General features: G+C 40.4%; 1 protein-coding gene across 5 annotated transcripts; it reads right to left on the bottom strand.

The window, feature by feature from the left end:
- Nucleotides 1–26,379: 26,379 nt before the first annotated feature.
- On the bottom strand, nucleotides 26,380–59,438 carry LOC106072083 (organic cation/carnitine transporter 2-like). Of its 5 annotated transcripts, none has more exons than XM_056042273.1 (13): nucleotides 59,292–59,438; nucleotides 56,889–56,989; nucleotides 46,654–46,875; nucleotides 41,124–41,324; nucleotides 40,472–40,702; nucleotides 39,230–39,429; nucleotides 38,650–38,799; nucleotides 37,744–37,881; nucleotides 36,748–36,882; nucleotides 30,951–31,036; nucleotides 29,126–29,243; nucleotides 27,999–28,071; nucleotides 26,380–27,203 (listed from the first exon to the last, which is right to left on the bottom strand). In XM_056042273.1, exons 2-13 carry the CDS (start codon nucleotides 56,982–56,984, stop codon nucleotides 27,033–27,035), a joined length of 1,821 nt encoding a protein of 606 aa, XP_055898248.1. In that variant the 5' UTR covers nucleotides 56,985–56,989; nucleotides 59,292–59,438; the 3' UTR covers nucleotides 26,380–27,032. The 5 variants fall into 5 exon arrangements, with proteins under 5 accessions (XP_055898248.1, XP_055898258.1, XP_055898266.1 ...); XM_056042283.1 differs by having other exon boundaries at nucleotides 59,288–59,432; XM_056042291.1 differs by lacking the exon at nucleotides 59,292–59,438 and adding an exon at nucleotides 58,966–59,160.
- Nucleotides 59,439–63,298: the final 3,860 nt, after the last annotated feature.

A 63,298-nucleotide genomic window follows, 5' to 3' on the forward strand; every position in this document is an offset into this window, starting at 1 on the left:
ATACTATAGCCTATGTGGCACTATGATAGTATTGACATTGATAGTGTGACTATCATATATATATATATATATGATAAATGCCTAGACTCTAGATCTAGATGGCCTAGATTATCATTATTATGGCATTATCTCATTATGGCCTAGATTCATTGCCTAGATCCACAGTGACAGACCTATCCCCTATCCTATACTTACTTAGAAGAGATATATATTCTAGATCTTGTAGAATCTAGATTTAGTATATAGTTATAGATCTATATATCTATATCTATTTAAAATATAAATAGTCTAGATCTAGAATCTAGATTCTAGCTGAGATATCTGAATAGAAGTGGAAAGCCTGAAACCAAATGTCAACAATATTTCGCGGCAAAAAAAAAAAAAAAAAAGATTTATATCACTTTATTAGAGTAGTCTCCCCGAAAACAATGAGATGAATGCATAGGCGACATAGCATAGATCTCCCTCTATCTCTCTATCTCTGACCATGGGTGTCCGCAGAGGAAAGGTGAACTTGTACCCCCCTGGATTCTGACTAGCCAAATTCTAGCTTTTTTTTTTTTTTTGTTTTTTGCACCATCAAATCAATTATCTTATCTTATATAATACAGACGTTACTTCAAAAATACATAATTGCTACTTTACTTCTGAGTCTTCTCTCCTGAAGGCTTTCTAAATTTAGTGATTTTACTGAAGGTGTTACTTCCAAGTAGCAATTGCAACGAACAACAAGTGCTTCTACTGAAATAAGATCTACAGTTGTAAAAATACGTTCATTTTGTAGTAGGGCCTAGACTATGGCATAGGCATTGATGTTCGACCATGTACGCGCACTCCTCTGAATTGATAGGCTTACACTAGAGTTGCCTAATCATCATCATCAAACTCCATTTGAGTGAGGGCTTGAGAGGCTCAAATCCTCTCTTGCAAAAGCCCTGGACAGAAACCCTGCTGTCTTGCGTAGTGCATAAATGTCATGGGCGTAGCAGGGGGGGCACCCCCCCCCCCCGAAATGAGATTCCCCCCCCCGCAGGGGGAGGGGGGAACGGATTTTAGTGACTGATTTTTTGCTTTGATTTCGTTTATTTTAGGTGAGATTTTAGTACTAAACTATCACTTGCCCCAGCACAGCAAATGAGGTTTTGAGTTTAAAACCCCCTACCAGGGGAGTTTTGAGTTTAATACCCCCTACCAGGGGGGTTCGAGTTTAAAACCCCTACCAGGGGCGTTTGAGTTTAACCCCCCCCCCCCCCACCATGGGTTTTCGCAGTTAATTTAAATTCCCCTCTTCTATAAAACAAAACAAAAAAAAAAATGCAAACGACAATCCCACAATTTTCAAGAGCACAGTTACGGAAGATTTTTATTTTTAAACCCCCCTCCAAAATTTACGATAAACCCCTTCTTCAATATGAAAAAAGAAAATTACTCACTCAAAATTCTATGAGCGTACCCAAAGGGTTTTGAGTTAACCCCCACCCCCTCTTCAGTAGGGTTTGACGCTAAAAAATACATCTTCAATATAAAAAAAAGCAAATTATGCACTCAAAATGGTATGAGCGTAGCTTAATGGGTTTTGACTCAGTTTTGAATTTTAAACCCCCTTCAGCGGGGTTTGAAGGTACAAAATACCTCTTAATATTAAAAAAAGCAAATTATACACTCAACATGTTATGAGTGTATTCAAAGGGGTTTTGAGTTTAAACTCCCCTCCAGTGGAGTTTGAAGCTAAAAAATACATCAATATAAAAAAGAAAATTACACACTCAGAAATCTATGAGCGCAGCCAAAGGGATTTTGAGTTTAAACCCCCCGCAAGCGGCCCCTTAGTAAGATTGTGACAGAGCGTCGCATGAGGTTTGCGGGACATGTTCTCCGACAAAATGAATTACGCATAAGAAGAGTTGCGATGACATCCTAGTACAACTTGGCGCCACACATTGATGGAGGGCCTCAGAGCAGGTGGGAAGAGGCTTCAGACGTTACCAGTGACAGATTTTTGTGAAAACAGCTTGACGGCAAATGCGCCGAACGGCGCGGGAGGGTCTAAGTTAGTAAGAATAGCACATTAGGTTTTTGAAATAAAACTTTTTAATAGCAGAAAATGCACTGTAGATGCCTCAGAATATGCATTTTGTTGGCTTTCAATATCAGAAATAGTGCTTGGCGTCGGGGCTCCCCCCCCCGCGCTGGGGGAGCTCCTAGCGCTCCCCCAGACCCCCTTGCTGACTATGGCGGGGAGTCTATAATTTTCATACTAACTCCAGGAAGAACCTATTCTAGGGAACAATAAGCGTCTTCCGAGAGAATGATGGGTCAGAATGTAATAAAGATTACGACTACTAAGAAAACTGTCCTCGTTTAATGTTAGCGAAAAGGCCTTGGCTATGTTTTATCACGCTCACATCTGCAATGTTTTCAGTTTCAATATCACTGCCTGGTATGGCAATCTGAGCATTAAAAATAGGAATAAACTTAATAGAATCCTCAATGCTGCTGGCAAAATCATTGGCAAAAAACAAACCCCATTTGGGCAGTTGTTTGAGACAAACATCTATAAAAAAGCTAACAAGATCCTTGAAATAAAGAATCACCCTTTGTGTCAGGATTTTGTGATTTTACCATCACAAAAGAGATACAAGACACCGATAGCAAAGACAAACAGACACAAACACTCTTTTGTTCCCCTGGCAATCAAATCATTAAATAAGAACAATCTGGTACAAACTTTGTCACATGTAAATTATGAGTGAGTCTGGTGTGAATGTACACTTTGGTTTCTTATAGTTATAATGTTTTTTGTTTGGTAATGCACAAATTGTAAGACAAATTTCCTTACGGATAATAAAGATTATTATTATTATTATTTTTACACAAACACATATACATACATATAAATATATTTTTTTTGCGGGGGGGGGGGGGGGGCGAGGGGAGTTGGGAAGAAAAAAATTCCCCCCGAAAAAAAATCCTGGCTACGCCCATGATAAATGGCGCCATACAGGTCGAGAATTCTTGGTTTCCCAGACCTGTCGAGACGGAGATCAGCAAGTCTGGGGCAGTCAAACAGAAATAGTTGCCTAATAGAGGGTGTGATCAGTGGCGTACCGAGGGTGCCAGACGCCCGGGGCGGCATAGTCTGTTGGCGCCCCCCCCCCCATTAGTATGCGTAATCTATATTTGCATTAAAACAATCACCAATCAATAAATTAAATGTTTTTATTGTAAACAAAGTTAATGAACAATCTGAAGCAACATTAGCCATTTCTTATAGAACTACTTTTCGTGATCTTGCACTAGCAAAGTTGTCAATGACATCATCAAAATTAATTGTTTCGACCAGCTCCTTTTCTATGCTTAGCAATGCCAAGTCTGACAGACGCTCCTGACCCATTGAAGCTCTCAAATAAGTTAAAATGATTTTTAGTTTACTAAAAGAACGCTCACAGCTAGCAACTGACACAGAGATTGTCAGCATAATTTGCAAAGCAATTCGCAAGTTTGGAAATATGTCATTGCCATATGAAATAATAAATGAAAGTAATTCTAATGGGCTGCTTGGGGTAGCATCTGGCCGGGTTTTCAGCAACATACTGCAGTCACTGATTTCTACGAACAGTTCAGTTCCATCGATATCAGTTTTATAAAAGTCAGCCAGCGTAGCACAGTGCTGTTGAATATCTGTAGTGGGGAGGACCTGGTATACGGGTCGGCTGAACTTGACCAATTACCGGTCAGCAAAGGGTCAAGTTGACCTCTGCCCCGGTAGCTGAGATTTGAATTCCTTTTCCTGCTGGCATCCTCCATTAAAACTTGCTGCTACACACCTACTCCAATACCACCTTGTCTGATCCTGCTGTGTTTGTCCTAAGTTCATTGTTTTGACCAAGGCTGCAGGTAAACACATTTTTACTGTTTCTTGTATATCTTATGTTCTTGTTTATTTTTTATATAGCATATTTTGTCCTCATTGTCGGACTACCTTTGTTTTGTAGTTTTGAGTAATTTGAGATGCCTTTGGAAGGAAGGCCCACTCTGTATATAATGATAATGTGGGGACCTCAGTTCCTATTTTGTTTTTTCTTGTCAGTTGAGCTCATATCTTATGAGCCAAGCCCATTGTATTTTTGTTTGTGAGTCAAGCTCACCATATTAATTGTCCCTCTTGTAAATATATTCCTATAACCAGTTGTAGATACTGGCTGTTAAGAAACCGTGCATAGATTTGTTCTATTTAATTGTCATAGTTTTTGTAAGAAAAGGTAAGAGCGAAGCTCTTCAATGTATGTTAGTTTTCTATAGAACTAGTTGATTTATTTTTTGAAAATTACTTTTTCATTTATTTTATTAATGTTTGGTGGTGTTCCATATCTCTCTTATGTTTATAAAAGAGATGATTGGTTCACACTATAAGATTTTCTTTTTTGTTTTTGCTTGATCTAGTATTTATACCTGATGTTGTGTTTACATTTTTTTACAAATTGGTCTGTTCATTTAGACCATATAATTATGTTTATTTTATGCTCATTAGTAATCATGTTGTATGTTTGCCTTTGGCAGGTTTTTTGTGTACATTAAACTTGAAATAAGCCTCCTGACTTGCTTCATCATTTTGGTTGTCATATTCTGTGCTGAACCCACCACATATCATTAGAGGTATCATTAGCAAACAATTTGCTGATGTTGAATAGAAATCCAAACTTTTCATCTAACGTCTTCAGACGACCAAATCGTGTTGTCATCTCCTGGATTAGTCTATCAATAACTGATTTCATAATGCGAGTTATTTCTTCAACCGCAGCGAGTCCTGCATCACCAGCATTTTCATCTGTTTTCGACGTTTAATTCTTCCTTCTATCCTAATTCCCAATTTTTCACACAGAACTTTAGCTGCATTGACTGCAGTGATGCAAACATCTTTTCGAATGCTACTTAGCCGTTGCTGCAGTCCTTCTAAATCCAGTGCTGCGTCATGGAAATTCATTGATGGATCTTGCAGTCGTTTTTGAATCCGGTCAATTTTTGACAAAACTGCATGCCAGAAATCAAGTAGAGTAATGAAATTTGAAATTCATCACATTTTGAAGCAAACTGTATGCATCATTCCGAGTCTCACTAGTTTGAGTACCATCTTCATACAGGTTTTCTAACAGCTGTAAAAATCCATCAAACTGTTCGTGGATTGCATTCACCGCATCTTGTCTTGCACTCCAGCGTGTTGGACATTCTCTCTTCAATGTAATTCCAAGCAATTCTTTCATTTTCTCCCATCGAACAGTTGAAGCACTGGAAAAAACGTAAATTACAAAATCCAGAAGATAACTCAAATGACAATCTAGAGTTATTGCTTGTTGAAGTGAATAATACACAACAGAAACAGTACACTGACTTTTTAGAAGGGGAATAAAGCAACCAAGATCTGTTGACTTCCTCTCCATTGGGAAGACTACGTTTAAACCATGTTAAAGTCATTGAACGGCCTGCACTTACTGCAAAATTAGCATCCTTGTTCTGAAATACTTCTGGCCCACGAGAAATCCACTCCATACGAAGATTGTCTGCTACGTTTGATAAGCCCGTAATGGAATCAAAATCAATGTAACCAAAATCACGTGAATCAAGGAGCATACGCTGTTTACTATCACTAGTGGCTTCAGCAGTTTGAGTAGATGAATTTGACGGCTGCAATTGTATCGCAGAGGTCATCAGAGAGTCATCCAGTTGATAGCAACTTGGTGGATCATTTACTGCCTCTTGTCCAACATTATCAATATCAGATTCTTCTTTGTCGTCAACTTCTGTTTGTCCCAGTTTCAAAAAACGCTGCATGAATAAGCCAGATATTTTAGCATCCGCTTCTTGTTCTCGTTTTCTTTTGCGTTGTTGAGCTCCGCTTAATTTCTTGCTTGACATGGTTAAATTTGTCAAATATTTATGAATAATGGCCTGAATGATATAAACAAATCATTGTCATTAAGAGTTCACCTTTAAACAATATTAAATTAAATAAATGTGAAATTTTCTAATTAGTTACACTTCCAAAAACGCGTCTGCTTTAATCTGCAGCGTAATCGCTGCCTATTATCGCTTACTTTAAAATGCATTGGGAATTTGACATATTTTACCGTACAAATCTAGCAAAACATTTACGAGACTGATAGCCTATTCATGGGTGCTCTCCCCTATATAGAGCGTGTAATACCCAGATCTAAATCTGTATTTACTAGTTAATTTAAAGTGTTTTAAAATGACAATTTCAATGTACATTGTAATGTGATAACTCTTATTTGATATTTGTTATCATAATCCTCGAATATACTTTCTTTCTTTAGCTGCTCAATACATATTTACAAATATTCTACATTACAATGATTGAAGTTGCAAACGTTAAATACATTCTAATTGATAATTAATTTTATCTGCATGCTTAAAACTTAGTATTTATAGTTCTACATTATCCAAAATAAACAACAAAAAAACTTACTTTTCCTTTAATTAATACAAAAATTTACCCGGATTTATCTGTAAATAATTTGTTATTGGCAACTGTGCCATGTGAGTTCATTTTTATATATTATTTCAAGAGTATCCAATTGTCACCCCTTATTTTACTCTACAACACATCAATGTTTTATTAACCTACCGCACTTGTCCCTCTTTCTCGTTAACACGATAGGCGGATTTTTTTTTTAATACAGGGGGAATAAAAAAATGACAGTAAACTTCTACACCATCGCACAATGCGACAAGAGCTTGCAACAATCACAATAGCCTCGATGACACAGTTCCATACATCAAAGAAGTTTTCCGATCCATGCCGCTGAAAGTATGGTGTAATGTTTTGCTAGTAAAATTAGTAAGGTGTAACGTTTTGGTTCATTTGATGGAACCAAAATTATTTATAGAAACATATTGAGAGAGAGAATCAGAGAACAGAAAAAAGAGAGAGGAGATTCTACTTGCGTAAATAAGTTCGCAATATGTGCCAGATTTAAAGTTGTTGTCTGCTTTTGAAAAGTTGTTTTTTTTTCATTTGGGTGTCACCCCCTTATGGGTGTCACCCGGTGCGGACCACACCCCCCGCACCTGCCGTGACGCCACTGGTAATACCCATTTTGACGCCCCCTACTCTCCGGCGCTCGGGGCGGATGCCCTCCCCGCCCCCCCCCCCCTCGGTACACCACTGGGTTTGATTTAGATCAACGGAGCACTGGCAGCAGCAAAATTAAAAAATACGGCAGCAACATGATTCAACTGCATTTGCTGAGTATTTTGGTGATGAAACTGCAGATATTTCAAGCACTGAGCAGTCTTTGGGCATTCGGTTTGTAGATGGCGATTGTAGCCTATTCGAGAATATTTCATTAGTTTTTTTTTCCCTGTTGTTCAGAGAGACGCACCATGGGCGTAGCCAGGGGGGTTTGGGGTTCAACCATCCCCCCCCCCCGAAATGAAATCCTCCTCTCGCAAAAGGGGGGGGGGTCGAAATTAAGTGACTGATTTTTTGCTTTGATTTTGTTTATTTTAGGAGAGATTTTAATACTAAACCACCACTTGCCCCAGCGCAGCCAATGGGGTTTTGAGTATGGGGTTTTGAGTTTAAAACCCCTCTCCATCGGGGTTTGCAACTAAAAACCATTTTTTCAGTATAAAAAAAAGGTAATTACACACTCTAAATTCTATGAGCGTAGCCATAGGAGTTTCGAGTTTAAACCCCCTACAGTGGGGTTTGAAGCTAAAAAATACATCTTTAATATAAAAAAAATGCAAATTACGTACTCAAAATGCTATGAGTGTAGCCAAATGAGGTTACCCCCCCCCCTCCTACAGTGGGCTTTTTTAAAACCCCTCTAGATGGTTTTGAGGTGGAAAGCATCTATCTTCAATATTATTCTAAATCACAATAAATTCACCAAATTCTATGAGCGTAGCTAAGGGGGTTTTGAATTTGTTAAAAAAAAACTCCAGAGATTTTTTAGTTTAACACCTCCCATGCCCCCCCCCCCCCCCAATAAGATGATTTTTGACGATAAAACTTCCCTTTTCGACATAAAATCTAAAGCAAACTACAGTCACAGTCATTCCAGTAGTGTAGCCAAGAGAGGTTCTAAAATTCTACCTGTGGCTTGGCTCCATCAATAAAGTGCAGTGAAAAGTCATCTGCCGAAATTGAAAAATACTAAATGTGGCTCAACAAAGATGGCTAAGACGGATTTTAGGAGTCAGTTATAGAGATCGGATCTTAATCAAGGAAATGCTATGCCGAACTTGGAGTCGACCCCTTAGTAGGGTTGTGACAGAGCGTCGCATGAGGTTTGCGGGACATGTTCTCCGACAAAATGTATTACCCATGCGATGACATAGAGGTCATTACGAGGTGAAAGATTTTTGTGGAAACAGCTTGCCGCCCTATGCGCCGTACAGCGCCTGTGGATCTAAAAAATTCTAAATAAGTAAGAATAGCACATTAGGTTTTTGAGATAAAACTTTTTCATAGCAGGATAATGCACTGTAGATACCTCAGAATATGCATTTTGTTAGCTTTCAATACCGAAAATAGTTCCGCCCCAGACCCCTTTTCTGGCAATTTTTCCACCAACTCCAGGAAGAAACTATTCTAGGGTTCTTTAAACGTCTTCCGAAAGCATGATAGGTCAGAATGTAATAAAGATTAACTATGTACACACACGCACACACATTTACATTTATATATATATATATATATATATATATATATATATATATATATATATATATATATATATATATATAATATATATATATATATATATATATATATATATATATATATATATATATATAGACTCTAGAGTCTAGACAAAGACAAACTTCTCGGTAAAAGCTAGATGGCTAACATTCAGAATAGTGTGTCAGGCAAGCATTTGGGGAAACTATTCAAAAGCAGCCTTTGTACGACTTAACCTTGTTATCAATGACCTGAACGACGTCTCACAGACTTAACCTTGTTATCAACGACCTGAACGACGTCTCACAGACTTAACCTTGTTATCAATGACCTGAACGACGTCTCACAGACTTAACCTTGTTATCAATGACCTGAACGACGTCTCACAGACTTAACCTTGTTATCAATGACCTGAACGACGTCTCACAGACTTAACCTTGTTATCAACGACCTGAACGACGTCTCACAGACTTAACCTTGTTATCAATGACCTGAACGACGTCTCACAGACTTAACCTTGTTATCAATGACCTGAACGACGTCTCACAGACTTAACCTTGTTATCAATGACCTGAACGACGTCTCACAGACTTAACCTTGTTATCAACGACCTGAACGACGTCTCACAGACTTAACCTTGTTATCAATGACCTGAACGACGTCTCACAGACTTAACCTTGTTATCAACGACCTGAACGACGTCTCACAGACTTAACCTTGTTATCAATGACCTGAACGACGTCTCACAGACTTAACCTTGTTATCAATGACCTGAACGACGTCTCACAGACTTAACCTTGTTATCAATGACCTGAACGACGTCTCACAGACTTAACCTTGTTATCAACGACCTGAACGACGTCTCACAGACTTAACCTTGTTATCAACGACCTGAACGACGTCTCACAGACTTAACCTTGTTATCAACGTCCTGAACGACGTCTCACAGACTTAACCTTGTTATCAATGACCTGAACGACGTCTCACAGACTTAACCTTGTTATCAACGACCTGAACGACGTCTCACAGACTTAACCTTGTTACCAACGACCTGAACGACGTCTCACAGACTTAACCTTGTTATCAACGTCCTGAACGACGTCTCACAGACTTAACCTTGTTATCAATGACCTGAACGACGTCTCACAGACTTAACCTTGTTATCAACGACCTGAACGACGTCTCACAGACTTAACCTTGTTATCAATGACCTGAACGACGTCTCACAGACTTAACCTTGTTATCAACGACCTGAACGACGTCTCACAGACTTAACCTTGTTACCAACGACCTGAACGACGTCTCACAGACTTAACCTTGTTACCAACGACCTGAACGACGTCTCACAGACTTAACCTTGTTATCAACGACCTGAACGACGTCTCACAGACTTAACCTTGTTATCAACGACCTGAACGACGTCTCACAGACTTAACCTTGTTATCAACGACCTGAACGACGTCTCACAGACTTAACCTTGTTATCAATGACCTGAACGACGTCTCACAGACTTAACCTTGTTATCAACGACCTGAACGACGTCTCACAGACTTAACCTTGTTATCAACGACCTGAACGACGTCTCACAGACTTAACCTTGTTATCAATGACCTGAACGACGTCTCACAGACTTAACCTTGTTACCAACGACCTGAACGACGTCTCACAGACTTAACCTTGTTATCAACGACCTGAACGACGTCTCACAGACTTAACCTTGTTATCAACGACCTGAACGACATCTCACAGACTTAACCTTGTTATCAACGACCTGAACGACGTCTCACAGACTTAACCTTGTTATCAACGACCTGAACGACGTCTCACAGACTTAACCTTGTTATCAATGACCTTAACGACGTCTCACAGACTTAACCTTGTTATCAATGACCTGAACGACGTCTCACAGACTTAACCTTGTTATCAATGACCTGAACGACGTCTCACAGACTTAACCTTGTTATCAATGACCTGAACGACGTCTCACAGACTTAACCTTGTTATCAATGACCTGAACGACGTCTCACAGACTTAACCTTGTTATCAACGACCTAAACGACGTCTCACAGACTTAACCTTGTTATCAATGACCTGAACGACGTCTCACAGACTTAACCTTGTTATCAATGACCTGAACGACGTCTCACAGACTTAACCTTGTTACCAACGACCTGAACGACGTCTCACAGACTTAACCTTGTTATCAATGACCTGAACGACGTCTCACAGACTTAACCTTGTTATCAATGACCTGAACGACGTCTCACAGACTTAACCTTGTTATCAATGACCTGAACGACGTCTCACAGACTTAACCTTGTTATCAATGACCTGAACGACGTCTCACAGACTTAACCTTGTTATCAATGACCTGAACGACGTCTCACAGACTTAACCTTGTTATCAATGACCTGAACGACATCTCACAGACTTAACCTTGTTACCAACGACCTGAACGACGTCTCACAGACTTAACCTTGTTATCAATGACCTGAACGACGTCTCACAGACTTAACCTTGTTATCAACGTCCTAAACGACGTCTCACAGACTTAACCTTGTTATCAATGACCTGAACGACGTCTCACAGACTTAACCTTGTTATCAATGACCTGAACGACATCTCACAGACTTAACCTTGTTATCAATGACCTGAACGACGTCTCACAGACTTAACCTTGTTATCAATGACCTGAACGACGTCTCACAGACTTAACCTTGTTATCAATGACCTGAACGACGTCTCACAGACTTAACCTTGTTATCAACGACCTGAACGACGTCTCACAGACTTAACCTTGTTATCAATGACCTGAACGACGTCTCACAGACTTAACCTTGTTATCAATGACCTGAACGACGTCTCACAGACTTAACCTTGTTATCAATGACCTGAACGACGTCTCACAGACTTAACCTTGTTATCAATGACCTGAACGACGTCTCACAGACTTAACCTTGTTATCAATGACCTGAACGACGTCTCACAGACTTAACCTTGTTATCAACGACCTGAACGACGTCTCACAGACTTAACCTTGTTATCAACGACCTGAACGACGTCTCACAGACTTAACCTTGTTACCAACGACCTGAACGACGTCTCACAGACTTAACCTTGTTATCAATGACCTAAACGACATCTCACAGACTTAACCTTGTTATCAACGACCTGAACGACGTCTCACAGACTTAACCTTGTTATCAATGACCTGAACGACGTCTCACAGACTTAACCTTGTTATCAACGACCTGAACGACGTCTCACAGACTTAACCTTGTTATCAACGTCCTGAACGACGTCTCACAGACTTAACCTTGTTATCAATGACCTAAACGACATCTCACAGACTTAACCTTGTTATCAATGACCTGAACGACGTCTCACAGACTTAACCTTGTTATCAATGACCTGAACGACGTCTCACAGACTTAACCTTGTTATCAACGACCTGAACGACGTCTCACAGACTTAACCTTGTTATCAACGTCCTGAACGACGTCTCACAGACTTAACCTTGTTATCAATGACCTGAACGACGTCTCACAGACTTAACCTTGTTAACAATGAGCTGAACGACGTCTCACAGACTTAACCTTGTTACCAACGACCTGAACGACGTCTCACAGACTTAACCTTGTTACCAACGACCTGAACGACGTCTCACAGACTTAACCTTGTTATCAACGACCTGAACGACGTCTCACAGACTTAACCTTGTTACCAACGACCTGAACGACGTCTCACAGACTTAACCTTGTTATCAACGACCTGAACGACGTCTCACAGACTTAACCTTGTTTTCAACGACCTGAACGACGTCTCACAGACTTAACCTTGTTATCAACGACCTGAACGACGTCTCACAGACTTAACCTTGTTACCAACGACCTGAACGACGTCTCACAGACTTAACCTTGTTACCAACGACCTGAACGACGTCTCACAGACTTAACCTTGTTATCAATGACCTGAACGACGTCTCACAGACTTAACCTTGTTATCAATGACCTGAACGACGTCTCACAGACTTAACCTTTTTATCAATGACCTGAACGACGTCTCACAGACTTAACCTTGTTATCAATGACCTGAACGACGTCTCACAGACTTAACCTTGTTATCAATGACCTGAACGACGTCTCACAGACTTAACCTTGTTACCAACGACCTGAACGACGTCTCACAGACTTAACCTTGTTATCAATGACCTGAACGACGTCTCACAGACTTAACCTTGTTATCAATGACCTGAACGACGTCTCACAGACTTAACCTTGTTATCAATGACCTGAACGACGTCTCACAGACTTAACCTTGTTATCAATGACCTGAACGACGTCTCACAGACTTAACCTTGTTATCAATGACCTGAACGACGTCTCACAGACTTAACCTTGTTATCAATGACCTGAACGACGTCTCACAGACTTAACCTTGTTATCAACGACCTGAACGACGTCTCACAGACTTAACCTTGTTATCAATGACCTGAACGACGTCTCACAGACTTAACCTTGTTATCAATGACCTGAACGACGTCTCACAGACTTAACCTTGTTATCAACGACCTGAACGACGTCTCACAGACTTAACCTTGTTATCAACGACCTGAACGACGTCTCACAGACTTAACCTTGTTATCAACGTCCTGAACGACGTCTCACAGACTTAACCTTGTTATCAATGACCTGAACGACGTCTCACAGACTTAACCTTGTTATCAACGACCTGAACGACGTCTCACAGACTTAACCTTGTTATCAACGACCTGAACGACGTCTCACAGACTTAACCTTGTTATCAACGTCCTGAACGACGTCTCACAGACTTAACCTTGTTATCAATGACCTGAACGACGTCTCACAGACTTAACCTTGTTATCAACGACCTGAACGACGTCTCACAGACTTAACCTTGTTATCAATGACCTGAACGACGTCTCACAGACTTAACCTTGTTATCAACGACCTGAACGACGTCTCACAGACTTAACCTTGTTACCAACGACCTGAACGACGTCTCACAGACTTAACCTTGTTATCAATGACCTGAACGACGTCTCACAGACTTAACCTTGTTATCAATGACCTGAACGACGTCTCACAGACTTAACCTTGTTATCAATGACCTGAACGACGTCTCACAGACTTAACCTTGTTATCAATGACCTGAACGACGTCTCACAGACTTAACCTTGTTATCAATGACCTGAACGACGTCTCACAGACTTAACCTTGTTATCAATGACCTGAACGACGTCTCACAGACTTAACCTTGTTACCAACGACCTGAACGACGTCTCACAGACTTAACCTTGTTATCAATGACCTGAACGACGTCTCACAGACTTAACCTTGTTATCAACGACCTGAACGACGCCTCACAGACTTAACCTTGTTATCAACGTCCTGAACGACGTCTCACAGACTTAACCTTGTTATCAATGACCTGAACGACGTCTCACAGACTTAACCTTGTTATCAACGACCTGAACGACGTCTCACAGACTTAACCTTGTTATCAACGACCTGAACGACGTCTCACAGACTTAACCTTGTTATCAACGTCCTGAACGACGTCTCACAGACTTAACCTTGTTATCAATGACCTGAACGACGTCTCACAGACTTAACCTTGTTATCAATGACCTGAACGACGTCTCACAGACTTAACCTTGTTATCAACGACCTGAACGACGTCTCACAGACTTAACCTTGTTATCAATGACCTGAACGACGTCTCACAGACTTAACCTTGTTATCAACGACCTGAACGACATCTCACAGACTTAACCTTGTTACCAACGACCTGAACGACGTCTCACAGACTTAACCTTGTTATCAATGACCTGAACGACGTCTCACAGACTTAACCTTGTTATCAATGACCTGAACGACGTCTCACAGACTTAACCTTGTTATCAACGACCTGAACGACGTCTCACAGACTTAACCTTGTTATCAATGACCTGAACGACGTCTCACAGACTTAACCTTGTTATCAATGACCTGAACGACGTCTCACAGACTTAACCTTGTTATCAATGACCTGAACGACGTCTCACAGACTTAACCTTGTTATCAATGACCTGAACGACGTCTCACAGACTTAACCTTGTTATCAACGACCTGAACGACGTCTCACAGACTTAACCTTGTTATCAACGACCTGAACGACGTCTCACAGACTTAACCTTGTTATCAATGACCTTAACGACGTCTCACAGACTTAACCTTGTTATCAATGACCTGAACGACGTCTCACAGACTTAACCTTGTTAACAATGACCTGAACGACGTCTCACAGACGTAACCTTGTTATCAATGACCTGAACGACGTCTCACAGACTTAACCTTGTTATCAATGACCTGAACGACGTCTCACAGACTTAACCTTGTTATCAATGACCTGAACGACGTCTCACAGACTTAACCTTGTTATCAATGACCTGAACGACGTCTCACAGACTTAACCTTGTTACCAACGACCTGAACGACGTCTCACAGACTTAACCTTGTTATCAACGACCTGAACGACGTCTCACAGACTTAACCTTGTTATCAACGACCTGAACGACGTCTCACAGACTTAACCTTGTTATCAACGACCTGAACGACGTCTCACAGACTTAACCTTGTTATCAATGACCTGAACGACGTCTCACAGACTTAACCTTGTTATCAACGACCTGAACGACGTCTCACAGACTTAACCTTGTTATCAACGACCTGAACGACGTCTCACAGACTTAACCTTGTTATCAATGACCTGAACGACGTCTCACAGACTTAACCTTGTTATCAATGACCTGAACGACATCTCACAGACTTAACCTTGTTATCAACGACCTGAACGACGTCTCACAGACTTAACCTTGTTATCAACGACCTGAACGACATCTCACAGACTTAACCTTGTTATCAACGACCTGAACGACGTCTCACAGACTTAACCTTGTTATCAACGACCTGAACGACGTCTCACAGACTTAACCTTGTTATCAATGACCTTAACGACGTCTCACAGACTTAACCTTGTTATCAATGACCTGAACGACGTCTCACAGACTTAACCTTGTTATCAATGACCTGAACGACGTCTCACAGACTTAACCTTGTTATCAATGACCTGAACGACGTCTCACAGACTTAACCTTGTTATCAATGACCTGAACGACGTCTCACAGACTTAACCTTGTTATCAACGACCTAAACGACGTCTCACAGACTTAACCTTGTTATCAATGACCTGAACGACGTCTCACAGACTTAACCTTGTTATCAATGACCTGAACGACGTCTCACAGATTTAACCTTGTTACCAACGACCTGAACGACGTCTCACAGACTTAACCTTGTTATCAATGACCTGAACGACGTCTCACAGACTTAACCTTGTTATCAATGACCTGAACGACGTCTCACAGACTTAACCTTGTTATCAATGACCTGAACGACGTCTCACAGACTTAACCTTGTTATCAATGACCTGAACGACGTCTCACAGACTTAACCTTGTTATCAATGACCTGAACGACGTCTCACAGACTTAACCTTGTTATCAATGACCTGAACGACATCTCACAGACTTAACCTTGTTACCAACGACCTGAACGACGTCTCACAGACTTAACCTTGTTATCAATGACCTGAACGACGTCTCACAGACTTAACCTTGTTATCAACGTCCTGAACGACGTCTTACAGACTTAACCTTGTTATCAATGACCTGAACGACGTCTCACAGACTTAACCTTGTTATCAATGACCTGAACGACGTCTCACAGACTTAACCTTGTTATCAACGTCCTGAACGACGTCTCACAGACTTAACCTTGTTATCAATGACCTGAACGACGTCTCACAGACTTAACCTTGTTATCAATGACCTGAACGACGTCTCACAGACTTAACCTTGTTATCAATGACCTGAACGACGTCTCACAGACTTAACCTTGTTATCAATGACCTGAACGACGTCTCACAGACTTAACCTTGTTATCAATGACCTGAACGACGTCTCACAGACTTAACCTTGTTATCAACGACCTGAACGACGTCTCACAGACTTAACCTTGTTATCAACGACCTGAACGACGTCTCACAGACTTAACCTTGTTACCAACGACCTGAACGACGTCTCACAGACTTAACCTTGTTATCAATGACCTGAACGACATCTCACAGACTTAACCTTGTTATCAACGACCTGAACGACGTCTCACAGACTTAACCTTGTTATCAATGACCTGAACGACGTCTCACAGACTTAACCTTGTTATCAATGACCTGAACGACGTCTCACAGACTTAACCTTGTTATCAACGACCTGAACGACGTCTCACAGACTTAACCTTGTTATCAACGTCCTGAACGACGTCTCACAGACTTAACCTTGTTATCAATGACCTGAACGACGTCTCACAGACTTAACCTTGTTAACAATGAGCTGAACGACGTCTCACAGACTTAACCTTGTTACCAACGACCTGAACGACGTCTCACAGACTTAACCTTGTTACCAACGACCTGAACGACGTCTCACAGACTTAACCTTGTTATCAACGACCTGAACGACGTCTCACAGACTTAACCTTGTTACCAACGACCTGAACGACGTCTCACAGACTTAACCTTGTTATCAACGACCTGAACGACGTCTCACAGACTTAACCTTGTTTTCAACGACCTGAACGACGTCTCACAGACTTAACCTTGTTATCAACGACCTGAACGACGTCTCACAGACTTAACCTTGTTACCAACGACCTGAACGACGTCTCACAGACTTAACCTTGTTACCAACGACCTGAACGACGTCTCACAGACTTAACCTTGTTATCAATGACCTGAACGACGTCTCACAGACTTAACCTTGTTATCAATGACCTGAACGACGTCTCACAGACTTAACCTTTTTATCAATGACCTGAACGACGTCTCACAGACTTAACCTTGTTATCAATGACCTGAACGACGTCTCACAGACTTAACCTTGTTATCAATGACCTGAACGACGTCTCACAGACTTAACCTTGTTACCAACGACCTGAACGACGTCTCACAGACTTAACCTTGTTATCAATGACCTGAACGACGTCTCACAGACTTAACCTTGTTATCAATGACCTGAACGACGTCTCACAGACTTAACCTTGTTATCAATGACCTGAACGACGTCTCACAGACTTAACCTTGTTATCAATGACCTGAACGACGTCTCACAGACTTAACCTTGTTATCAATGACCTGAACGACGTCTCACAGACTTAACCTTGTTATCAATGACCTGAACGACGTCTCACAGACTTAACCTTGTTATCAACGACCTGAACGACGTCTCACAGACTTAACCTTGTTATCAATGACCTGAACGACGTCTCACAGACTTAACCTTGTTACCAACGACCTGAACGACGTCTCACAGACTTAACCTTGTTATCAATGACCTGAACGACGTCTCACAGACTTAACCTTGTTATCAATGACCTGAACGACGTCTCACAGACTTAACCTTGTTACCAACGACCTGAACGACGTCTCACAGACTTAACCTTGTTATCAACGACCTGAACGACGTCTCACAGACTTAACCTTGTTATCAATGACCTGAACGACGTCTCACAGACTTAACCTTGTTATCAACGACCTGAACGACGTCTCACAGACTTAACCTTGTTATCAATGACCTGAACGACGTCTCACAGACTTAACCTTGTTACCAACGACCTGAACGACGTCTCACAGACTTAACCTTGTTATCAATGACCTGAACGACGTCTCACAGACTTAACCTTGTTACCAACGACCTGAACGACGTCTCACAGACTTAACCTTGTTATCAATGACCTGAACGACGTCTCACAGACTTAACCTTGTTACCAACGACCTGAACGACGTCTCACAGACTTAACCTTGTTATCAACGACCTGAACGACGTCTCACAGACTTAACCTTGTTATCAACGTCCTGAACGACGTCTCACAGACTTAACCTTGTTATCAACGACCTGAACGACGTCTCACAGACTTAACCTTTTTATCAATGACCTGAACGACGTCTCACAGACTTAACCTTGTTATCAATGACCTGAACGACGTCTCACAGACTTAACCTTGTTATCAACGACCTGAACGACGTCTCACAGACTTAACCTTGTTATCAATGACCTGAACGACGTCTCACAGACTTAACCTTGTTATCAATGACCTGAACGACGTCTCACAGACTTAACCTTGTTATCAACGACCTGAACGACGTCTCACAGACTTAACCTTGTTATCAATGACCTGAACGACGTCTCACAGACTTAACCTTGTTATCAATGACCTGAACGACGTCTCACAGACTTAACCTTGTTATCAATGACCTGAACGACGTCTCACAGACTTAACCTTGTTATCAACGACCTGAACGACGTCTCACAGACTTAACCTTGTTATCAATGACCTGAACGACGTCTCACAGACTTAACCTTGTTATCAACGACCTGAACGACGTCTCACAGACTTAACCTTGTTATCAATGAGCTGAACGACATCTCACAGACTTAACCTTGTTATCAACGACCTGAACGACGTCTCACAGACTTAACCTTGTTATCAATGACCTGAACGACGTCTCACAGACTTAACCTTGTTATCAATGACCTGAACGACGTCTCACAGACTTAACCTTTTTATCAATGACCTGAACGACGTCTCACAGACTTAACCTTGTTATCAATGACCTGAACGACGTCTCACAGACTTAACCTTGTTATCAATGACCTGAACGACGTCTCACAGACTTAACCTTGTTACCAACGACCTGAACGACGTCTCACAGACTTAACCTTGTTATCAATGACCTGAACGACGTCTCACAGACTTAACCTTGTTATCAATGACCTGAACGACGTCTCACAGACTTAACCTTGTTATCAATGACCTGAACGACGTCTCACAGACTTAACCTTGTTATCAACGACCTGAACGACGTCTCACAGACTTAACCTTGTTATCAATGAGCTGAACGACATCTCACAGACTTAACCTTGTTATCAATGACCTGAACGACGTCTCACAGACTTAACCTTGTTATCAATGACTTGAACGACATCTCACAGACTTAACCTTGTTATCAACGACCTGAACGACGTCTCACAGACTTAACCTTGTTACCAACGACCTGAACGACGTCTCACAGACTTAACCTTGTTATCAACGACCTGAACGACGTCTCACAGACTTAACCTTGTTATCAATGACCTGAACGACGTCTCACAGACTTAACCTTGTTATCAATGACCTGAACGACGTCTCAGACTTTACCTTGTTATCAATGACCTGAACGACGTCTCACAGACTTAACCTTGTTATCAATGACCTGAACGACGTCTCACAGACTTAACCTTGTTATCAATGACCTGAACGACGTCTCACAGACTTAACCTTGTTATCAATGACCTGAACGACGTCTCACAGACTTAACCTTGTTATCAATGACCTGAACGACGTCTCACAGACTTAACCTTGTTATCAACGACCTGAACGACGTCTCACAGACTTAACCTTGTTATCAATGACCTGAACGACGTCTCACAGACTTAACCTTGTTATCAACGACCTGAACGACGTCTCACAGACTTAACCTTGTTATCAATGAGCTGAACGACATCTCACAGACTTAACCTTGTTATCAACGACCTGAACGACGTCTCACAGACTTAACCTTGTTATCAACGACCTGAACGACGTCTCACAGACTTAACCTTGTTATCAATGACCTGAACGACGTCTCACAGACTTAACCTTGTTATCAATGACCTGAACGACGTCTCACAGACTTAACCTTGTTATCAACGACCTGAACGACGTCTCACAGACTTAACCTTGTTATCAACGACCTGAACGACGTCTCACAGACTTAACCTTGTTATCAACGACCTGAACGACATCTCACAGACTTAACCTTGTTATCAATGACCTGAACGACGTCTCACAGACTTAACCTTGTTATCAACGACCTGAACGACGTCTCACAGACTTAACCTTGTTATCAACGACCTGAACGACGTCTCACAGACTTAACCTTGTTATCAACGACCTGAACGACGTCTCACAGACTTAACCTTGTTATCAATGACCTGAACGACATCTCACAGACTTAACCTTGTTATCAATGACCTGAACGACGTCTCACAGACTTAACCTTGTTATCAATGACCTGAACGACGTCTCACAGACTTAACCTTGTTATCAATGACCTGAACGACGTCTCACAGACTTAACCTTGTTATCAACGACCTGAACGACGTCTCACAGACTTAACCTTGTTATCAATGACCTTAACGACGTCTCACAGACTTAACCTTGTTATCAATGACCTGAACGACGTCTCACAGACTTAACCTTGTTATCAACGACCTGAACAACATCTCACAGACTTAACCTTGTTATCAACGACCTGAACGACGTCTCACAGACTTAACCTTGTTATCAATGACCTGAACGACATCTCACAGACTTAACGTTGTTATCAACGACCTGAACGACGTCTCACAGACTTAACCTTGTTATCAATGACCTGAACGACGTCTCACAGACTTAACCTTGTTATCAATGACCTGAACGACGTCTCACAGACTTAACCTTGTTATCAATGACCTGAACGACGTCTCACAGACTTAACCTTGTTATCAATGACCTGAACGACGTCTCACAGACTTAACCTTGTTACCAACGACCTGAACGATGTCTCACAGACTTAACCTTGTTATCAACGACCTGAACGACATCTCACAGACTTAACCTTGTTATCAACGACCTGAACGACGTCTCACAGACTTAACCTTGTTACCAACGACCTGAACGACGTCTCACAGACTTAACCTTGTTATCAATGACCTGAACGACGTCTCACAGACTTAACCTTGTTATCAATGACCTGAACGACGTCTCACAGACTTAACCTTGTTATCAATGACCTGAACGACGTCTCACAGACTTAACCTTGTTATCAACGACCTGAACGACGTCTCACAGACTTAACCTTGTTATCAATGACCTGAACGACGTCTCACAGACTTAACCTTGTTATCAATGACCTGAACGACGTCTCACAGACTTAACCTTGTTATCAACGACCTGAACGACGTCTCACAGACTTAACCTTGTTATCAATGACCTGAACGACGTCTCACAGACTTAACCTTGTTATCAATGACCTGAACGACGTCTCACAGACTTAACCTTGTTATCAATGACCTGAACGACGTCTCACAGACTTAACCTTGTTATCAACGACCTGAACGACGTCTCACAGACTTAACCTTGTTATCAACGACCTGAACGACGTCTCACAGACTTAACCTTGTTATCAACGACCTGAACGACGTCTCACAGACTTAACCTTGTTATCAACGACCTGAACGACGTCTCACAGACTTAACCTTGTTATCAATGAGCTGAACGATGTCTCACAGACTTAACCTTGTTATCAATGACCTGAACGACGTCTCACAGACTTAACCTTGTTATCAATGACCTGAACGACGTCTCACAGACTTAACCTTGTTATCAATGACCTGAACGACGTCTCACAGACTTAACCTTGTTATCAACGACCTGAACGACGTCTCACAGACTTAACCTTGTTATCAATGACCTGAACGACGTCTCACAGACTTAACCTTGTTATCAATGACCTGAACGACGTCTCACAGACTTAACCTTGTTATCAATGTCCTGAACGACGTCTCACAGACTTAACCTTGTTATCAACGTCCTGAACGACGTCTCACAGACTTAACCTTGTTATCAACGACCTGAACGACGTCTCACAGACTTAACCTTGTTATCAACGACCTGAACGACGTCTCTGACATAAATAATGCTGTTGGTGTCAGACTGTGTATTTTTCCGTAACAGTCCCAATAAATTTTTCTCTTTTGTATGAGACACAACGGACTGAGTAAAACGAATCTTTAAGTCACAACTTTGAGAAGATCTTTGACTGTTTGGCGGATCTTAAAATAACGGCTGCAAGTGAAACCAGACCAACTGCAGACATATGCAATAAGAGACCGCTCCTCGTGCGCTTCTGATTTGTCTTTTCGTAGTCGTCTATTATTTTCATCTTTTCTTGAACCATTTTCCCAGATGTTGCAGTGGCCGTTCAATAGCACACCAACAGTAGGCCTATCATTGACATAAGAAACTAACTAAATTATGACGATGAACCCATCAGGGATGGCATCTTGAGTAAGGCGGGACCGCTGGCAGACAAGCTTGGTATTGTTGATGCCGAAGATATGCAGTCGAAAGACACACCGAGCAAAAACCACATGTTTGTATTTTGGGAATTATTTCAGAATCGGCTTTATGTTCCGTCACTTGATTCGTTAGTGTCTTCATTAACGTCTCACTTTTCAAGCAATAATAATGCTCACTTCAGCCTGTTGCAAGAGCTGGAACGTGAAGAAGACTATCAGCACTGTGCACGATAAATATTCATCGCCAACTTGTCCATCGAGACGAGAAGCATTCATAAAGTTATTGACAGTTTCGTCAGCGCTGTCAACGTTTGCAGTTTTTGTCTGATCGACCGGGTTGCACGGATAAACTTGACAAGGTGTACAGTAAATACTATGTTCACATTTTTATTTTATTTCACGAACTAAGTATTTACAGTGCACTTAATATCACATGGGGGTGGGAGTGGGAGAGCACCAGTTCTTTTCTTTAATATTCTCCGTAACAAGAAAGTTGAAGTTACGAGTTAGAGCCATAGGTGGCAACTTGCAACCCCCCCCCACCCCGAAAAAATTATCCGGGCGCCCTTGCCAGGAACCTATTTATTTATATTTGCATTACACTGTAGATCTACTGATCTAAATGTAGATTATAATAATGATGAAGTTAACATTTTTACCACTGTTTAAAAAATAATATAATTAAATCTAAATTGGTGACGCCACAAGAGGGCTGCAATGGGTGATAGCTAGGATCGGATTTAGATTTGAAAAGCGCCCAAGCTATGGGTCCCTTTAAATGTCCAGATAAATGTGGCAGAATTTAAGTCATTGGTTAATATGCATGACTAAATGCATGACGCGTAGGACGTAATCATCTTCTTTTTTGATGTAACGTCTGTAGGGCCCTATTATATAAGATAAGATATCACATATCAATACCAAATATGATTTTCGGATATTTAGAAGGTTTAACTTACACACAATTAAGAAGTACCGGTATGTATAGTGAAACCTTTAAAAGAAATGATATATTTCTGAATTCTTAAAAAAAAAGTTTGCTAAAATTGCTGGACTACCAACAAGAGAATGACCAGGACATGGAATATATGTAACATACTAGTTCATCTTCAATAGTATTTCCTGTTTACCATTGTATTAGATGAACATGACTGGACTCGAAGTTTACTAAAAATCTATTTTACATACATTAGTAGTTTAGCTGTGCACACTATTATTCCTACTTTTCCCTGTGTAGCTCCCCATCTCTAGGAAGACGTTCATGATGGAGCCCATCATCTGGTGAAACCTATCTTATAATTACAGTCAGCTGATCAATATGGGACAGGTTTGTAGAATCTTATACTAATACTACTCTTACCCTATTTGCCATCATTTTGATAAATTTATCGCAAATTGTTTTAGAAAGACACGAAATGATATCTATTAGTTAATAATAGGCCTAAAATACACAATCTAATAATTAAATAATCAACACGGTAATTGGAATTTGAAAACAAATATTTTAATGGTTTTTTTTTTAAATTACATAATAATATAATAATGAAATCATGAAGTATTGTATTTCTAATGGTCGGAACTCTAAATAATTCTGAACCTGTTTTTTGTAGCATACAGACATGTAAACAATGTAGGCCCTACAGAAAAGCTACATGATAACAAAGGTATCTGCATTTAGCCCACACACTGATAAGTGGCTAGTCTGGGTCAACTTGAACTCATGGATTTTAGAAACGAACACACATTCACGACAATGACCTTGAATTCACCAATCTACAACCATTTTGACAAGGTTTATTTTCACTCTGTCTGTCTGTCTGTCTGATACAAAGTCTGCACACGTTATTTCTCTGATTGTTACCATGAATTAATTTGTTGATACTGACAATGGAAAGTTCTTCAGTATTCAGATACATGGCTAAATATTTAGGGTTCATTCCCCTTAGATAATTACACACGTTATTTCTCACACAGCCATTCTCGGATCAAGTTGAAACTTTAAATAACTAACAAAACATGAATCAATAAAAAATTAACCAATTAGTAAATTAATTATTGAGAAATAATTTCTTGTTTCACATCAAAAAAGAGAAATAACTTCTCCACTATCGAAAGATATAGTTTTAAGTGCAGAGTTCTTCCCCTTTAGATAAGCTTTAAGACAGTGCCTAGCTCAACCTTGTACTAAATGTAATACAATTAAAAATACATAAATTGAGCAGATAAAAACAAAAACATTTGGGAATCAAAAAAAAAAAAAGGCTGCACTATGTTTGAGCTAAATGATGTTGAGAGTAAAAGTGAATGTTCACTATTTCAACAACATATTCAGTACTTGGGAAAAGACAGAGCGAAAATTAATTTTACCTTGTTCTAAAATGTATAAATGTTACTTATATGGGTATCGCAAAACTGTATGGAGTGAATGCTATAATGTTTTTGAGGGGGATAAGACTCTACTAAACCCAAAAGATAGGCCTACATGCACATGGGACACTAAACACAATTTGAGAGATATATTCCTACTGATATTAACATTTTATTTTCTCGTTCTATGTCAGCTCCTATTGGTCAAAGGCTCACACGTAACGAACTGGTGCCATGTGATTGCGCCCACACTAAAATCAAAACGTAAACACAAACACACACACACACAAATGAGGTCTACCATGATAGTAGGAGTAAGTCTTGCTAAATGAGGTCTACCATGATAGTAGGAGTAAGTCTTGCTAAATGAGGTCTACCATGATAGTAGGAGTAAGTCTTGCTAAATGAGGTCTACCATGATAGTAGGAGTAAGTCTTGCTAAATGAGGTCTACCATGATAGTAGGAGTAAGTCTTGCTAAATGAGGTCTACCATGATAGTAGGAGTAAGTCTTGCTAAATGAGGTCTACCATGATAGTAGGAGTAAGTCTTGCTAAATGAGGTCTACCATGATAGTAGGAGTAAGTCTTGCTAAATGAGGTCTACCATGATAGTAGGAGTAAGTCTTGCTAAATGAGGTCTACCATGATAGTAGGAGTAAGTAAGTCTTGCTAAATGAGGTCTACCATGATAGTAGGAGTAAGTCTTGCTAAATGAGGTCTACCATGATAGTAGGAGTAAGTCTTGCTAAATGAGGTCTACCATGATAGTAGGAGTAAGTCTTGCTAAATGAGGTCTACCATGATAGTAGGAGTAAGTCTTGCTAAATGAGGTCTACCATGATAGTAGGAGTAAGTCTTGCTAAATGAGGTCTACCATGATAGTAGGAGTAAGTCTTGCTAAATGAGGTCTACCATGATAGTAGGAGTAAGTCTTGCTAAATGAGGTCTACCATGATAGTAGGAGTAAGTCTTGCTAAATGAGGTCTACCATGATAGTAGGAGTAAGTCTTGCTAAATGAGGTCTACCATGATAGTAGGAGTAAGTAAGTCTTGCTAAATGAGGTCTACCATGATAGTAGGAGTAAGTCTTGCTAAATGAGGTCTACCATGATAGTAGGAGTAAGTCTTGCTAAATGAGGTCTACCATGATAGTAGGAGTAAGTCTTGCTAAATGAGGTCTACCATGATAGTAGGAGTAAGTCTTGCTAAATGAGGTCTACCATGATAGTAGGAGTAAGTCTTGCTAAATGAGGTCTACCATGATAGTAGGAGTAAGTCTTGCTAAATGAGGTCTACCATGATAGTAGGAGTAAGTCTTGCTAAATGAGGTCTACCATGATAGTAGGAGTAAGTCTTGCTAAATGAGGTCTACCATGATAGTAGGAGTAAGTCTTGCTAAATGAGGTCTACCATGATAGTAGGAGTAAGTCTTGCTAAATGAGGTCTACCATGATAGTAGGAGTAAGTCTTGCTAAATGAGGTCTACCATGATAGTAGGAGTAAGTCTTGCTAAATGAGGTCTACCATGATAGTAGGAGTAAGTCTTGCTAATAGTTTTGTTGTTGTTTTCCTGGCACTGCTAACATTTCTTATTTTCAATACATCAGGGAAACTAGGCGCGTTCTCTCTTTTTTTCTTTGCGACAGGTGGTGAAAAAATAAAAGGCGACTCTGCCCTTTCACTGAGAGGAAGCTACACCGATTAGATGGATGGCGTTTTGATTTGCTTCTGAGATGGTATGTTCCTCTCTGCATCTTCTATTGTTTGTGGTAATGGTCTATCGAGAGTTTCTGGCAGCAAGAGCACTAACCCACAGCCAACAATAGTCATGCCTCCAAATAGTCCCAAAGGGAGATTATTCAGACTGTTATTCTGAAAATGCATATAATTCATAAATTTATTTTGTTCAGAATACAAACACTAAAAGGTTTCTCTCTCTCTCTCTCTCTTTTAAGATTAAAGATTTTTTATCGTTGTGTCGCTCTCTCTCTCCCCCCCCCCCCCCTTTTTCTACTTTGTAATATACCTCCCCTTTCTCTCTTGACCTCATTCTACTCTCCTGCACTTTTCTTTCTCCTTTCTCTTACATTAGTCCAACATGTTGTTTGTTATAAGCATTAGATGTGCCACTATATACAGAAATACAAGATTAGGGTGAACTTTGTTATAAACATCAGCACTCAGACTTTTTCGCGTAAAAATTCAACCACTCAATTTCTCTGATGCTTTTTTTTTTTATTAAAGCTTATTTTTTTGTTGCTTACAGATAATTTGAAACTAAAGATCCTACATCAAATGTGAATTTATGTAACTTACTTATGTAACTAGATCTAGAATCTATATTCGATGGAATAGCGAAGCCAACACTAGCAGTAACGTTTACAAAACACAGTCCTACCTGTCACACAAAACACAGTCCTACCTGTCACACAAAACACAGTCTTGCCTGTCAAACCAAAACACAGCCCTACCTGTCAAACCAAAACACAGCCCTACCTGTCATACAAAATAGACTTATCTGTCAAAGAAATCAAAGGTGTCACACAAAAAAACAGGCAAAGCTGTCAAACAAAATAGAGGACTACTTGTGACACAAAACAGAGGACTACTTGTGACACAAAACAAAGTCCATCTTGACACATTCAATAAATTGAGAACACTACTAACCGCGTAAACCATGTTGGGTGCTGCTATACTTCCAATGTTTTCAAAGAATGAGGAAGCACCAACTGCCTGATTTCTGAAGAATTGCGTTTCAAATTTGAAATTAGACAACTTTTGACAATTATTTCTCAAAAATTACATTTGATTTGTGTCAATCATTTTAATTATAAAAAGCTGAATCCTGATAAATGTTCCGTAAGCAAGTGTAGTTGTGGATGTCAATCTGACCTCGAAGCAGTGGACATCGATGATGACCACATAGAAGACATAGCCCTAAACCGAACTATGTAGAGAGAGGGTGACAAAGAAAGCAACGGACAGCGAAAAAGCATTTGCCTCAGCTCTAAAAGATAAGAGTGCCAAACGAAAAATGTCTGGTTACTCTATCGCCAAAGTGAATTCCACCTTAACCTGCGTTTCGTGTTGACGAGTCTCTAGACTAAGGCTCTACGAGATGGCAAACAGGCAAGTCCACAAGGGAAGAAGAAAAACAAATGAAAAGGTTAGATATATAAATCACTTTATAACGGGATAGGCTCAAAGACGTCACACATTTAGGAAAGCAGAAAACTGCCAGATTGAGGCGCTTTTTCTCATTGTTTGCACCGCAAATTAAACTTGTATATTGTTATGACCCTATTGGCGGCGCAAAAGGGTTAACTATAGGCTCAGCTAACACAGACGTGAATCACTCAGGTCAGCGGGGCCATGGACAAGGGACAGTACTACGATTACACGATTACACGCAAATATGACCAATGTTATGGTCATGTGGTCGAAAGCCTGCGTGTACGAGTGACACAGTGTGTAGAAAGCGGCAGTTCAAGACAGGACACGGAGGAGACCAGGACAGTTAGTCTGGCTATGAAGTCAGTCCTGGTTGAGTCCTCAGGTGTTGATGTACGAGTCCAGAAAGAGAGACAGTAGAGTTTTGTACGGTGATGTACAGAGTAACATTTTAGTTGTTGATGTGTTTGTTGCCAATTGTCTAGTATTGGCTGTTATCTACTTATTCACTCATTATTAAAGTACCAGATTATTTGGAGCCTTGTTGTCAAGTTGTTGATGTGTTGTGTTTAGCAGTGTTTACAGGAGGCCTGATTAGGAGAGAGGATCGTAACAATATTTACCTAACGATTGTTGGAAACACTTCTGCAGCATACAAATAGATAGTCGAGTAGGAACCAGTGATTCCAAATTTTCCAATAAGCACCAAGGCAGTTTTTAACTTCTCCGCATCTATACCTTCTGCCAATTCAAACAAAATCATAACATTAGCATAACATTAGATCTTTGAGAGTAGGTCTACTTTGTTTCTTACTTCCCGCCTCCTACTTTTACCTCCATTCTTTATTTTGTTCTTTTCTCCTTGCCCGTTTAAAATATTTTTTAAATATTTTATTTGTATTGTTCTTTAAATGCTTAGAGCGCGATGGTCCAATCTCTTTTGTGGACCATTGGGGGGAGGGGGTATCTGGAAGAAGGTTTTCCGTGCTGCCTATAGGCACTCAGTAAACACAACTCTGAGTAGGGTGACGAAGTCGCCTACCCTCTTAGAAGGTAGTGAGGAGTTAAAGTCTCTCAGCCATACAGCCCTAGATTTGCCTACTTTGCGTAAGGATGTTGTCTAGTTTTGCCTTTTTTATTTCGAATACTTTGCCTAAAGAGGTTTTCGCCCTTTTTAAAAAAAATACATTGCCTTACTTTGAGTTTAATCTACGAGAACTCGTATTTGTATTTCACAAATAACCTTTTCACCTTAAAATATTGGCGCTACATTTTTGTAGCAGTAATTTAAGCTACTTGTTCGGTCAACCCACTGGGATTGTCACAAGCCCAAGTAACCCAACCCACTGGGACTGTCACAAGCCCAAGTAACCCAACCCACTGGGACTGTCACAAGCCCAAGTAACCCAACCCACTGGGACTGTCACAAGCCCAAGTAACCCAACCCACTGGGACTGTCACAAGCCCAAGTAACCCAACCCACTGGGACTGTCACAAGCCCAAGTAACCCAACCCACTGGGACTGTCACAAGCCCAAGTAACCCAACCCACTGGGACTGTCACAAGCTCAAGTAACCCAACTCACTGGGACTGTCACAAGCCCAAGTAACCCAACCCACTGGGATTGTCACAAGCCCAAGTAACCCAACCAACTGGGACTGTCACAAGCCCAAGTAACCCAACCCACTGGGACTGTCACAAGCCCAAGTAACCCAACCCACTGGGACTGTCACAAGCCCAAGTAACCCAACCCACTGGGATTGTCACAAGCCCAAGTAACCCAACCCACTGGGATTGTCCCAAGCCCAAGTAACCCAACCCACTGGGACTGTCACAAGCCCAAGTAACCCAACCCACTGGGACTGTCACAAGCCCAAGTAACCCAACCCACTGGGATTGTCCCAAGCCCAAGTAACCCAACCCACTGGGACTGTCACAAGCCCAAGTAACCCAACCCACTGGGATTGTCACAAGCCCAAGTAACCCAACCCACTGGGATTGTCCCAAGCCCAAGTAACCCAACCCACTGGGATTGTCACAAGCCCAAGTAACCCAACCCACTGGGATTGTCACAAGCCCGAGTAACCCAACCCACTGGGATTGTCCCAAGCCCAAGTAACCCAACCCACTGGGATTGTCACAAGCCCAAGTAACCCAACCCACTGGGATTGTCACAAGCCCAAGTAACCCAACCCACTGGGATTGTCACAAGCCCAAGTAACCCAACCAACTGGGATTGTCACCAGCACAGTAACTATAGTAGCTAGTACAATGTAACTTATTACACAGATTTGTAATCTGTTTACAACTATCTATATCTCCCCAGCGCTGTAGGCTTATTTGTCTTATCAATATAATGGATATGTCTGTCTCACAATTTCATTAGTATCTCTTTTCCTCTCTCTGACTTTCTGTCTTTCTCTTTCAGCACATTCCAAAATGTCTTACCTGCAGTGTCCGGTATAAATATCACAATGAGGTTGGCCACAGCACATATCAGTAAAAATAAACTGATAGATCGACGTCGACCTAAACTGAAAGATACAAAATTAACATTATTACAAACCTAGACCTTGGACGTGACAGACTATACCTTATGAATTTATAACGATAATTATTTACCCACATCTAATGATTACAAATATTCATCACTGATCACAAGAGTTACAAAAGAATTACTCCTCCCCCTTTTTTTCCCCTCCTTGGATATTCCGGTAATAGACAAAACATTTTCATTGATAAAAAACAAGTAGCCATTTTGGAAAAGAGAAAAGGGATATGACTCTCATCATCATCAAATCAAACACTATTCGAGGGACGGCCTGAACAGCTGAAATCCTCTCTTGTGAAAGCCCTGGACCCTATTGTTGTGTGTAATTCACGACAGTCTATTTTCTGTATTTATTTATTCATGTACATTATTAGAATTTTTACAAATATATAAACCAGTGATTGTGGGTCCTAACTCTACCCTACCTCTTGTGATAGTTGACGCTAACTTGGGTGCTAACTCTAACCCACCTCTTGTGATAGTTGACGCTAACTCTAACCCACCTCTTGTGATAGTTGACGCTAACTCTAACCCACCTCTTGTGATAGTTGACGCTAACTCTAACCCACCTCTTGTGATAGTTGACGCTAACTCTAACCCACCTCTTGTGATAGTTGACGCTAACTCTAACCCACCTCTTGTGATAGTTGACGCTAACTCTAACCCACCTCTTGTGATAGTTGACGCTAACTCTAACCCACCTCTTGTGATAGTTGACGCTAACTCTAACCCACCTCTTGTGATAGTTGACGCTAACTCTAACCCACCTCTTGTGATAGTTGACGCTAACTCTAACCCACCTCTTGTGATAGTTGACGCTAACTCTAACCCACCTCTTGTGATAGTTGACGCTAACTCTAACCCACCTCTTGTGATAGTTGACGCTAACTCTAACCCACCTCTTGTGATAGTTGACGCTAACTCTAACCCACCTCTTGTGATAGTTGACGCTAACTCTAACCCACCTCTTGTGATAGTTGACGCTAACTCTAACCCACCTCTTGTGATAGTTGACGCTAACTCTAACCCACCTCTTGTGATAGTTGACGCTAACTCTAACCCACCTCTTGTGATAGTTGACGCTAACTCTAACCCACCTCTTGTGATAGTTGACGCTAACTCTAACCCACCTCTTGTGATAGTTGACGCTAACTCTAACCCACCTCTTGTGATAGTTGACGCTAACTCTAACCCACCTCTTGTGATAGTTGACGCTAACTCTAACCCACCTCTTGTGATAGTTGACGCTAACTCTAACCCACCTCTTGTGATAGTTGACGCTAACTCTAACCCACCTCTTGTGATAGTTGACGCTAACTCTAACCCACCTCTTGTGATAGTTGACGCTAACTCTAACCCACCTCTTGTGATAGTTGACGCTAACTCTAACCCACCTCTTGTGATAGTTGACGCTAACTCTAACCCACCTCTTGTGATAGTTGACGCTAACTCTAACCCACCTCTTGTGATAGTTGACGCTAACTCTAACCCACCTCTTGTGATAGTTGACGCTAACTCTAACCCACCTCTTGTGATAGTTGACGCTAACTCTAACCCACCTCTTGTGATAGTTGACGCTAACTCTAACCCACCTCTTGTGATAGTTGACGCTAACTCTAACCCACCTCTTGTGATAGTTGACGCTAACTCTAACCCACCTCTTGTGATAGTTGACGCTAACTCTAACCCACCTCTTGTGATAGTTGACGCTAACTCTAACCCACCTCTTGTGATAGTTGACGCTAACTCTAACCCACCTCTTGTGATAGTTGACGCTAACTCTAACCCACCTCTTGTGATAGTTGACGCTAACTCTAACCCACCTCTTGTGATAGTTGACGCTAACTCTAACCCACCTCTTGTGATAGTTGACGCTAACTCTAACCCACCTCTTGTGATAGTTGACGCTAACTCTAACCCACCTCTTGTGATAGTTGACGCTAACTCTAACCCACCTCTTGTGATAGTTGACGCTAACTCTAACCCACCTCTTGTGATAGTTGACGCTAACTCTAACCCAACTCTTGTGATAGTTGACGCTAACTCTAACCCACCTCTTGTGATAGTTGACGCTAACTCTAACCCACCTCTTGTGATAGTTGACGCTAACTCTAACCCACCTCTTGTGATAGTTGACGCTAACTCTAACCCACCTCTTGTGATAGTTGACGCTAACTCTAACCCACCTCTTGTGATAGTTGACGCTAACTCTAACCCACCTCTTGTGATAGTTGACGCTAACTCTAACCCACCTCTTGTGATAGTTGACGCTAACTCTAACCCACCTCTTGTGATAGTTGACGCTAACTCTAACCCACCTCTTGTGATAGTTGACGCTAACTCTAACCCACCTCTTGTGATAGTTGACGCTAACTCTAACCCACCTCTTGTGATAGTTGACGCTAACTCTAACCCACCTCTTGTGATAGTTGACGCTAACTCTAACCCACCTCTTGTGATAGTTGACGCTAACTCTAACCCACCTCTTGTGATAGTTGACGCTAACTCTAACCCACCTCTTGTGATAGTTGACGCTAACTCTAACCCGCCTCTTGTGATAGTTGACGCTAACTCTAACCCGCCTCTTGTGATAGTTGACGCTAACTCTAACCCGCCTCTTGTGATAGTTGACGCTAACTCTAACCCGCCTCTTGTGATAGTTGACGCTAACTCTAACCCGCCTCTTGTGATAGTTGACGCTAACTCTAACCCGCCTCTTGTGATAGTTGACGCTAACTCTAACCCGCCTCTTGTGATAGTTGACGCTAACTCTAACCCACCTCTTGTGATAGTTGACGCTAACTCTAACCCACCTCTTGTGATAGTTGACGCTAACTCTAACCCACCTCTTGTGATAGTTGACGCTAACTCTAACCCACCTCTTGTGATAGTTGACGCTAACTCTAACCCACCTCTTGTGATAGTTGACGCTAACTCTAACCCACCTCTTGTGATAGTTGACGCTAACTCTAACCCACCTCTTGTGATAGTTGACGCTAACTCTAACCCACCTCTTGTGATAGTTGACGCTAACTCTAACCCACCTCTTGTGATAGTTGACGCTAACTCTAACCCACCTCTTGTGATAGTTGACGCTAACTCTAACCCACCTCTTGTGATAGTTGACGCTAACTCTAACCCACCTCTTGTGATAGTTGACGCTAACTCTAACCCACCTCTTGTGATAGTTGACGCTAACTCTAACCCACCTCTTGTGATAGTTGACGCTAACTCTAACCCACCTCTTGTGATAGTTGACGCTAACTCTAACCCACCTCTTGTGATAGTTGACGCTAACTCTAACCCACCTCTTGTGATAGTTGACGCTAACTCTAACCCACCTCTTGTGATAGTTGACGCTAACTCTAACCCACCTCTTGTGATAGTTGACGCTAACTCTAACCCACCTCTTGTGATAGTTGACGCTAACTCTAACCCACCTCTTGTGATAGTTGACGCTAACTCTAACCCACCTCTTGTGATAGTTGACGCTAACTCTAACCCACCTCTTGTGATAGTTGACGCTAACTCTAACCCACCTCTTGTGATAGTTGACGCTAACTCTAACCCACCTCTTGTGATAGTTGACGCTAACTCTAACCCACCTCTTGTGATAGTTGACGCTAACTCTAACCCACCTCTTGTGATAGTTGACGCTAACTCTAACCCACCTCTTGTGATAGTTGACGCTAACTCTAACCCACCTCTTGTGATAGTTGACGCTAACTCTAACCCACCTCTTGTGATAGTTGACGCTAACTCTAACCCACCTCTTGTGATAGTTGACGCTAACTCTAACCCACCTCTTGTGATAGTTGACGCTAACTCTAACCCACCTCTTGTGATAGTTGACGCTAACTCTAACCCACCTCTTGTGATAGTTGACGCTAACTCTAACCCACCTCTTGTGATAGTTGACGCTAACTCTAACCCACCTCTTGTGATAGTTGACGCTAACTCTAACCCACCTCTTGTGATAGTTGACGCTAACTCTAACCCACCTCTTGTGATAGTTGACGCTAACTCTAACCCACCTCTTGTGATAGTTGACGCTAACTCTAACCCAACTCTTGTGATAGTTGACGCTAACTCTAACCCACCTCTTGTGATAGTTGACGCTAACTCTAACCCAACTCTTGTGATAGTTGACGCTAACTCTAACCCACCTCTTGTGATAGTTGACGCTAACTCTAACCCACCTCTTGTGATAGTTGACGCTAACTCTAACCCACCTCTTGTGATAGTTGACGCTAACTCTAACCCACCTCTTGTGATAGTTGACGCTAACTCTAACCCACCTCTTGTGATAGTTGACGCTAACTCTAACCCACCTCTTGTGATAGTTGACGCTAACTCTAACCCAACTCTTGTGATAGTTGACGCTAACTCTAACCCACCTCTTGTGATAGTTGACGCTAACTCTAACCCACCTCTTGTGATAGTTGACGCTAACTCTAACCCACCTATTGTGATAGTTGACGCTAACTCTAACCCACCTCTTGTGATAGTTGACGCTAACTCTAACCCACCTCTTGTGATAGTTGACGCTAACTCTAACCCACCTCTTGTGATAGTTGACGCTAACTCTAACCCACCTCTTGTGATAGTTGACGCTAACTCTAACCCACCTCTTGTGATAGTTGACGCTAACTCTAACCCACCTCTTGTGATAGTTGACGCTAACTCTAACCCACCTCTTGTGATAGTTGACGCTAACTCTAACCCACCTCTTGTGATAGTTGACGCTAACTCTAACCCACCTCTTGTGATAGTTGACGCTAACTCTAACCCACCTCTTGTGATAGTTGACGCTAACTCTAACCCACCTCTTGTGATAGTTGACGCTAACTCTAACCCACCTCTTGTGATAGTTGACGCTAACTCTAACCCACCTCTTGTGATAGTTGACGCTAACTCTAACACACCTCTTGTGATAGTTGACGCTAACTCTAACACACCTCTTGTGATAGTTGACGCTAACTCTAACACACCTCTTGTGATAGTTGACGCTAACTCTAACCCACCTCTTGTGATAGTTGACGCTAACTCTAACCCACCTCTTGTGATAGTTGACGCTAACTCTAACCCACCTCTTGTGATAGTTGACGCTAACTCTAACCCACCTCTTGTGATAGTTGACGCTAACTCTAACCCACCTCTTGTGATAGTTGACGCTAACTCTAACCCACCTCTTGTGATAGTTGACGCTAACTCTAACCCACCTCTTGTGATAGTTGACGCTAACTCTAACCCACCTCTTGTGATAGTTGACGCTAACTCTAACCCACCTCTTGTGATAGTTGACGCTAACTCTAACCCACCTCTTGTGATAGTTGACGCTAACTCTAACCCACCTCTTGTGATAGTTGACGCTAACTCTAACCCACCTCTTGTGATAGTTGACGCTAACTCTAACCCACCTCTTGTGATAGTTGACGCTAACTCTAACCCACCTCTTGTGGTAGTTGACGCTAACTCTAACCCAACTCTTGTGATAGTTGACGCTAACTCTAACCCAACTCTTGTGATAGTTGACGCTAACTCTAACCCAACTCTTGTGATAGTTGACGCTAACTCTAACCCAACTCTTGCTAGAACTATACAAAGGGCGTAAAAATTTTTTAATTAGAGACAAGTGTGAGAACAAAAATCCATCTTGCTATGGTAATAATTCTACTCACGTGCGTGACTCACGTTTTATTGAAGAACAAAGCCAGTACATTGGCTGGTATCTCCACCAGACCCAGCAGACACAAGTTGAGAAAACGATCTCCATTAAGTGCTGGCGTATTGAACATTATACCAAAGTAAGAGAGTGAATTGACCAGGCTGGAGACAGAGCGTAACACAAACAGGCAATACATGAATACATCCATGGCTAGGGAAACTAACTAGCTCTATGAGATATTTTGATGTCTAAACACTTAGTTTTCCGCTAGAATTCTTAAAAAGTTAGAATTTGAGTTTTTATAAGGCTGTCTGGTAAAATGTTTGTACATGTTATTTCTCCCACACCCAAATATTTATTTTAAGTAACAAAAGATGAAACAATTCAAAACATTAGCCAATGAACTATTTTGTTTAATATCGAATAAGGGAAATAATTTCTACATTATTGAGAGATATAGTTGTATGTGCAGAGTTATTACCCTTTTTCAAAAGAATTTTTTTATTTTGCTTGTTGCTTTTTTTAACCACTGCTGAGAAGTTTTTATAAAAGTTAATAAAATAGTAAAAGGCTTAACAAAGACTGAACTAAGTGGACATAAACCTGACAATACAGTCTGGGAAATAAGTGACTTTCACCAACAGACAAACTGCATGCCATGTAGATAGACAATGCATGTTGAAGTTCTGTCTTGCCATGTAGATAGACAATGCATGTTGAAGTTCTGTCTTGCCATGTACATAGACAATGCATGTTGTAGTCCTGAATTGTGAGTACTTCCTTTAACTTAATACGTTATTGCAAAATGTTTCTAGCTAGTGGGGGGAAACCACCAGGAATCTACCATTGTGAGTCACTGAGCTACCAACCCTTTTCAAGTGTATACCACTTGGGGTAAATTTTCCCGGATTTGCCAAAGTGAATAAACATTATAAGCTATAATTCTATTTAATAACGTTTCAAAAATTTTATTACTGATTTATCAAATAAAATGAATTATCAAACACTAAAAAAACTCTTACAATAAATAAAACATTATAATAGAAATCATTCTAAGTTTTGGTGTCCTGAACAAACTGAACACTGTGTAGACTTTGGGTGGTGGCACATTTCTGTCAGAAGGATCTCTCGTAACGTCACTGTCGGCTGCTGCATTCAAACTGAAAAAAAAAGGTCACCATAAAAGATTGTGTTATGATTTTTCTTTCAAAAATTTGCCGGTCGATTAGTTAAAGGCTTAGAGTCTATAGAGATATTTGTTACTTGAACGATATACATTTTATTTGTTTGTTTGTTTTACATGTTTTGGATGTTCCTTCAGAGTTAAAGATAGTTACTTCCTAGTCCAAACCTCCCGCAGGACGACGGGGGATGGGAGCGGGCAGGGTTTGAACCCGGGACCATAGATAAATCTGAACGACAGTTCAGCGCGCAAACCGCACGACCAGGCAGCTATTTGGACGGAATCTCTCTATTTGGTTTTAAATGGCTGTCATTGTTATTTGACTTGGTTGATATTCAAAACCTACAATGAAACTAATATTCTCTCTCCCTTGAACAGTGACCGGCCCCACTTCTCCCCCCACGACCCACTTGAGATTCAACAAAATGGGTTTGGGAAATCTTGAGTCTTTTTCTATAGGTTTCATTGATCACCCGTATCAAAAGATTTGTATTAATACTTTATCAACTATAACTAGTAGAATGTTAAATATTTAAATTACAAAAAAAAAAAAGCTGATTATAATACTTTAAGTTGTATAACTTTCAAAATCCTCTTTGTATTTACTGACAAGGGGAAGAGAATTATTCTTGAAAAATGAGAGGGCTCAACAAGGTCTAAAATACTCTAAAATGTGCCGATAGTTGACGAAAAATCAAAATCACATCAAACTTATTGATAGGGTGAAACTGATCGAAAGTCCTACTTGTTATTCTTTGACTGGAATGCAGATAATTTTTGTTCTACTTCTGGAATGTTCGGCAGACGATTCACCTTCAGAAATAGAGCGATGACCTTTTTGGCTTTTTTCACTTTACCTTTGGACAACAAAAATGGCAACGATTCTGGAATGATGCTGAAAAGTAATACGCTAACATTTAGACAGGCCAAATGATAAAGACGCTAACTAAACTTTACATGATAAAGTCGCTAACTAAACCTAACTAAACTTTTTATTTCTGATTAAAAAAAATTACATTTTGTTTTCTTTCAATAACCCCTTCCCGGCTATAATCAGAAAGTGTAAACAGACCCACTCACATCAACAAATAACTGCTACATCTGTAATCCCAGTATATCAACAAAAAGGCTGCTTAGGCTACATAATTCCACCATATCAACAAAAAGGCTACATTTACAAGTCCACCATACCGGTACATACAAAAAGGCTAATTATATAATTCCACCATATCAACAAAAAATTTTACTAATATAATCCCACTATAACAACAAATATGCTAATTCTGTAGAAATTATTGTTGAGTCCGCACAGTTTATTTACTTACAATATAAACGAGACTGAGAGAATATTGATAGGCAATGCGATGGTCAGTTCTAAATCTTTCCAGTCAGGTATCAGATATCCCAAAAGTGCAAGGGACATGATACCAAAGGACCAAAAAAACTCCAAGGCAATGATTGGACTAGTACGATGGCTGGCATCAAAAGTCTCAGTCATCAGGACAAACACATTCAAAGCAATAGTCTATGGGAGAGCATACACATAGTTTTAGTACATTTAAAATTAGTCTTTGTCTCGGTAAGTGATGTTTTGACGCAGCCGTTTTGGCGCTAGAAATTTTAAAGATAATTGAAAAAAAAAATAATGATAAATATTTTTTGTTTGCTCCATACTATACAACAATATATATATATATATAAGTAGTATGCATACGTTTGAACAAAAAAATCTAAAACATTTAGCGCCAAAATATTCTGCGCCCAAACTGCTGCACTAAATTGTCTGCTACGTTTTTGTCATATCAAAAAAAAAAAGCAGACTAAATGCACTCAATGGAGAGACTGCATATTTATTTCCAAACTCTAGTGAACAGCCAGTTCAAGCCAAGGTCATCGCAATGTTTATATTGCAAACTACGTTGTAACCAACTTGTAGCCTATCACTCAAAGGCAATAGAAACGTGACATTTGTTGCATTGAGCCATGATTTCTGTTTAAAATTTCGCTCTGATTAAGTCTAAAAAGATTATCATCAGCGACACAAACTTTGTTAGCAATGTTTGAAGAGCTGGGTTTTAAATTCTGGACGGAATGGGTTGAGACCGCGAGGGTCTAAACTCTAAACGTTTGAAAAAAAAAAAGGGTGGGGGGTTTTCTAAAAATACATGAAGAATTCAATCTTTCCTTTTTCTCAGGCCATGATTTGTGCTAGTGGTCGTATGCTGTTATTCTGATTAATTACCTTACCTGCCTTGAGGGAAGAAAATGCTATTAGCCTATATTTTCCATCATTAGTCTTGTGGTTAGCAGTTTATTAACTACGCTTTATTACGGTAATGTTGGTTATTCATTTAAAATTAATATTGAAAGTTATAAAAACACATACACACACATTTTGAGTGAGAGATTGACTTTATAAAGTACAATTTTATAAATAGTCCGAGTTATATTTAATTTCAGAGTTCGTATTAGAAAATATATTCTTTAAAAAATAAATGGTTTTGAAAAATTGCAGTTTTTTGTTGTCCCGTATAACACTAAATAAAACGTAAGAAAAAAAATCCTACCATATTTGTCAGCCCGATTAAAAACTTCAAAAAACAGAAAACAATAATGTTTGAAGACCAAATAAGGACTGTAGCAAAGACTGCCTGAGACCAGAGAGACACCAACATGACAGATTTGGTTCCGAACCTATCGGCTAGAGGTGTAAGGGTTAAAACGCCAATAGCTGAGCCCACCATGTACATCGTGGAGGTCAGTTCGTTTTGGTAGCTGTCTGCACACACCAAATTGTACTAGGAAAAAAGGGAGATAAAAAATTACTCATTTTTACAATCTAGTGATCAATGATAGGTGCGAACATTTGATATTGGGGATTTTCGCATTACAGTTAATCCTTTTAATCTTTTTGTTTGCACTTTGTAAAATTCTGTTGCCAGCTAAAGAAATTACGTTGAGCTACAAAATTTGATTTTACAGAGCTGAAAAATGAACAAAAAATAATGTTGGCCTAGTTATGCATATTTCATGCCAATACATATAGACCATTTTTAAAGCAAGAAAAAAATTCATTATGCGTTATTCAGACGTGTTTAGAGAACAGACGCAAAACCTAACTCTGTAATGAGGAGTAGCTGAACCTTATAAACTCTTCTATTGTAACTGATACATTAATGCAGATATTTTCTGAGCTCATGACAAATACAGTTTTCTTACCTCGGAAACAATGGAGGTGTAAGAAGACTCCCACAGATATTCCCAGCCATTGGTGCACGCCTCTGTCTTGTTATTTAGGGTCAGGTTGACATATTGATCACATTGGCTGTAGACCAGTTGTCCGCTCTCCTCGTAGTAAGGTACGGAATCATTCAGATTGAGCCCGGGACTTCTCTTGCAGTGGAAAGTAGGAGTCCAACCCTAGAGATAGAACAAAGGTGATTTAATTTCAAAATTAATTAACTAGCTAAATTATCGGCCTACAGTATCACAAAATGTTCTTTTGTAAGTTTAAAATCATAAAGTTGTCCTTGTGATAAAGACCACTCACATCGAGTTTGAAATCTAGTTCAGCATGCATTTGACGATCTAAAATGGTCCATCAGAATGCATGGGTGCAGTGGCGTAGCTACCAATGTGCGGGTGGTGCGGGCCGCACAGGGCACCAAGCGGAGAGGGGCACCAAAATTCCCCCAGTGTGTATTAATTTCTTATTTCCCTGAGCGTTTCAGTAAAAACGACTAATTGTATGGACACGAGCAAACATAAACTACTGTATTTTAAACATGAGCTAACGATTTATAAACTAGTCAAGTCGTTATTTTGTTTAATCTCCTTGACTATTTCTTCCATACAATGTAAGCTATAGAACAGTTTGAATCTAATTTATTAGATTTATTTCGGACACACGGTACATGTTGTTATTACACTGATCAATGCTCTGTAATATAAAGAAGAAGAAGAAGATAAGCCAACCTTTTTTACTTCATTATCCACTGGTTTAATCTAGATATAGAGTTTACAAATAAATTACTCAACTCTAGCTCTAGACAATTGCCTTAGTTTATTCATTTCCTTATGATTCTTTATAGTTTAATTTTGGAAATAATTCTATTGTAATGTCAATATTTTTAAATAAGCTAGCCTTTGTTTTCTACGATTTTTTTAAAACTAACTAGTTAATTGTAATACTGTAACGTAAACTAAATGATGAACAGTGCTCAAGACTGACTAGTCTGGCTGGCGTCTCAAAACCATTTTAAGCTCAGACGGAGAAATCTCTGATTGAAACGGCTGACGGCATGGATCAAAGAGTCTAGAGGGTGAAAATATGTTACATATCAAGAATCAGCAAAAGGAAAGGCTAGAAAGCTTTCAAAGGCTTGGTTTTTCCGGCAAATGTCAAACGGCGAGAAAGTTCTTAGAAAGTGGATGTGTTATTCGTCAAAAAAAGAATCCTTATTTTGCTTCCCCTGCATACTCTTCTGAACAAGATCAAGTACCGAATCTTCATTTAAATCCAACGATGGATTCAATGATTGGTGGAGGTTATCCCCGAAAATAGAAAGACATGAGACCAGCAGAGCTCACATTCAGTCATCGCTTGCTTGGAGGAAACTTGAAGTTCACCTGAGAGTAGGGAACAGTATTGACAACAAGGCCCAAGAATTGATTATCATACAAGAGACGAAAACCTGGAGAGACTACCTGAAGAGAATCTTGGACATCATTCGTTTTCTCTAAAGCAAAATCTGGCACTACGTGGGCATCGCGAGCGAGCTGAAGAAGTGTTGGAAGGGCAAAATCAAGGAAATTTCATGGAGTTAGTAAAATTACTATCAAAGTACGGTCCACTCTTGAGGGAGCATGTGCTTCGAACTAAGCTTTGTTCCAGACCGAATACATACATGTCTCCACAAATACTAAATGAATTTATTACAATATTGGGGGATCACGTTAAAAAACAAATCATACAGCAAGTAAAACAAGCCAAATATTTCTCTATTATTTTTGACAGTACACCCGACATCACAAAACTGGATCAAACTTCCCAAATTTTACGGTACGTTTTCATGGATAATGACGGGGTGCTGGTTCGTGAGTCTTTTATTGACTTCATCGACACAAAGGACAAGTATGCTGTTGGAATCGCTGAGATGATTATAGAGAAACTGCATTTGGATGGCTTCGACATAATGGACTGCAGGGGTCAAGGCTATGATAATGCTGCGGTCATAAAAGGTTAAAACTACGGTGTCCAATAACGTATTCTAGAAGTCACTATTCATTGCCTGCTCAAACCATTCTCTTAATTTAGCAGGAATTTGAGCTGCTGAAGCTGAAGTCAATTCGGTAACATTTTTTGGTACACTGGACCGTTTACACGCCTTTTCCTCAACTTCAACACACCGCTGGGATATCCTCATCAAAATAAACGAACTAGCCTTAGTTGAGACCCGCTGGAGCGCCAGAGGAGAAGCCGTCAAGATGGTTAGGGATACATTTTCTATAATTATAGAAACTCTGGAGACATTAAATAGCAGAGATAAAAATTCATCGACTAGATCTGAAGCAGGTGGATTATTAGTTGCTATTCAGTCTTTTAGTTTTCTCACCTATCTTGGATTTTGGGCTCCTGTATTAACTGAAATTAATGATGCGCAAGTCTACCTTCAAAAACAAGGATTGTCTATTCGAGACTGCTCACTCAAACTAAAAACATTAGAGACATTTTTAAGTAGTAATCGAGAGGACATCGCTGAAGCTAGCATTACCTTTGCCGAAAGCGTGTGCTCAGATCTGAGAATCAGTACAGAACCTCAAAAACGTGTTAGCCATAAGAAAAAGATGCCTGGTGAGAAAAGTGACTACTCTGTACTTACACACAAAGAAGAGCTACGAAGGGAAATTTATTCTACCTTGGAAAGGATAGTTCAAGAAATAATCACCCGATTCGAGCAACTTCATGATGTAGCAGATAGATATGAATTTTTGTCGCCTTCCCAGCTATTAAATCCTCAGGTCGAAATCAATCTCGATAGTACTCCTAGCGACATTGATAAAAACAAATTTCTGCTGGAGCGAAAGAGGCTTAATGGTTTGTCACAGTTTCATCAGAAGCCTCCAAACTTCCAAAACAAGGACCTGTGAGCTCTTGAATTTTATAAAAAAAAAATATCAGCTAGATGATTCAGTCCCAAATATCGTCATCATGATTCGCATATTTTTTTATTATTGCGGTAAGCGTCGCTACATGCGAGAGAAGTTTTTCCAAACTTAAATTGATCAAGAATTACTTGCGATCAACGATGACAAATTTACGACTCACTAATTTGGTCATTTTGTCCATTGAACACGAGCTGGTGGAAAAAAATTGATTTCGATAAAATTATTGATACTTTTGTCAGCAAGAAAGCGCGTAAAATTCACTTGTAGTATGTTTATGTAAAAGTGATTTTTTGAATTAACAATATTTGATTAATGAATACATATTATTTTGAACAAAAACGTAAGGTTTTGCAATGTTATTATTTAGTTAGCTTTTTTTTTTTGGGGGGGGGGGGATCAAGATGAGGTTCCGCACCAGGCATCATATACTCTAGCTACGCCACTGCATGGATGTTTGTGTCTCAGACTGTTCAATACAACAGACAAGATGTGAAGTGTTTGTAAGGAAGACATACTTACAATGTGTCTAGTTATTTCATCACACATGCGGTGTATCGCGTTGATGTGCAAATGTACACAAATAGTAATACCTAAGTTCAAACTGTCTTCATTAAATTAACCACTAGTTAACTAATACATGATTCCAACTATACAAGGAAACTATTCACTATCTATATATATAATTCTCTTCATAGCTCAACAGTTTGGACAAGACGTAAAGGAAAGATCACTCTTTTATTAGACTAGAGTTACCCTATGAAAAAAAAGAGAGGGAGAACAACTAGTATTCACCCGTCACTAAATAGCAGGGCCGGACTTAACCATTGTGACCAAGAAGTCATGGAAAGAGAACAAGTAATCTCTGTATTCACCCGTCACTAAATAGCAGGGCCGGACTTAACCATTGTAGGACTCAATACGAAACGGATTTCGCGGGGCCCAGTTTGGGTAGGGATACGGATAATAAGTGAAAATTAAGAGTTCGTATTAGAAAATATATTCGTCTTTGCTTTTTATTCATTCTTTACTACGCACACAATTACTACACGAGCCTTGTGTGTAGCGAAGTCATACAGTATATCATAAGAATTCTGTTTCCTACATAGATCACACTTAATAGCAAGAATTACCAAATGTTTCAATCTATCTACGAGAATTGTTGACCTCAAGTAATTCTTCATTAGTTTGAGGCGCGAGAAGCTTCTTTCAATAGATTCCACAATTACGGGTATTGCATAATGCCTTTTTTTTTATCGCGCATAGGATTGGCGTTTTCCATATTGAATGACACCCCAAAAAGACAATTTTTGTCTATATATTTGTAATTTGAGGAGATTTGTATGAGTTTTCAAAAGATTTTAATAATTTCCGAATATTTTCAGGACTTTTTCATATATTTTGCAATTCCGGGAGATTTCCAGGAGCTCCTGGTAAATCGATAGGAGGCCGCGGAAAATCCTTTATTAAGTTATAAAATGGTTTAATTTAATAATTTATACACCTAGAATTAGCGCGGGTCCTATAAAAGTGCGGGACCTATGAAAGTGCGGGGCCCACTGCGGTCGCATAGGTTGCAGTGGCCTAAGGCCGGCCCTGCAAAATAGCGGCGTTTGCTACGCCGTGGGTCGACTAGTATTGTTGTAACTCTGGTGGTGTTGAGGATAGGGGTAATTGTATATGTGTAATCAGCCGACATAAATTACACAGACCAGCGCTAGGCGAGCGGTTAACCGTGACGAGTGACGACGCGGCGACGTTCGGGAAAAATCTGTGTTGTGAACAATACTCAGGCCAGTCACGTCGGATATAGTCAGGTGATTATCCAGAAATGAAGAACGATGTTCCGACGGTTCAAGAAGGCCGTGACCCTTTATAAAGAGCGAAGGTGCCACAGTCAAGGCCACTTGGTTCTCAAGTAACGCTATAAGGTCAAATCCGGTACAGCAAGACCGGTGTGAGGTCGATCCCGAACAGTTGAAGCCAGAGCAAGTCCAGGACGAGACAGAAAGGCCACTAGAGTTTGATACAGCGATACGGAGTTGATACAGCGTTACAGTTATCAGCGGTGAAGCGTTTGTACAGTCAGTGTTACGTGTTGCCCATTGTACAGTATTAGCTGTGATTTAGTGGACATTGAAGTTTTATGTTACTTTGGAGTTGTCAAGTTCTTTGAGTTGGTGGTGTCGTGTGGAGCAGTTTGCATGGATGCCTGAATAGGGAGAATCGTTAAATGATTCGGCCGCGATGCATTTATGAAAGTGATGACGACAAAATGAAAGCAAAAGTGCCGGTCGCCAAAGTTATTTGTCTTTATTAAAGGGTATGGACATTTTATACAAAGTGCTATCATGTGCTATGTATTTTTATAGTGACACACACTAAAAGACTTATTTTGATGCTGTGTTACAATGAAATATTATCAATCACCTTGAAGTAGCCTTAAAACGTAGATAATAGGTCACAAACTATTCTATTACCTTAAGCGCATTCACAAAATATGTTTATACCCTGCCAGTGTTAGGAAGGCTTATAAAAGAAACAACCACAACCTTACAGTGAGAATACATTGACCAAAAGTTACCTGGTAAATTGATATCCACACATGCCAGCCTCCTCTCATGTAAACCAAACTCAGCAGTAAAAAAATGAGAATTTGGTATCGACCATAACCTCCAAGATGTTGTTGTATGTCATCCACCAGATCTGGTGACGTCATTTCTTTCTTGTCAGCCTTGGCGTCACACTCCACACCAGGCGCGTTTATTGGAGCAGCGTCTACATTTAAATCTGTTTCCTGTTTGCCCTAAGGGAACACGAGATGGATACAAGATTTGTTAAGCTAGTTCTTGAGCGATATTTAAACAAAAAAAAAGAAATTTAAAGGAAAAGAGAATAGTGATAAAAGTCTTTCTAGTGGCACACATTTTAATGTTTTTTTTTAAATTGCTTTTGTATATCACATATTTCATAATATACTCAGTGCGCCATGGTCCAATCTCCTTTGCGAACCCGTGATGGGTGGGTGAATATTTCCGCGCTGCCTTTAGGCGCTCAACAAACACAACACATCCCGGGTCCAGATTCGAACTCGAGCTTGCTTGATAGTTGTAAATTAAGCTTCTAAGAAGCATCCATATTATCAAAGAAGCATCCATATTATCTAAGAAGCACCCATTTTATCTAAGAAGCATCCATATTATCAAAGAAGCATCCTTATGCTTCAAAAGAAGCATCCATATTATCTAAGAAGCATCCATATTATCTAAGAATCATCCTTATTATCTAAGAAGCATCCATATTATCTAAGAAACATCCATATTATCAAAGAAGCATCCATATTATCTAAGAAGCATCCATATTATCTAAGAAGCATCCATAGTATCTAAGAAGCATCCATATTATCTAAGAAGCATCCATATTATCTAAGAAACATCCATATTATCAAAGAAGCATCCATAGTATCTAAGAAGCAGCCATAGTATCTCAGAAGCAGCCATGGTATCTAAGAAGCAGCCATAGTATCTCAGAAGCAGCCATAGTATCTAAGAAGCAGCCATAGTATCTCAGAAGCAGCCATGGTATCTAAGAAGCAGCCATAGTATCTCAGAAGCAGCCATAGTATCTCAGAAGCAGCCATAGTATCTCAGAAGCAGCCATAGTATCTAAGAAGCAGCCATAGTATCTAAGAAGCAGCCATAGTATCTCAGAAGCAGCCATGGTATCTAAGAAGCAGCCATAGTATCTCAGAAGCAGCCATGGTATCTAAGAAGCAGCCATAGTATCTCAGAAGCAGCCATAGTATCTAAGAAGCAGCCATAGTATCTCAGAAGCAGCCATAGTATCTAAGAAGCAGCCATATTACATAATCTATTGCCGTGACCAACTGTGCAAACTCAATTTTTTTTATTTTTAAATCAAAGTAAAGAAATGATCTGAACTGTAGGGCATATTTTCTTGGAAGATATTTATATAAATAAGATACAGACCAGTTAAAAAAAAAATCAATGAATATAAAAGTAATAACCTCTTGTAGACCTTCAAGTAGCCCAGTAGACTTATCAGCAAACATTTGCATTCATTAATAATAGGCCTACTTGTTGTTGAAGAATGTGTATAAGAGCAGACTTATGCACTGGCCTAAAGATCACTAAAACCATCAATCTATGATTAAACACAGGTGCATATAGGTCCTTATAATGTCACTGGCATTCACATAACTGTTAAGAACAATTCTGAAATGTCCCTAGATCAACTAACGGTGTGATAGGTCATGTTTTAGTAATAACATTTTTACACCATTTCTTTTCCTACTCTTTAGCTAACTAAGCCAGCTTGATCTAGCTCATTTTCAATTACGTAGTGGTACCTTTTTTTGTTTGTCTTTGTCTGAATTAAAAAAAATAATTCTGTATCTACTACATATATTAAAACAAAAAATCCAAGAGTCAAGTTGTTGTAACTTTCGTAGTCGTTAAAGACCTGGATATCATATGAAATATATACACAGTGCTTTTTTGAAAAAAAGGTGCCGGTACTCAGTGATGGATTGCTTGACTTTTAACTACTAATAAATTAACAATAAACGTTAAAATACAACAAAAGTAATACTTTTTTGCCACATTAAAAAAGGTGCCGGTACGCCGTACCGTTGCGTACCGTCACAAAAAAAGCACTGGCTATACACATATATAGATAACACATATAGAGCTCTAGATCTATACATATCTTCAAAAAGAACAAAACTACAAAAGCGGAATCAAAATGAAAACAAATGACAGCCACACTGAGAGATCCGATAGACCACGTGGTTTGTGTTGTTCATACTAGTCTACATGTTTACAATGACTTGCCAAAAAGTTGGTGTGCTGATTTAAGTGTTTACTTCTTCAATATCCAATGGAATCAGTCCGCTGGCATGCCGTCCAAGTGGAACAAAAAAGCAGGTACGGAAGGTCAAGGTTACAATAGGCCTAAATAAAGTGCATGTAACATGGGGTTCTATTGTGATTCTGATTAGGATTAACACATAGCATCATAGACACAATTTTGAGACTTTTTATTCTTTACGGATCTTGTATCTAGCTTATATAATAAATACCTAGATTAATCTGACTCAAAGTTCTAAAACTTGACTATGTATAAATAATGCCTAATTACGATTACTTCAAATATTTTCTAAATATCAAGAATATTAAATTAGCCTGTTGTGACAAGTCAAAAACTCGCTGTCAGAGTCACTCAAAATTATCACAGCATTAATTATTATTTTTCATCATTTGTCTATTTTATTTTTAATTATTTCCCCATCCTACCTCCAATTTCTTCACCCGCCCCACCTTTCCTCTCTACCAGGCTAGACTTAGTCCACCACCTTGGAGAAAATTAGGCCAGTCCTTTCATTTATCTGCCCTTGACCGGGGCAAAGATAGACACGTTCTCTTTAGTCTTATCCGCGGATGTCCGCCGCGATTGACACCCCCCCCCCCTTGGGTGGAATGTAGGTCACTCTTTCCCCCACGTCTCTCTTTGATCTAAGAGATTACACGGGTCAATACACCGCGTGGTACTCCAAGGTGTGACTCTTGTCGGACTTAACCCACGTGTAAGCTAATTCTTAGCCTAGGACATTTCCTGTGTCCCACATTTCCCAGGCATATATAAAGTAAATTAAATAAAGTCAGACCCTCTCTTTCTCATTCGAGCTGAGCTATCGAGTCTGGACTATATCACTTATTCTTTCTCCTAGAGGAATACCTGGTGGTAAGCCGAACTTAATCACAAGTTCCATCTTAATTACTCTGTGTATATTTCCATTGGATATTATCATGTGTATTTTGCTTAGTTCATTTATATTTAATTAGTGCATTGTGTATTTCTCACTGGCGTAAGTAGAAAACATAAACTTGTGCTATGTATTTATTTATGTATTGCATTAATCTATTAATGCTACGTTGCTCAATTGATCGTTGATGCAACCATGTATATATTTGTACATCTTATTTTATTTCTTTTATCTCGGTTGACAGCCTTGATAATCTTACTAGCGCACTGATACTGCGTCTAGAAAAGAGATATGAATTATCTTCCCTGTAATGGATTATCTCCCCTTTACTCATTTTACTCTAATGAGAGTTGCGCCGCTTGAAGGGACATTCAAGCACGCTCCATTGTTCTCGACCCACGGTCATATGCAAACAAAGCGTCTCGGTCTCTGACCACCGCCCAACTCACCCCCCCCCCCTTTTTCTTTCTTTACCCACCTGTGTTGTTTATTTGAGACTATTATTTCCCCTTCTATGTACATTCTTATATTATTATTTCCCCTTTTATGTACATTTCTATATTGCCACTATCTGCCATCTATTTTCCAAATCCCATTTGTCATCATCTCCCCTTTATGCTCTAAAGCAATTTTACCAATCTGACGAATGCACCTCAGTCGAGGGCATCGATAAGATGCATAAGAGACATGTCCTAACTTGTCTTTATTTATCCGCAGCCTCCCTCAGGTGTCTGCCTATTTATCGGATCAACTATTACCTATTGCCCATTGCCTATTTGCCTACTGGCCTATCTATGTGCTTAGTGCTAATCAGCGCTGCACTTGCCTAGTTGCTATCAAGAATCACCTATTGCCTAGTTACTGGATCAACGATCCATTTACCTGCAGTTGTGCTTGGTGCTATTCAGCGCCGCATTTGCCTACTGAGATCTACCCAACTCTACTACTTGGCGCTATCGGCATTGCCCGCCTATTCGACAGCCCACCTGTCAAGCTATTAGGCGCGACGTCCCTATAGAGTCAGATCTGTGCGAGACGTCATAGCTACGCCAACCCTCTGCAACTCACTGGACATATCCTGTTACTCACACTGCCCACGGCAGATCAGCTCTGCCCGCAGTAACCTTGTGCCCACGGTATCCGGCCACCCGCCATACTGTGCCCACTACAGATACTAGAACTTGGGACTGAGACTCCACAAGAACTATATCGCCGGCGTCCCTCTATCCGCTAGAGCGCCACCTCCAGCTGCAGAACCTCAAGCCAGGACCCAGCCAGCTGCGACTTCAACAGGACAACCAGCTAAGTCAGAGGACAAAGTGACATACTCTCTTATTATGTGCAAGAGTGATGATTAAACATAGAATATACTAGAGATAGATGCAAACCCTCCCCCTTTTATTATTATATGTATATTTATGTAAATAAATATCCTTTATTTTAACTTTTGTATCTACCTTTCATTGCTTTGTCTCGTTGCGTGTCTGCTCCCGATTTATATGCTGATAAGTGGGGGTGTGATAGCATTAAAAATAATCATCCCCTAGACATAAAACGTGCCAAACACACGTCACATTTCCCCACCTGTCACATTTTGGCGAGCCCGTCCGTGGATTTAACCCATTAGTACAGCAGGCACGAACAGGCAGCAATAACTAAATTCCATATCAATATTTTTTTTCTTAAAATATTTATAAGTATCATCACTTCGCATTATCAAGAGTGTCACTTCTGTCATATTTTTATATTATTATTACAACTGTATTTAATTTGTAATATTTCTTGCAGGAACTTTGTGATTAGCTTAGGCAGACACCACATTCCTTTTGCACTCTTCCCTATAACTTCCAAGTAATTGCTTTCAGCAGCTCCTTCCTCGTCTCCACCTCTTACTCTACTTCTGCTTTATCCCCCTCATTACCCACCCCTCATCATTATGGCCAGCGGCACACGCTCGAAAGCGGATTCTGACATGAAGCAGAAAATGGCTGAATTGAAGGAGTTTGCGGCCACCTTATTTGACGATGAGGCAGAACGGAAAGAATTTGTGAGAGCACGATTTGAGGCGTTTGAAAGAGAAGAAGAAAAAAGAAAGGAAGACGAAAAGGAAGAAAAAAGATTAGCAAGGGAGCATGAACTAGCGATGAAGGATAAGGATAATGAAATAGCTAAAGAAAGAGAAAGAAAGGAAGCTGAAATAGCTATCGCCAAAGAAAGAGAAAGAAAGGAAGCTGAAATAGCCATAGCTAAAGAAAAAGAAATTACAGCGAGAGAAAAGATAGCCGCGGACAAAGAGAACGAGGCCGCCCGCCAGGCTTCTTCCGAGTCCCGCCCGGCTAGCCCAGCCTCCTTTCAAAGTTCCTTGAACGGTCTACCCCACATGCCAATGGAGCACTTCGACGACAAGACAGAGAACATCGAAGTTTATCTTGTCCGATTTGAGGAAGTAGCACGCTTCTACGGTCTGCCAGAGGAGAAATGGTGCTTCCGGCTATCCCAATGCCTCCGAGGCAAAGCCTACGAGGTTTACTCCAAACTCCCCTCCGGCCGGCGAGAGGACTACCCAGCCCTCAAACAGGCGCTACTCGTCCAGTTCGAGTTGACCGCCGAGGCCTACCACAAAAAGTTCAGAAGTTCCCGCCTCGAACGCAGAGAGACCTACGGTAACCTCTGCGAAAGGCTGGACAAGTACCTTATCAGGTGGCACGCTCTCAGCCAATTGCCAGAGACTTTTGATGGCCTAGCATGCCTCGTACTCTCTGAGCAGCTGTTAGAATGCATGTCCCCAGAGGTCAGAGTTTATGTCAAGGAGCAACAAGCAACAGCTCCCGCTGACATAGCTTCCGCCGCTGACCGGTACTTGAACGCTCGTAAGGACTTAAAAGGCAAAGCAACCGCGACAGACCAGCAAACAGACCAACCAACTTCTCCTTCTCAGTCCAACCTTCTTCCTAAAACTCCCCAGCATAACCAGGCACCAGGCCGGCAATCCGCCCCTAACAACCACAATAACCGCCCCAACCACCAGTCTCGCTATAACCAGGCTAACTACTCTCAGCGTGACACACGTCATGGCGCGCGTGACAGTAGACCCACTCCACAACGGCAGCAGCAGGCCCCACGGACCCTATCTACGGTGACGCCAGTCTCTCAACCCTCCGCGATCGATCCTTCTGACCAACCGGAGGAGGACACATACGTCGTCTCCACGATGGCCGTGGTTCATCAACCCACTGCCATTGATCTCGGCAAACCAGAACTCCCACCGGTGCTACCTCACCCCATCTCTTCTCCTCCGGGAGTAGAGAACATTCTGGCTAACGGTGTCGAAGTTTTGGGCCTATACGACTCAGGCTGTTCGTTCGGCGCGGTTATCAATAAGACGCTGATTGACCCATCGGATCTCACTGGTGGAACAGTGACAATCCAGTCCATAGACCGTGGCACTCCTCCGCAGGTTCTACCTGTCGCGAGGGTACACGTGGAGTGCAGATACGTACATGGCACCATTGACGCCGCCGTCATGGACACGCCAGTGTATGATTTCATTCTAGGCTCCAAATATGTCCCTCTTGGAGTAGTCCATAAGCCATACTTCTCTCTGCCCGTCGGTAGATCGACGAAGCAGAAACGTGGCAGCAACCAGCTGGTTGGAAGCCCTGGTCGCCTCGCTAACACGCCTAGTCCCAACTCATCAGCGAAGCTCAAACCGCTTTGCCCTGGCATTGACTCTGCTAGGAAGTCACGAGTTAAGTCGTTTACCCGCGCTCGTGAGGGTCTACTTGACCCATGCTACTCAGACAAAATCATGCAACATTCCTCTGACATTGACAGTGTCAGAATGCCCCGAGATAAGATGAACCCTTGCTCTCGTGGACTCACTCCTCTTCATGGCTCCTCAGCCACCATTCCGAATCAACCTCCCCCTGGCAGTGATAGTGTCAGGAAGTCACGAGGTAAGCCGAACCCTCGCGCTCGTGAAGACTCTTCTCACCCTGGCTCCTCAGCCACCATTCAATATCAACCTTCCCCTGGCATTGACCGTGTCAGGAAGCCACGATGTAAGCCAAGTTATCGCAATCGTGGGGACGTTCTCCGGCAGAACTCCACATTCTTTGTCAGGCCACTCTTCCCTGACATTGATCGTGTCAGACGATACCGAGGTAAGCTGACTACTTACTCTCGTGAAGAAGCGCCTCACAGCGGCTTCGGAGGTAAGCCCCAACGAGCACACGTGCCTCGGGCACCCCGCCTAAGCCCCAATCACCCTCCCCAATCCGCCCCAGGCAGGAAATATAACTCATCCAATCGCCCAATCTACTCTCCCCAGCAGCCCCACATGTTTCACCCAGGTGACTACATAATCAGGGACGGAAAGTAGACCACGGACAGACTTGGACAGACTCTCCTCCTGGCATGGCTACCCCTTTATTTTTCCAGATTTTTTTTTCTAATGCTGTGATAACAACTGATCTTAAAGTTAGAGTGACATCAGTCTGCTCGCACTTTATGGATCTTTCTGCGATAGATCCATCTTGGCGGCGGCGTATGTGACAAGTCAAAAACTCGCTGTCAGAGTCACTCAAAATTATCACAGCATTAATTATTATTTTTCATCATTTGTCTATTTTATTTTTAATTATTTCCCCATCCTACCTCCAATTTCTTCACCCGCCCCACCTTTCCTCTCTACCAGGCTAGACTTAGTCCACCACCTTGGAGAAAATTAGGCCAGTCCTTTCATTTATCTGCCCTTGACCGGGGCAAAGATAGACACGTTCTCTTTAGTCTTATCCGCGGATGTCCGCCGCGATTGACACCCCCCCCTTGGGTGGAATGTAGGTCACTCTTTCCCCCACGTCTCTCTTTGATCTAAGAGATTACACGGGTCAATACACCGCGTGGTACTCCAAGGTGTGACTCTTGTCGGACTTCACCCACGTGTAAGCTAATTCTTAGCCTAGGACATTTCCTGTGTCCCACATTTCCCAGGCATATATAAAGTAAATTAAATAAAGTCAGACCCTCTCTTTCTCATTCGAGCTGAGCTATCGAGTCTGGACTATATCACTTATTCTTTCTCCTAGAGGAATACCTGGTGGTAAGCCGAACTTAATCACAAGTTCCATCTTAATTACTCTGTGTATATTTCCATTGGATATTATCATGTGTATTTTGCTTAGTTCATTTATATTTAATTAGTGCATTGTGTATTTCTCACTGGCGTAAGTAGAAAACATAAACTTGTGCTATGTATTTATTTATGTATTGCATTAATCTATTAATGCTACGTTGCTCAATTGATCGTTGATGCAACCATGTATATATTTGTACATCTTATTTTATTTCTTTTATCTCGGTTGACAGCCTTGATAATCTTACTAGCGCACTGATACTGCGTCTAGAAAAGAGATATGAATTATCTTCCCTGTAATGGATTATCTCCCCTTTACTCATTTTACTCTAATGAGAGTTGCGCCGCTTGAAGGGACATTCAAGCACGCTCCATTGTTCTCGACCCACGGTCATATGCAAACAAAGCGTCTCGGTCTCTGACCACCGCCCAACTCACCCCCCCCCCCTTTTTCTTTCTTTACCCACCTGTGTTGTTTATTTGAGACTATTATTTCCCCTTCTATGTACATTCTTATATTATTATTTCCCCTTTTATGTACATTTCTATATTGCCACTATCTGCCATCTATTTTCCAAATCCCATTTGTCATCATCTCCCCTTTATGCTCTAAAGCAATTTTACCAATCTGACGAATGCACCTCAGTCGAGGGCATCGATAAGATGCATAAGAGACATGTCCTAACTTGTCTTTATTTATCCGCAGCCTCCCTCAGGTGTCTGCCTATTTATCGGATCAACTATTACCTATTGCCCATTGCCTATTTGCCTACTGGCCTATCTATGTGCTTAGTGCTAATCAGCGCTGCACTTGCCTAGTTGCTATCAAGAATCACCTATTGCCTAGTTACTGGATCAACGATCCATTTACCTGCAGTTGTGCTTGGTGCTATTCAGCGCCGCATTTGCCTACTGAGATCTACCCAACTCTACTACTTGGCGCTATCGGCATTGCCCGCCTATTCGACAGCCCACCTGTCAAGCTATTAGGCGCGACGTCCCTATAGAGTCAGATCTGTGCGAGACGTCATAGCTACGCCAACCCTCTGCAACTCACTGGACATATCCTGTTACTCACACTGCCCACGGCAGATCAGCTCTGCCCGCAGTAACCTTGTGCCCACGGTATCCGGCCACCCGCCATACTGTGCCCACTACAGATACTAGAACTTGGGACTGAGACTCCACAAGAACTATATCGCCGGCGTCCCTCTATCCGCTAGAGCGCCACCTCCAGCTGCAGAACCTCAAGCCAGGACCCAGCCAGCTGCGACTTCAACAGGACAACCAGCTAAGTCAGAGGACAAAGTGACATACTCTCTTATTATGTGCAAGAGTGATGATTAAACATAGAATATACTAGAGATAGATGCAAACCCTCCCCCTTTTATTATTATATGTATATTTATGTAAATAAATATCCTTTATTTTAACTTTTGTATCTACCTTTCATTGCTTTGTCTCGTTGCGTGTCTGCTCCCGATTTATATGCTGATAAGTGGGGGTGTGATAGCATTAAAAATAATCATCCCCTAGACATAAAACGTGCCAAACACACGTCACATTTCCCCACCTGTCACACCTGTACAGCCCCATATATCAAATTACTGTACATAAACATCATTGAATATATCAATGGATATAGCCTACAGATGTAAGGTGTGTTTTTTTTATTCAAATGCAACACGTAAGCCCTTAGAGATAAAATCTGTATAGGTTAAAATATGTAGCTTAAACCATTACAATATAACCTGCACAAATGTAATCTAAATAAATGTAATCAAAATAAATATAGCCGTAGCCTACATAAAAATAATAGATTTATAAATCATATATCATTAGGTTACCTACTGGTTATAAGCCTACATCTCTAACTAACCCTGAACGCCACATGGCCTACCTTTTGTAAATCATCAAAGCTCAAGTTGTCAACTCCTACCATAGAAACACTCAATTCTTTATCAATCTTGGTTTCTACATCACCTGCTAGCTCCATGATTGCTTATTAAAAAAATAATTCAAATTTTAATTTTTATACATTGGCCTATAACAATACAAAAAAAAAAATCACATTTTATAAAGAGAGATAACTGTGTAATTGGTCTTGTATGAAGCAGAACAAAAGTTATTTAAAATATGTCAAAACTGCAATCAATACAAACTCTTCATGAGGTTCTACTGTGGGGGTACGAGTTTAAATTTTGATAAATGTAAATTCAAAAACTTTTGTTAAAACCTTGGTCTCACACACTAGCGGATCCCAGAACTTTTGAAAAGGGGGGGAGGGATTATTTTCAAAACCCTAACGCCCAGTAAATCCTAATCTATACAACATTTAAAATAGCGTGGTCGGTACCAGATGGGATCGTGCGAGGGGCAATAGATGCGGTCGACCCTCCCCCTCAACCGGGAGACTAATACTTTTTCTTTTGTTTTTTAGTGAAGAATTTTTTTTTTATATTTACGAATGATTTATTTGAAAAATAGAGTGTGATGTGACATAATATACATATGGGTTCAAATATCAAAAAGTAGCTTGAATAGATATTCAACTAATTTTGTTCACAAACTATGATTTCTGCATAAAAATTGGACCGCCCCCTCCCCACACTCAAAGCTTTGGGTGGGGAGGGCTGTTGATGTTATCACCCCCCTCCCCACCGAATTCTGCTAGCAAACTGTGATTTCTACTCAAAAAAATTGTACCGCCCCCCCCCTCAAAAGGTTAGGGGCGGGGCGGGAATGGGCGAGTGGGGGCTATCGCTCTTACCGCTCCCTCCACCTGGATCCGCCAAGTGTCTCACATTAGTCCTCAAGGGAATGATTGTAAGAACTGTTGGTCTCCTTATGTCGACGACTATGGTTCATCTCGTGGAGACTCTTGTCATGCTGTCCATACAGTCCATAGCTTTGATGGTCCCCATCTCTCTCCACAAAGTGAGAAGACAGAGACACATCTCTCTCCACAAAGTGAGAAGACAGAGACACATCTCTCTCCACAAAGTGAGAAGACAGAGACACATCTCTCTCCACAAAGTGAGAAGACAGAGACACATCTCTCTCCACAAAGTGAGAAGACAGAGACACAACTCTCTCCACAAAATGAGGACAGACAGAGACACATCTCTCTCCACAAAGTGAGAAGACAGAGAGAAGGGGAGTAAACCGTGCTGTGTCTTGGTCTTGTTTGACCAATGTCCTTGAACGTGCCTGTGTTTACATGCCGCACTGTGTTTCTAATGAGTTTGTTGACTCACTTGAATCATATCCTCACTGATGTTTATGTCACGTGACAGTCAAGACGTGTTTTTATCTTCTGCTTGTCTGAGAACTTGAGGTGTCGCGGGTGAAAATGGTGTTCTTCCATGAGAAGCTCTTTAATTCTTCTCTCCGTCCAAAGCTTCAGAGGCCCATTACGAAAGTCGACTGTCACGAGTGCGGTCTCAGAGGAGTGAATTTGGCGTCAATGTCGCTGCATAATGATATGCTAATGACATGAGTATTTCATGAGTCTACATAAAGTCTCGCGAAATCACGTTTACACATCACTTTCATTTCTCTAAACTTTTGAATTGTGTTCTAGATCAAGAAGTTTGTATCAAATCATACAGTTTTATAGAAATCAGAAATATTGAGTACTGTTGAATGTAGAATCTTCCATAGAAAAGCTCATAAAAATCCGATTTCCTCGTACTTTGTAGTTAGCCAAATTTAGCCTTGGTACAATTTTCGTTTTTCTCAAAGCAAACCCTATTTGTTTTATAAATTAATTATGCAAGGTCGTTGTGCTGGCCTCATGACACCCTCGTTAACAATAGGCCACAGAAACAGATGACCTTTACATCACCTGCCCTATAGACCACAAGGTCTTAAAGGGGAACTGTACTTTTTTTTTTACATTATATATGCAAGCCATATTATGATACAAAAAAAAAAAAACATTATAAAAATACTTAATAAACATAAATAGTACGTACCAACAATTATTTTGGAAAAGATAATTAGGTCCTACGTATTTCATGCGTCAATCAAGTCATACATGTTGTGACTTAAACTCTGCTAAGTCGTTGGTTTTCCTCACTGATTCAGGCAACCCATTATTTTCATTACAACCCTTCTTTCTTATTTTATTATATGTTTCTAGATAAGGTTTCAATTTAAACAACATTATTTTCACTTTTTGACTTACTACTAAATCTATTTTCGGGAACTTGGTCACTTTTTTAAAACATTACGTCAATCTCATCAATAAGGATTCATAAAATAAACGTTAAAACTATTTTGACAGCGTGTTCATACCTACATTTTAAAAACAGTCCCAATGTGTTGACGTCGAATGTTTAAGTTATGTCAACATTATAATGAAACAGAATTATTTCATGAGAGACGACTGCATGTACATCCAGGGCAGACAACTACTGATAGATGTAGTAAATCTAGTCATAACACTAAGGCGTGTAGTAGGCCTGATATGTAGATTATATGAGCCTGCGTGAGAAATAAGAGATAAGCAAAAGTCTTATTTACACAAAGAGAGTGTGAGAGAGAGAGAAGAGAGAGATTGAGAACAAGGTGACAGAAAGACGGAGACAGTACTTTTACGTTCAATTACTAAGGTCTAATAATGTCTGCGGTACACGTGGATTCAAAGCAGTTTAACTATGTCACTGACACCCACTGAAGTTGTCAACTTTAAAACATTTCACTTTTACCTGGGTAGGCCCTATTTAGTTTTAATGTTCTTGTGTTTCCTTTTAGACATCACATGATTATATCAATGCATGTAGGTCAAAGTCTAAGTGTGTACAATATCAACAGGTAGGCCTAAATGTAGAAACTTGACATATTAAACCGTACTCCCTACCTCTACAAAGCATTATTATTAGCTGCGCACCATTTGTTTCAAAGTAGATTTATTAGTCACTAGTTTTATTTGAGCCTATGTTTTGTATGGAGGTCATGGGAGGAGCCAGGGGAAGAGGTTGGGGGGGGGGGGGGGAGACTGACTTTAGTGACTGATTTTTTGTTTTGATTTTGTTTATTGTAGGTGAGATTTTAATACTTAACCATCACTTGCCCCAGCGCAAGGGGGTTTTGAGTTTAAAACCCCTACCAGGGGGTTTTGCAGTTAAATTCAACTCTTCTATAAAACAAAACAAAAAAAAATAATGAAAACGACAATCCCCAAGAGCATAGCTACGGAAGATTTTGATTTTAAATTCCCCTCTCCAAAATTTACTTTAAAACCCCCTCTTCAATATAAAAAAAAGCAAAGTACACACTGAAAATGCTATGAGCGTAGCCAAAGGGGTTTTGAGTTTAAAACCCCTTTCAGCGGGGTTTAAAGCTAAAAAATAACTCTTCAATATTAAAAAAAAAGCAAATTACACAGTCCAAATTCTATGAGTGTAGCCAAAGTGAGTTTTGAGTTTACCCCCCCCCCCACACACTTTTTTTTTCAGTGGGGTTTGAAGCTAAAAAAATACCTCTTCAATATAAACAAAAGAAAATTGCACACTCAAAAATCTTTGAGAGTAACCAAAGGGGTTTTAAATTTAAACCCTCCTTCAGCGGGGTTTGAAGCGAAAAAATACCTCTTCTATATAAAAAAAAAGCAAATTACACACTCAGAATGCTACGAGCGTAGCCAAAGAGGGTTTTGAGTTTAACCCCACTTCATCGGGGTTGGATGCTAAAAAATACCTCTTCAATATAAAAAAAAAAAGTAAATTACACACTAAAATTCTTTGAGCTTAGTTTTTAGTTTAAACCCCCTCCTCCAGATGGCTTTTGTTTTAGTTTAAAACCACTCGAGATGTTTTTGAGTTTTCCCCTACAGAGAGTTTTGAGGTTGAAAACCTCCCTCTTCAATATTATTCTAAAGCAAACTACACTCACCAAATTCTATGAGCGTAGCTAAATGGGGTTTGGAATTTGTTAAAAAAAAAAAATCCAGAGATTTTTTATTTTAAAACCCCACAACAGATGATTTTGACGATAAAACTTTCGGTATAAAATCTAAAGCAAACCACACTCAACTAATTCCAAGAGCGTAGCCAAGAGAGGTTACAAAATTTCTACCAGTGGCTGGACTCCATTAATAAAGTGCAGAGGATAGTCATCTGCCGAAATTTAAAAAGACTAAATGTGGCTCAACAAAGATGGCTAAGACGGAGTCAGTTATAGTGATTAGGTCTCAATCAAGGAAATCCTATGCCAAACTGGGAATCGACCCCTTGGTAAGGCGTCGCATGAGGTTTGCGGGACATGTATTCCGACAAAATGAATTACGCATAATAAAAGTTGCAATAACATGGAGGCCATTACGAGGAAATCGCAAACAGGAACATAATAGTACAACTTCACGCCACACTTTCATAGAGGTCCTCAGAGCAGGTGGGAAGAGGCTTCAGACATTGCCAATGACAGATTTTTGTGGAAACAGCTTGCCGCCCTATGAGGATCTAAGTCAGTAAGAATAGCACATAAGGTTTTTGAAATAAAACTTTTTAATAGCAGAATAATGCATTGTAGATACCTCAGAATATGCATTTTTTAGGCTTTCAATACCTGAAATAGTGCTTGGCGGGGTTCCCGGTCATTTCATCCCCGGTCATTCATCCCCTGGTCACTTCATCCCCCGGTCATTTCATCCCCAATTAAATATTTTATATATAAATATGATTATGTAGAATGCTTTTTGACATTTTATAACATGTTACTAATGCGTTTATAGTGTTTCCTCTTTCCACTTTGTATTCTTAATGAGAAATCTTATATTGTATTGTAAATCTGGGTGTGTACTTAGCTATAGCGCTTCTAATAGATGTGCGGGATGTAATATTATAATATTATCTTGCGCAAGACGTAATGATCAAAGTCCAAGGTGTGGAATTAGCCTATAATTTTAGTCTCGGTCTTGACTTCACTTCGCCTTTTTACTTTCGTGTATTTTGTCTGTTTCATTTGAAAGTTTACACAATTTTATTTTTTTGCTGACTTCACTTTTTACTTTTGTGTATTTTGTCTATTTCATTAAGTTGACTAAAAGATGCTAGTAAGAACAGTGACAAATCTACACACACACATTCATAGTTTGATGTAGGCCTAACATTTTTTTCAGAAATGAAGATTGTTACATGCTAGAACTGCAAAGGATGGACTAGGATCAAATTTGAGACCACACTCCGAAACGCATATCTTAAGACTAGGCAGCCATCTTTGATGTTTCTTTCAAGATTTGGCCGCATCAATAGTAGGCTACAAGTTTCGGTTTGATTTATCAGAATCAAAAGAGATTTTATAGATAGAACACACGCGCCATTGATATAGCCACCACTTATTTCTACAACTCCAAAAAATATATATGAACAGCCGACCTGTTAGAGCCTCAGGAAAAAGAATGTGTGTGTGTGTTATTGGTCAGACTGATGGGTGGTGTACTGCCAAGTAATATGTTCATACAAGTTACTTGGAAAAGCAACATCAACCTATTTCTAACCATTTGATAAGATTAGTAACATAAAACTTAACTTGTGTTGACAGTTTTACTGACGGTACTTTGACTAGGGCTAACAACTGATAAGCTTAGTATTGTTTACTGATGTTATTGAAATAGATTTTCTTATTCTTACTGGTTAGGTCTGATGAATTGAATTAAAAAAAAAAAAAGATTATTTTTCAGCACCGGTATTAGACAAGTGTTTCTCAAAATTTCACCAGTGGCATCCCTCTAAACAAAGAAAACTTCATTTGCTCCACATTTAGCCAGCTGAGGTCAAGGGGCGCGATGTTAGATCCCACAGTAAGGTCCGAGAGGATTTTAAGGATATAGAGAAAACAAAAACTTAGACATGTAACAAATTGTTCCAGTTTTTCTTTCCATATGTATTTATAATATACTGAATTCCAAATGTACTTAATAAATGTTTCATTAAAGCTAGTCCAATAGACTTTTTAAAATAGGAAAATGATTTGTTGATAATTTAAAATTGTTCCGTGGAAAATAAATAATTTAAGAGATAGTATTGGAGAGGCTGAGACAGTAAGGAGTCTGGGTAGCGTAGAGATACATCGAACTTTTTCTCCTAGTAAGAAGAGTTCTTCAAAATACTATGCAAAGTGGTGAGACAAAGCAATATACAGGTCAAAGAAGTCGTAGCAGCACTGCCCACTGATTTTAATCAAGAGACCTTTGAAAATAGCGCACGTAGGCTCTGTAATGAGCGTGATCGTCGTAAGACGTATTGTCGAGGCCTTTTTTTTTTTTTTAAAGCTGCATTAAAGTCGTCAATACAACAATGCAGCCTA

The sequence above is a fragment of the Biomphalaria glabrata genome, chromosome 1 (genome assembly GCF_947242115.1).
Source record: "Biomphalaria glabrata chromosome 1, xgBioGlab47.1, whole genome shotgun sequence".
NCBI lineage: Eukaryota > Metazoa > Mollusca > Gastropoda > Planorbidae > Biomphalaria > Biomphalaria glabrata.

Excerpts from the sequence above, each read along its gene's own strand:
- LOC106072083 (XM_056042273.1), bottom strand. The coding sequence starts at position 56,984 with ATGGAGCTAGCAGGTGATGTAGAAACCAAGATTGATAAAGAATTGAGT. Across the intron at positions 37,882-38,649 it reads TTCCAGTCAAAGAATAACAA|TTTGAATGCAGCAGCCGACA; the intron begins GTAGGACTTTCG and ends TTTTTTTTTCAG. Across the intron at positions 29,244-30,950 it reads ATTTATACCGGACACTGCAG|AAGGTATAGATGCGGAGAAG; the intron begins GTAAGACATTTT and ends TTGAATTGGCAG.